The sequence below is a fragment of the Gastrolobium bilobum genome, unplaced genomic scaffold (assembly GCF_033153095.1).
Source record: "Gastrolobium bilobum isolate Gb01-03AN ecotype WA unplaced genomic scaffold, APGP_CSIRO_Gbil_v1 utg1247, whole genome shotgun sequence".
Lineage (NCBI taxonomy): Eukaryota > Viridiplantae > Streptophyta > Magnoliopsida > Fabales > Fabaceae > Gastrolobium > Gastrolobium bilobum.
This window is the reverse complement of record NW_026899347.1, coordinates 10,270-81,586: the sequence shown is the minus strand read 5'-3', so window position 1 is coordinate 81,586 and position 71,317 is coordinate 10,270. Positions and strand designations below refer to the sequence as shown.

The window sequence follows — 71,317 nt, the reverse complement described above, 5'->3', positions numbered from 1 at the left end:
AGGAATAAATTATTAAGCATATGATTACCTCCCACCACCAATATTACTCGAACCTCCTCTACATAGTGGTGCTCCACAACTCAGTTGGGACCCACTGTTTAGTTGAGTAAGAGTAGTATTAGAAGTGTTAGACACTTAGGGTGCTGGTTAATACTTAACTGAGGCATAAGTTGCAGGCCCAGCCGGGCTTATTGGCTTAAGGTAATAGTGATAAGGAGTTGTAAACCTAATGTTAAGAGAGGGTATGAGATACTGTTGATTAGGATCAACCCATTATTTAAATTAATCTTGCGGTCTCAGACGAGGGTTAAAATAAATAATCGCACTCTTAATCTCACTAAGGTAAAATCTAAAAGTAGATTAACCCTAAGTCAAATGGTAAGGGTCATTGAGTTAGATAAAATAGTGGGAGGGGCAATTTATTTAAAGTCTTTAATAAATTGTAACACGACAATATATTAATTAATCTTTCTTTACATTTTTTTTTTCAGTTTTTAGTATGACTAATCCACTGTCACTGCGCTCAATACTTGATACGAATAAACTGACCAGTTCAAACTTTATGGACTGGTATCGGAACCTGAGAATTGTTCTTAGGGCCGAAAAGATTGCCTACGTTCTTGATGGTGCATTACTCGTAGCTCCTAGGGAAGGGGAAGATGGGTTCGCGGAATATGATTTTGTGGCCCACAAACAACACATGGATGACGATACGATGGCAGTATGCATCATGTTGGCATCCATGTCGCCTGAACTGCAAAAGCAGAATGAGCATATGGATGCTCCCTATATTGTCTTACATCTCAAGGAGTTGTATGACGTTAAAGGCAGGCATGAGAGGTATGAGGCCTCTAGAGAACTGTTCTCTTGCAGGATGTCTGAGAACATGTCTGTTAGCAGTCATTTTCTTAAGATAATCGGGCTGATTGAGAAGCTAGGAAATCTAGGCTTCTTGATGGATGTCGAACTGAGTTATGACTTAGTCCTGGCCTCACTTCCACCTTCCTTCAGTCAATTCATAATGAATTATAACATGCATGGGATGCTTGTGAGCTTGCCTGAATTGTTAAGTATGTTAACAACTGCTGAAGTGTATATCAAGAAGGATAGGACACAAGCTCTTCTTATTGGTGGGCCTAGCAAGGCCAAAGGTAAGGATAAGGGTAAGGATCCTGCTAAAGGTGACTCCCTTAAGCCCAAAGGAAAATCCAAGAAGAAGAAGGGCAACAAGAAGGGTAAGAAAGCATCCAAGGACAAAGGCGATGCTGAGTGCTTCCATTGTGGCAAGAAAGGCCATTGGAAGAGGAATTGTCCAGACTACCTGAAGAGTGTGAAGGACAAGAAGCATGGTGATGCTTCTGCCTCAGGTACTTTCATGATTGAGATAAATTATTCTTGTGCTAATTTGACTTCATGGGTATTGGATACCAATTCTGGTTTTCATATCTGCAATATGTTGCAGGTGCTTAGGAGTCCAAGGAGATTGGAGAGAAACGAGGTGGATCTTCGCGTTGGCAATGGAGCAAGGGTTGCTGCTCATTCTGTTGGAGATGCCGACCTTATTTTGCCTACGGGCCTTTTATTGCATTTGAATAATTGTCTTTATGTTCCGAACATTTCTATAAAAATTATTTCTATTTCTTGTTTAGAACAAGATGGTTTTACTTTTAGTATTAAGAATGGTACATTTTCTATCATTTTGAATGATATTGTTTATGGTACTGCTTCATTAATAAGGATTGTATGTTCTGGAAATGGGAACTGAAGTGCTCAATGTAGCTGTGAAACAACCTAGGATAGATAATCAATCTTGTCTTTGGCATTGTAGACTAGGGCACATAAACGAAACAAGATTGTCTAGGATGCATGCAGATGGATACCTAGATTCCATAGATTTGGAATCCTATGGACAATGTGAATCTTGTCTAGCTGGGAAAATGACTTGCACAAGCCCAAGGGGCTTGAGAGTCATAGGGCTAGTGAGTTATTAGAACTCATTCACACTGATGTTTGTGGGCCAATGTCTATAGAGGCTAGATGAGGATACTCCTATTTCATTACCTTTACTGATGACAAATCAAGATTTGTGTACGTGTACCTAACGAGATATAAATCTGAAGCCTTTGAAAAGTTCAAGGAGTTTAGGAATGAAGTAGAGAAACAGCGTGGCAAGATGATTAAGACATTACGATCAGATCGTGGTGGTGAATATCTGAGCCATGAGTTTCAGGATTATCTGAGAGAAAATGGAATTCTCTCGCAGTTTACTGCACCTTACACACCAAACCAAAATGGTGACTCCGAAAGGAGAAACAGGACCTTGTTAGACATGGTCAGGTCTATGATGAGTGAGACTCAACTTCCAAAATCGTTTTGGGGATATGCCCTAGACACAGCGGCATACCTTCTAAATAGGGTACCATCTAAATCTGTTCAGACCACACCATATGAGATATGGAATGGTAAGAGACCCAACCTGAGTTACCTCAGGGTATGGGGATCGCCAGTTTATGTCAAAGCGTTGGCATCAGACAAGCTTAGTGCTAAGAGTACTAAATGTCTATTTGTGGGGTATCCCAAAGGTACTAAGGGATACTACTTTTACTCTATGGATGAACACAAAGCGTTTGTGTCAAAGAATGCTGAGTTCCTTGAGAAGGATTTGATCTCTCAAGGAGCCAGTGGGAGTAAGATTGATCTTGAAGAAGTTCAAGAACCACATGAACAGATTGAGGAACCCAAGTCTGCTACGCAGGCGACGTTCTCCAATGGAGAAGTAAACACACAACTTCGTAGGTCAACGAGGGGCATCCATTCACCTGAGAGGTATGGGTTTGTGATTGAGAATCAGCAAACCGTCGAGGATGATGAACCAAGTAACTACGAAGAGGCAGTCAAGGATGTTGACTCTTCTAGATGGCTTGAAGCCATGGAATCTGAAATGGATTCGATGTATCAAAACAAGGTATGGACCTTGGTTCCTAAACCGCAAGGAATAGTTCCTATTGGTAACAAATGGGTCTTTAAAAGAAAGACTGATGCAGATGGCAACGTTCAAACCTACAAAGCTAGGTTGGTTACGAAAGGGTATCGTCAAAGACAAGAAGTTGACTATGATGAGACTTTCTCACCTGTTGCCATGATCAAATCTATTAGGATCATGCTTGCAATAGCGGCATATCACGACTATGAAATTTGGCAAATAGAAGTCAAGACCGCCTTCTTGAATGGGTTCTTGAAGGAGGATGTGTACATGACACAACCTGAAGGCTTTGAAATCAAAGATCAGGAGCATATGGTATACAAACTTCAAAGGTCGATATATGGGCTAAAGCAAGCATCAAGGAGTTGGAATATTCGTTTTGATGAAGTCGTTAAGAGTAACAGTTTTATCAAGAACGAGGATGAACCTTGTGTTTACAAGAAGGTTAGTGGGAGTAATGTCGTCTTCCTAGTACTTTATGTAGATGACATATTGTTAATAGGAAATGACATCCCCACATTACAAACAACGAAAGAGTGGCTTTCAAAAAGCTTCACCATGAAGGATTTGGGAGAGGCAGACTTTATACTTGGTATAAAAATCTATAGAGATAGATCAAACAGGCTGCTGGGTTTATCTCAATCCACGTATATTGACAAGATGCTAAAGAGGTTTAGCATGGAAGGGTCGAAAAGGGGTTTTCTTCCCGTCAGTCATGGGGTACATCTTTCAAAGGCCATGTGTCCTAAGTCACAGGCTGAGAAGGATCGCATGAGTGGAATTCCATACGCTTCGGCTATTGGATCCATCATGTATGCCATGATATGTACGAGACCAGATGTCTCATATGCTTTAAGCATTACGAGCAGATACCAGTCGGACCCTGGAGAGGGTCACTGGACGGCAGTCAAGACCATCCTTAAGTACTTAAGAAGAACTAAGGATGTGTTTCTGGTCTATGGTGGGGTTGATGAGCTAACAGTGAAAGGGTTCACTGATGCCAGCTTTCAGAGTGACAAAGATGACTGCAAGTCACAGTCAGGGTTCATATTCACCTTAAATGGTGGGGCAGTATCTTGGAAGAGTTCCAAGCAGGAGACAACAGCAGATTCAACGACAGAAGCTGAATATATAGCTGCTTCAGAAGCGGCTAAGGAGGCCGTGTGGATCAAGAAGTTCATATCTGAACTTAGGGTGGTTCCAAGCGTGGATGAGCCCATACAGTTGCTGTGGGACAACACTGGAGCCATTGCGCAGTCAAAGGAACCTAGGTCTCATCAAAGATCTAAGCACGTGCTCCGCAGATATCACCTGATTAGAGAAATCATTGATAGGATGGATGTAAAGATGGATTATGTTCCCACAGATGATAACCTGGTCGATTCTCTGACAAAGGCTGTTTCTCAGAGAAAACATGATAGTCATTATGAGGCTTTGGGTATACGACTTAGGTCTGATTGGCTCTAGGCCAAGTGGGAGCTTGTTAGTATATGGATGTCCTAGAGACAATATTTTGATTAGATTAGGACATATGTAGACCTTTTATATTGTCACAAATAAAAGCACTATTTATCCTGTTTCATATTTTGTCTCAATATTACTATTAATATTTATATGAGTAACTGGATAAGCCCCTTGGAATAAAATAGGTATCTCTTGAGTATCTGTGATGAGATCACGATCATGAGGATTCAAGGATACTGCATGTTTATTCCTAATTTTATGTTCCTAGTCTAGAGACACTGAGAATGGGGATCAGTGATCTCGGGTAAGACTAGCACGACTTATCTACTTGTATTTGGATGCAAGGTAAAGACCTCATGAGCTACAGATATGGAGATGTCTTAGCTAAAGTCGTGGGTGGACCTATAAGGGTATAGCTCGCACTGAACAGACCCACAAAGAGACTCTATGAGGAACTCTCACAGAGAGTATCATTAGAGTAGTCTCTTTATATTTGGGTATGTCTTTCCTAAGACCAGAAGTTATTACCTAGACTGTGTTCTAGAAGGCATGCTTTGATTGTGCACCTCGTCTGCCTGAAACATGGAGACTCATAGGTATACTGTTGGGCTTGTCCTGAAAGAACACAGGGCTAGGGTGATAAGCTGAAGGAATTCGTCAAATCTCTGTGAGAGATTAGGTTATCTGTAAACCGGAGAAATCGGGATGACATTTACAGGGACTCGGGAATCTATGCATAGTAAAAGAGATCATGAGATGATCTGCCTTTAGAGTCTGTAAATTGAAGATTCCCTATTTCGAATAAAGCTTACCCTAAATCGCAGGGGTTGATACGCTTCCTTACCCTAGATTTTATGGGAAGGTAACCGAGACGAAAGGAAATGTATACGGCAACCAAATATGTGTAATAGGATGATCAAGTCATTAATCTAACTAGTTCTGGGGCAACAAAGCATTGCTAGTGCTCTGTGTTGTCATTAGATGGGTTGTGGGCTTATTGGGCCCAAGCCCATTTATGTCAGTGGCTATGTTGGACCTAATGGGTCACACACTAACACCTAATTGTCTAGATGCTCTAGCATTAAAGGTATTGGGCCTAACAATTTTTATTAGCCCAAGAAGTAGTTTGGAACTCCACAGATAGGGTGGAGGGCGCATGGATCAAAGTAATGGGCTTGGATAGTCCAAGACATTACTAATTAATTTAATTAGTTAAATTAATTATCAAATGTTTGAATTTTGAATTTGAATTTTGAAATTCGAATTTTGAATTTTGAATTTGAATTTGGAAATTTGAATTTTGAAATTTGAATCTTGAATTTGAACTTTGAAATTTGAATTTTGAATTTTGAATTTTGAATTTGAATTTAGAATTTGAATTTGAATTTAAAATTTAAGTGTTTGAAAGTTTGAATTTAAATGTTTGAAATTCGAATTTGAATTGGCTATGAAAAGTTGTTTCATAACAAAAGAATAAGATGAGATCTTGCTGGAACATATCAGGAGGAGATCTTTTGGACATGATCCAAGGATAATGGGGTGCTGATTTTGGCTAGATTTGATCATCAAAATCAGCTCCAGAAGATACGGTCTGTTGGGAGAAAATTTGAGTTAGTTGATTTAAGTTTGAAATGCAACTAACTCAAATGTATCTGGTCACCTTTTAGGCTATATGGGGCGCACCATATAGCTGATTATATGATGATTCATGATCAGATTTCTGACTAGGTTTTGAACTTAGTCTCATGAGAATATTCTGGGATGTTGTTGGCAATTTTTGAAATGCAACAACTCCACTTATTCTCTCCCCAAGGGCGCCACTTTGATCAGATTTTTGGGAGAAAAATCTGATTTGTTTTTGAAACTTAAAAGGCTCCTCTTGTGTGCTTAAGTAGCAGTTAGTTCCTCCTTAGGTTTGTGTGAAAAGCCAAGCCTTTCTCTACTCATCTATGCGCCCCTTGTGAGGTTTTCTCTTAGAATACTTCACTCTTCTAAACACTTTTACCTAGCCTCCTGCATCACACACTGAGCGCATAGCAAGCCATATTGTGATGATCAATCGGCGGTCTTACTGGAAGAAGTTCCTGTATCTAGACGCGGGTGGTGTGGATCAACGTTAGAGGGTCTGAACCCTTCAGACCTACCTTGATCATCTTGAGTTTTCACGAACAAGGTATGACATACGTCTTAAAGTATGTATCTTGATATGCATGTGTGTTCCGCTTGCGAAAAAATTTTGTTTTTTCCTCACGCATGTTTCGGCCTTCAAGGCCAATTCTACTTTCAGTCCGGCTTACGTGTTGTAGTGTCGTGATTAGAGACACAATTAATGATCGTATTTATGTTATGAGGTTATTCAGGATAGATATCTGTCTTTTGCATTTACATACAAGCAATGTTTTGGAAATGAGTTAAGTAATTCAACTTGGTAAGGATAATGATGTCATAATTGAAAAGAAAAAGAATATTTCGCATTTTTAATTAAGCGTGGCTTAATACGATGGCATGTTAACAAACCGGGTATACACGGGGTGTTACACTTAGTTTGTCAGAAAGTCAAGATAGAACATTAGAAACCTGCTGGTTTACTTCAGCCACTGGATATACCAGAGTGGAAATGGGAGAGCATCTCTATGGATTTCGTTGTTGGGTTGCCTCGGACTCAGGCTGGTTACGATTCGATTTGGGTTATAGTGGACAGACTTATGAAGTCTACACATTTTCTGCCAGTGCAAGTGGATTTCTCTATGGAGAGACTAGCAAAATTATATGTGAATGAAATTGTAAGGCTCCACGGGATACCAGTTAGTATTGTCAGTGATCGGGACCCGAAGTTTATTTCTCGCTTTTGGGGAGCCTTGCAGCAGGCTTTTGGAACTCAGCTCAGGCTGAGCACTGCGTATCACCCGCAGACTGATGGTCAGACTGAGAGGACCATACAGACACTTGAGGATATACTGAGCTTGCACACTGGAGCAGGGTACTGCTTGGGACCGGTATTTGTCATTGGTGAAATTCTCTTATAATAACAGTTTTCACTCCAGTCTGGGCATGACACCGTATAGGCATTGTATGGACGGAGATGTTGTACTCCTACTTGTTGGACTGAGGTGGGGGACAAAGAGAGATTTGGGCCGAATTTTGTGCAAGAAACTACAGTACAGATTGAAATGATCAGAGAAAAGCTTAATCAGGCACAGAATTGGAAGAAAAGTTACTATGATAACAGACACAGACCGCTGGAATTTGAAGAAGGTGATTATGTATTTGTGCGGTTATCTCTAGCTACGGGTTTTGGCCGTGCATTGGGTGTGAGGAAGCTGAGTCCTCGGTTTATTGGGCCGTATCAGATAATGAAAAGAGTGGGATTAGTGGCCTATCAGCTTGCCTTGCCCCCACAGTTGTCGAATTTGCATGACGTTTTCCATGTATCGCAGTTGTGGCGTTATATTCCGGATGAATCACATATGGTGATACCAGATGATATTGAGATTCGGGAGAATTTGAAGACTCATGTAGGTCCTATTGATATCCTTGACCGCAGTGAAAAGAGACTTAGAAGCAAAAATATTCCAATGTTAAAGATACAATTGGAAAGACGTACACCTGAGGAGGCTACTTGGGAACGGGAGGATGAGATTCTACGACTGTATCCTGAGTTAGCAGATAGGTATGATTTAATTTTGCAAACAAAATTTCAAAAAGGAGGGGTGAATATTACACCTCACATTTCTAAAATATATATTAATATATTAAACATGGATTAAAGGGTAGGATTGATGAAAATCCTGAAATTTAGGTCAAAATACAAAGGAAGGGTAAAACGGTAATTAGACAAACACATAACCCTAGGAAGGTAAAATTGAGTAGGAGGTCTCAAATGAGAAAACTAACCCTGGAAATGGATTCAGAATGAAAAATTGAGTGGTTAGACAAGTTTCTAAAAATTCGGTGAATAGTGTTTTTACCGGATAAAAATACTACGGTACAGTTGCATCGTAAAGCGTGCCGATTGAATTGTGAGCTCTAGGTTTGGATATAAGTTATAAATGGTATATAGGACTAGAGAATATGATTTCTGATAAAAATTGACGGAAATTAGTAAGTTTGGGGAAGCGTGCCCACGGCGCACATAACAGCTTAAAACTGCAATTTCTCCGAACGACCAGAAAACTCTGATTCATCTGATCAAGGGTAATTAAAGGACAATGGTTAATGTTAAAAATTAGAGTTTCTAGATAGTTTATGAAATTATGGACATTTAGGTTAATAGACGAGAGATTTGAATTAGTTTGAAATCGCATGAGGTGGCGGTGGGGCCCACCTCATTTAAGTGACTTAGTCCACATGGACCAAGTCCACTATTCATCATCATCTTTCCTCCTCTCTCTCCTCAAAATCGTGGAGCAACCCCCCTCCCCCCCCACCAAGGCCATTTGTCTTCCGTTTCTTCTTTCCATCATAACTCCTTCAATACAACCTCAAATCAAGTAAAGTTTGTGAGCAAAGTTGTTGGAAATCATCATCCAAACACATTCCGCCAACTATTTTTCCTTGAAACCCTCTCATTTGAAAGAAAAGGGCCAAACCAGCCATGAAAATTGGAGGTTTTTGGAGTTGTTTCTTCAAGCCATTGCTTGGAAATCACTAGGAGGGGTCCTAGGCCAAGCTTGTGAGTATATTTAAACACTTTCTATGGCTTGATTCATGAATCTAAATTTTGAAAACCTAGAGCTAAATTGTGTGATTGATGTAGTTAGAGAGCTCAAATAGAAATTGTGTATTAGACAATTGTGGCTTAGAATGATGTTTTAGAATGATAAATGTGATAAAAATTATTGAGAAATTTGGATTATAACTTAATGAATTTTTGGGTTGTGATTCCATGACTTTGTGATTTTGATTGGTTGAATGATTATGTAATTGAGTTGTGAAATGGTTGTATGAGTTAATAATAGGATTGTATTATGTGTGGAAATGTTGAATTGGATTGAATAACCCTTGGTGTAAGGCTATGAGCATTTCGGCCATGTAGGGTAATAGGTATAACACCTCATATTTTTAAATATATATTTATATATGATAATGTTGATTAAAAGGGTAGGATTAGTGAAAATCCGAGAATTAAGGCCATAATACGTAAAAAGGGCAAAATGGTAATTTACCAAACACGTATCCATAGGCATGACAAATTGAGTAGAAGGTCTCAAATGGTAAAAATAAGGCCGGAAACGGATTCAGAACGAAAAATCGAGTGGATATGCAAGTTTCGGAAATTTTGATGAATAATGATTTTTTTGGTGTAAAATATTACGGTATAATTGTACCGATAAGCGTAAAATTTTGATCAGTATTTTTAGGAAACAAAAATATGACACGAACGAGAAAAATGTGTAGGTTATGAATTTGTGATTTAAATTAGGTGATTCATTAAAGTGTTTTTTTTTTTTTGAAATATTCCAATCGGTTCATTGCTTCGCAACTAATCCAATTCGGAGCGGGTCCAGAATTAAGGCTTTAAACCCCTCCCAAAGGTGGTACTGGAGAGATTCGAACACATGCTCTCACCCCCACATGCTTAGCTCCCATGAATTTGTGGTTTAAATTAGGTGATTCATTAAAGTTAAATCGTATGTGGGACCCACCTATAGTTTGAGTGACTTAAGTGTCTTAAAAACAAAAATTGCATCACATTCTCTCTCATCCCTTTCTCTCCACCGTCGAGCTCTCCATGGATGAAGGGTTGAAGCTTTCTTTGAATTTTCAACTTAGAATCTAGCCTTCAAATCACAAAACCTTAACCACCAAAACCACTCCAAATCACCTAGTGAACAACATTCTAGTGGTGGGTTTTCCTCAAAAGTGAGTGTGTGGGGAAACTCTTCCTCCTTGAACATTTCAAAAATTTGAGTGGGTGAGTAGCTTTGGGGTTCTTTTGGGTTGATTAATTGGTGGAAAACCTATCCTTGCATCATTTGAAGACCATTGGTGGTAAGTTTCTACACCTTTTTTATTGTACCTTGAGATCATAAAATTAGTAGGGTTTTGATGATGTAAGTTGGGTTAGGGTAGATGGGAGCATTAAATGGTATGTCTCCTTTGTAATTAAATGCTTAGAATGATGAGCGAGTATGATTGATGCAATAAAATTTATGGTGATTTGTAAATTCATAACTTAGGCAATTTTGTGATGAGTTTCAAGACTTTGTGGAATTGGTATGCGGTGTAATTGAATAATTGAATTATGGACCATTGGTATAGTTTAATAATAGGATTTTATGACAAGTGTGAGTGTTGAATTGGATTGAAAATCTTGAGGGGTGCTTCCTTGAAGAATTCGAACCATAGGTGTTTGGGAGGAAAAATGATGTGAAAATATGGTTTATGCAATCGATGATGATTAAGTGTACAATGGATGGATTGGTGAATTACTTTGATGAGTCAAGTAGTTAAGATAATTGAATTAAATGGGAAAGGGCCATTAGGTCTAAGTGACTATAAATTGGTTTTAAGATTGTGTGAAATTGATTGGTTGTTTGTGATTGGTTGATGGTCAATGTGTTTGATCATATAGGTTGCCTTTCACGGACGCGATAGTGGAGGGTTGAGCTTGGAGCGTACGTTTTGGAACAATACTCTTGGAGTTGAGGTAAATCTTTGGAACTTGGGTTTAGTCCCTTGTGTGCTCCACCACACCTAGTGGAAGGTTGTGGTTGGATTTTGTGCTTTTGGCATTGTGTGACTATGTATTCTCATGCATTATTGCTTGTTTGTGTGTGAGATGTTGTGGTCTCTGGCCAGTAGATGTGTGTTGGTTTGGACTTCCGCTGGAGATATCCTTTGGGGATTCTGGTCGAGTTGTAGCCGTGGGGCCGACTCTGGGAGCGGTACCAGGATGATCCAAACGTGGGACTTCCGTTGGATAGGGCTCATGAGGAGTTCCAGTTGGGTTTTTCCATGGGGTCGTCTCATCCATGGGAGAGGCACCGGAAAGATTCTGGGAGTTATATGATGGGGTCCTTGAACGGAATGGATGTTCTTGGATTTGTCCCCAGTTGTTTGCGATATTGTATGTCATGCATATTTACATAATGTTTAATTGTGCACATTGAGTGAGCCATGGGGTGGAGTGATCCTCTAGTACCCTTGGTTTACTGAGATATATTTGTATATCTCACCCCGTGTTTGGGGGACATCATTTCAGGATATAGCGAGCAGGGAGCAGCTTCAGGCAAGAGGCCCGCTTAGTGGAGGAGTTATATCATGAGGTGCATTTGGATTGCATGACATTTTGGAGGAGTTTAATTGATGCACATATTATTATGTTAGCATTTTGGACTTAGATCATGAACATATTGCATGTTGAGTTTTCCATGCTTTTGTAGTGTTTATGATTAGATTCTAAGTCTTTTGTATTTGATTTACCTTATGCCTCTTGTTTATAATTGTATTTGAGTGAGCATGGGACTTGTCCCTGGCCACCTATGTGGTAGTATCTGAGGCATTGGAAAACTTGTGTTGTAAATAGACCATTTGATGTGTAAAATGGCTATGATATTGAGAATATTGTAAATGATGCATTGATTAATGAATATGCATGATGGAAGGGCCTAGAGCCTACATTAGGACTTGTGTAAGGTGTATATGAAGTATCAAGGTGTTAGGAGTAAGTAATATCACTCATTATGAGTCTTTAAAGCTGTCAACTGTCATTTTTACTGCAGAGTAATCCATTACTTTTCATTGGTAATCGATTACCTGAAACAGAGGACGAAGATTTGAGCCACTGTGATCAAAGTAATCGATTGCCTGAGCATTGGTAATCGATTACCTAGTTCAATAATCGATTCCCAATCTCTGGTAATCGATTACCTGAAAACAAGGGAGCCCAAATTGAGCTTCTGACTTCTACAGTAACCTTTGGTAATGGATTACCTCAAGCATGGTAATCGATTACCACTGTGTTAAATTTCGAAAATGTGTTTTTTAAAATCTAAAATAAATGGGAGTGCTTGGAGAGATTGTATTTAGTATGTTTTATGCGTCCGCGAGTCTTGCGTTACAATTACGGCGTTGTTTTAATTATTACGGAAATGGTTAATGTTTAACAATTAGGATTTAATCAAAGAAAAAAGTTTACCCGTAATTTAATTAACTCAATTACTGTGATTGTAACTGCGCTTAATACCATATGTAATGATAACATCACCGGTACGTAACGGGCTGTTACAATAGGGAATTGGATGTTGTAAAATTATGTGGTTGATGTGTTGTGTGGTTAAATGGTATTTGGATGGGTTGTATGTTGAGTGAATGCATTGGAAGTTAAGGAAAAATAATTGGATTATGTGTGATGTGCATTTGGACCTAGAGTGGAATAATTGGGAAAAATGATGTTGTGATGGTGTAGGATGGAAAGTGAAACCTAAAATGGTGTTGTGGTAGCCTTAGGATGCTAAAGAAAAATAAAAAGAAAATCTAGGAAAATATTTTGGGATTTAAGCCTATGTTGGCCGAACCTACTATGTGTAGGGGAGGATTTTTAATGTTTTGTGATCTTGGTGGATTTCACCTTGTATTGATGATCCTTGTGTGATCATTGTAGGTTGCCTCCCGCAGAATTGAACTCAGAACCGTGAGCTTGGTGGGTTGCCTTTGGTCCCGGACCAAAGGAATTTTGGTGAGTGGCCTTGAACCTATGCATGAAATTCTTTATAATCATGTATATGCATTGTGAATGGAAATTGAATTGGGGAATGTCCTATGTGTAGGCATTTTGTTTGTACCAAGCTCAGGAATGTATTAATTTGGAGCTGTAAGAAGGAGATTATACAGGTAATCCCTTGGTACTGGGGTTTGATCCCCGTGTGTGCTCCACCATGCCCGTTGAGGGTAGTGGTTAGAGGTGTATGTGAATAATATAGTATAACATGTTCATTCATTGTTGTATGTTTAGTGGTACATAGGATGTACCGAGTCTCTGGTCAGTACACAGTTGCCTTCGGGCGTTACGAACTTCCACTGGATAGATCTCCATGAGGGAGTTCCAGTGGACCTAGGGTCGTGGTGTGTGATCCGTAGAGGAGCACACTAGGAAGTCTCGGGTGTATATGGATGGAGGGTGCCTTGGTTGATGTTCTGGCTTAGTTTGAAACCCGTAGGCTATATGCCGAGGCCAATAGGTTGGACGTTGCGTGGCTTTGACATTCACCATTCCAGCTTCGTCGTATTTTGTTTCCCTATGCTTCCCTACTTCACTAAATCCCTTGCTTTATCCCGTTTTAAATGTTATATTATGTTGTTGATATGCATCAAAGTGAGCCATTGGATGGAGTATTCTCTAGAACCTCTGGGTTACTGAGATATATCCGTATATCTCACTCCGCTTTGGAGACTTTATTTCAGGTAGTGCCAGTGGTGTCGGAGCGGCGGGCGAGAAGCCCGTAGGATGAGCTCGTGGATTATGGTGGATTGTGCATTTTGTGGCCATTGGGCCTAGGCTAGACTTAGGGCATGAACACTGTATGTAGAGTTAGGCTTATGCATTGTATCATCGCTGTTCATGCCATATTTTGTCTAAGTTTAGCTTATGTTTATCATGATTTATTTTGGTGGATCATTATGTATATTTAGAGAATTGTTGTAATATTTGTAAAGAAGCTTGTAATTTGTATTATGGAAACTTGATGTAATATTGAAGTATGCTATATGATGAAAGGGTAATAGGCCTATTCTAGGATGTGATTTATGTTTTATGTCAAGGAGAATGCATGCAAAGGAATTAATGTGATTAAAATGATTATGGTTTTATAATGAAATGATTGAGTGGTAAAGTAAGTCAAATGATATAAATTGTGAAGGGTTGTAAGAGCACCAAGGAATTGCTTGTCCTTGAGTGCCACCCATGATTATTAGGTACAAAATTGAGGTTAGATAACACACCTTCAAGGGTGGGATTTATTGGAAAAACAAAGGAAACTCTGGCGAAATTTCTTGAAATTGGCAGAATTTCGGTGAACTTTGGGAGAGCATATCTCCCTCTACAAAAGTCCAATAGGGACGTGCCATATGCCATTTTAAAGCTTGTGATGTCAACTATCTTGTGTCAACATTTGAGAGTCATAGGAGTTGTACGCAGTCCTGTAGAAGGCAGAGAGCACAGACTGCTCAAAATGCCACTGCACTTGTGGTTGTTCTGGTGCAAGTTTGGGAAATTTATTCCCGCTATGTTTCTTGGTAAAATTAAATATATGATATGTCAAATTGAATCTTGAGGTGTCTATTTGACTGTATAAAAATTTGAGAGAAATTGGTTGAGTGAATTTTCCAGAATCACTGAGAGAGTAAGGACTGTTCGGAGTCCTGTTTGGGGTTGGCTGGCAGATTTGCTTGTCCAACTTCAAACGGTGATATCCGAAGAAAACGAGAACTTTATGACTCATGTGATAGCTCGTTAGAAAGGTAATTAAGTCTAAAATAACATACTAAAATATGAGAGGTTCTCGGCATGCGGTTTATCCGCAGTAATTAAAATACCGAACCATGTTTGGATAGGTTAAAAACGTAAAAGTGAGATTTTAGTTAAGTGGGTTTATGGGAACCCCTTAGTGACTTGAGAGAAGTATTATTTGATATTTAACCAGTTTAAATAATTATTCCGAAAGAGTTTTCAGTTACGGTCACAACTTTGATTTATTACGCTTTATTATTGTTTAAATGCTCGCGTAATAAAACGAAAAAAGTTTACTCGCATTTTTATAAATGAATTGCTGTGATTGTAAATGCGCTTAATATCATAATCAATGTTAACAATACCGGTACATAACGAGCTGTTACATTGTGTGATATTACAATTGTGATCTCTGGCCAGTAGATGTGTTGGTTTGGACTTCTGTTGGAATAGGCTCATTTAGGGAGCTTCAGTTGGGTTTTGTCGTAGGGATGTCTCTGGGAGTGGTAATAGAGAGATCAAAACATGCGACTTCCACTGGATAGGTCTTCGTAGGGAGTTCAAGTCGGGTTTTTCCGTGGAGTCATCTCAACCATGAGAGAGGCACGAGGAAGGTTCTCGAGAGCTATATGATGGGGTCCTTGAACGAATCCTTGTGTGGATGTTCTTAGATGTGAGCCCAGTGATTAATGTGATTTTGTATATTATATTGTTCATATGTTTATCATAGCACGCACATTGAGTGAGCCAGTGGGTGGAATGATCCTCCAAGACCCTTGGTTTACTAAGATATATATGTATATCTCACCCCACGTTTCAGGGCATCATTTCAGGTACTACTGATCACACTCGAGCATTAGAAAAAAGGCCTGCTTAGAGGTGGAGATGCATGTAAGGTGTGCATATGGACTATATAGCATTTTGGATAGATTTCATTTGATGCACATTATAGCCTTATTTTGTATCATGGACTTAGGTTATGAACATGGTATTGCTTGAGGTTTGTATTTGCCATGCTTTGGTTGTTCATCGTTATTTTCTAAGTCATTTGATCATGACGTATATTTTGGTATATGTATCTATTTATACCTCACTTGTTATTATGAGTTTTTGGTGAGCATGAGAGATGTCCATTGCCACACTTGATGTATTTGAAGTATTGATATTGTGGCTTATGTAAAAATTACCAATTGAGATATCATGGATATGTAATCATAGGGATAATGTAGATGATGTACCTATGGAAGAATATATGCATGATGGAAGGGCCTTAGGCCTATTTTAGAAGTTGGAGCATTTGATTTTGTTGGATGATAATTTATTTGGTACATGATTGAAAAATTGACAATTGTTGAAAATATAAATAGAGTGCTGCCCCATTTTCATATCCTATATGATAGAATTGGATCCATTGGCCTTATTGGAAGTTATAGATCTTTCTTTTAGCTTTTTAACGAGACCAAAATTGTATCAATTAGATTAGTATAACTCAAGTTATGGGTGAAACACCCAAGTAGGTTGAAATCCCCTGTTTTGGTGCCTGTCTCCAGACATGCAATGCTTTTGCGCCAAATAGCGCCACCAAACAGTGGGAAATCATATCCCTGGTGCTAATGGTGCCAAGTTGGCATTGTACCTCTGTTTCGTGGCACTATTAGCGCGGGGACGGCGCTATCAACGCGGTGCCCTGTGGAATCAGCACCTCTTCGCTTAGAAAATTCATAACTTGAGCTGCGGTGCTCCAAATTGAGCACGATTTGAACCCACACGAAGCTAACGAAGAAATATATAACATATTAGGAAATGAGTATCATTGGGGAAGTATAAAATTCCTAGAGTAAATAAAAAGGTGAAGACATTTAGTGTTAAACATGGATAGAATGAGTTTTAAGCTTTGTTGGTTTATGGGAACCACTTAGCAACCTTCAAATGTAAGTTGTATGGTATTAAGCTACTGTATTCATAATTTCGCTATAAGTTTTGAGTTATGATCACGGTTAGTATATTGACTGATACAGTTATTTTACAAGTGCAACGATATTAAAAAGAAAAAGTTTTTCCATAATTCTAAATAACTGTCGTGATTGTGAATGCGCTTAATATCATAATTAATGATAACACACTAGTCCGGTAATCGAGTGCTACGTTCAGCACACGAACATTGTCCTCATTCCACACGGCCTGGGAAATGTGCGCGCGTTGTGTCCTCTTTCGGAGGACTTCCCATATGTATGGTCCTAGAAACACGTGTGTAGTGGGACCGTAGGCTCAAGCTCCTGATCAGATGTAGACCGTAGAGACTCATATGATGATGAGTCAACCATAATAATAAATCTATAAAAAATTACAAATTCATTGTTATAATTAATTTAATTTTTAGTAATTTACATGTCTAGTACAAGATTTAAAATTATATTAAATTACAATTTTTTTATTAAAATTATGTATGCATATATTATAATTCTCTATAATTGTCCTAAGTCACTAATCATAACATAAGTTATTAACAATTTTCTAAGTCACAAACAAAATTTTGTCACTAACAAATTCCTAAGTCACTAATAAATTCCTAGGTCACTAACAATCAAGTCACTAACATATTCTTAGGTTACTAGCAAATTCATAAGTCACTAACAAATTCCTATATCACTAACAATTTTCCTAAGTCACTAACAATTTTCATTGGTCATTAATATAACATATATATTTTGTAATTAAAAAATATAGAAACTACATATTAAGATTTACTTGACTGACAGAGCATCACTACGCAAAATACTCAAGGAGGCCTCTAGAGAGAAGTCCGAGAAAATTCTTAGAGAGAAGGCACAGAGATAATGTAAAATGAAAAAGTGAAAATTTGGGAATTATATAGATTGCCTAGGTCACGCCTAAGTTGGGCGTGAGTGCTCTAGCCTATTCCAGGCATGAGTGCCTGGGTAGTCATGCCTAAGTTGGGCGCGAGTAATCTAGCAAAAATTAAGCGTGAGTGAGTGCAATAGATTCGTAAATTGATTCAAAACAACAATGTTTTCATAATTTTTTATTTATTAAAAAAGCAATATTTTAATTTTTTTGCAAGATCATACACATAAATTAAGTTATGAGCAATGTGTATTTCCAAAAATGGATCCTTTCATGTTTAAAAAAAATGACATGGTCATGTGAGAAGATCGCAATCATACAAGGGGAATCAACAATTATGATTTTATAACTTACTATTTTAATATTTTCTCTCTCTCTTCCTTTATCACTATTAATCTATCTTTGTATGATTATGATTCTCTATATGACCATATCATGTTTTTTAACATAAGAGGATTCGAATCCGTGTATTTCTGTATACTGAATTTTAAAAATAATTGACAAAATAAAGATACAAAAAGAGTAAAGTCCCTAACAAAAAACACGGTCCTTATCTTCGTCCTTTACAAAAAAAAGTCAACTTTTGATCCCTCTACAATTCCAGTTCTTTGAAAATGTGGTCCCTTAAAAATTTAATAAAGATCCAATTTAGTCCCTAAAAAGGATTAATATGAATGGAAAAATAAAACTTCTTTTTTTTTTTGAGTAAATACCCTTTTTGGTCCTCATAAAATTTCACGAGGCCCGTTTTAGTCCTTAACAAATAAAAAGGCCCATCGTGGTCCCTCAAAAATTCAAAAGGACCCATTTAGTTGAAATCGTGGTCCCTCACAAATTAAAAAAAGAGCCATATTAGTCCTCAAAAGGACTAAAATGGGTCCAATTTAAATTTTTTAGGGACCACGATGAGCCTTTTTATTTGCTAGGGACTAAAACGGGCCTCGTGAAATTTTCTGAGGACCAAAAAGGTATTTACTTTTTTTTTTTTTTTATGTTTTCTTTTTAAAAAAAAAAGAAAAAGAAAATTAACATGCGTCTTAGGTACGGGGGAGCGGTCGTTGTGCTTTGTTTGGGTGAGTCCAGATTCTGCGTTTCGAATCGAAGTTTGTTTGTTTATTATGTTGAGTTGTTCTTTAATGTTTCAATTCGTTTTCGACGCAGTCATGAAAAGTTTCTGAATAACTAACACAATTCAATGATGGAAGTGGAATCAAGGCGAATTAGGAGGTTTGGAGTTCAAAGGCACACACACGACAACACTCTTCTTCCTCTTTATGCGTCATCTTCCTCCTCTGATAATGTTTCTAACACCATTTCCTGTTGGTAATGTTTCTTCTTCTTATTCTCCTTCATTTTCATCTGTTTATGTTATGTGTGTGTATGTGTAAAATTAAGCAATTGTCTAACTCTATGAATGCAGGTATTGCGACTTCAAAATCTTCTCATTTAACAAACCCCTTTTCCAATTTGGTCGCAGACATGCAAGGTGGTCCCTTTTGCACACACCCTTTTGCTTTTTATGTTGATTGCTTCATGTTTCTGACAGTTTTTGTATGTGTGGCTTATCTTTATAGGTTTTTGAAAGTATGGTTTTCAATTGGGGTTGGTTTTGCCCTTTCTGCTTTGCTTGGAGTTACTTTTGTATGTACTTTGCCCTAAGTATTTTTTGGTGTTTCTGAAAGTTCTTTCTCATATTAAATATTTTGTTCCATGGCTTTCAATTAACTTGTTTAATGTCACACTTGCCCAGATTCTTCTTTGGGAATTAGCCAGAGCATTGCATCTCTGTGGTGACAGCAACAAGCTTGGAAACCTTGCAAGTGCCTTGCTATTTGGGTTCCCCCCTTTGGTTGGCAACTGAATCCCTTCTTTCCTAATTTAAATTAATTGTTTGTTTTTTAAATTTATGTCAATAGCAAAATGACAACACATGGAAAATGTGAATAATCTTTCTTCTGTCATGCTCGTACTAACTGCCTTTTGTGCAGTTGTCTGGTTTAAGCTTATCACTTGCTGATGCTGGGTGTATATGTATTTCTACAATCGTATCTGTTTTTGTGCATGAATTTGGTCATGCAGTTGCGGCCACCAGGTCAGTTGTCTTTGCTTTATTACCTCTCTTATTAAAATTGAGTGGTATCACGAACTAGTGTTAGATAAACCTTTTGGATCACACTCATCTATTGCTTGTTTCGAAAATGTAAGAAATATCTTGATGCTTAATTAATTTTGGTTAATGAATTTGTAAATAAACGTGCCTACTGCTGAATTCCTCATCAAAAGCATTCCTTTTCCACAACTTCATCTAAAGCGGATGCAAATCCATAATGTAGATGAACAAGTGGAAACAACTTCATCTATTTTGTGCATTCCAATTGCAACATTCATTAAATATACGACAAATCAGTGAACTTAATGTATGTCTGAGAAAGAATTTAGGGAATTTGGGAAGTAATTCACTAGGAAGGCTCTCAATAGTTGTGTTACAGTCATACAAAACGTTGACATATTCCCCTATTGATACCAATACTCTAAAACCACCAAATCACACGTACGTGTATTAGTTTGGGTGCAACACAATAAACTACCTACTTAGTCTACAAGGCTATCATAATTACTGAATTATATTCCGTAATAATGAAATTGGATAGACCATCCTTCTTTGTATCCTTCGTATTAAATTTTAAAAGCACTAAGGGCATTCATGAATCAAGTAGCATGAGTGAACTAGTTTGCATTTCATGAAGTTTTTGCTTTTATGATAAGTAAAGAGCTTTATTAGACACTGAAATTAAAGAAATAAAAAACCCACAAAATAATAAAACCAAAATAAACTAGAAAGAAACACATTAAGTTAGCAAAACTTGCCAATCTCTTTAAAATAGCTTTTAACCGACACCAAAAAGAAGCTAAACGAATATACTGTTTTATGCAATGAAAAAAGTAACAGCAAAAGTTATCCTTGTAAATTAGGGTGTTCCTTTCCAACAATAGTGTAAAGAACCAATTCAACCCAAAAGCTTAAGCTATTGGTTTTATATATCTCAACACGCCCTCTCACACGAGAGCTCACTGGATTTGAAGGGTGGACAATGCACAGGCCCAGAAGGGTGGACAATGCACAGATCCACCTACCTGTGCGAAGAAAGAAATTCCACTAGAAAGAAAGTGGGGGGCGATGAGGATCGAACCCGGGACACGAGGCTCTGATACCATGTAAAAAACCAATTCAACCCAAAAGCTTAAGCTATTGGGTGAGGCTACATTAATAGTTTTATATATCTCAACAAATAGTAACCAATCACTGCATGTATACTAAACCTACCTCTGTCCCCCTCCGCACCCAAAAGAAAAAAAATACTGCCTGTATTGCACACCAACTATGAACCATGCCTTCACTCCTCTCCAATCCTCTAAATTGGCATATGAAAAAACTGCTTCAAACTCTGTAGACAATTAATTTTCACAAAAACAACAAATGTGCACCACGAATATCGAACAACTGGATAGTGTAAAAATAAGCAGCTGCTAGAGTGCAAGTTTATAAATTAGAGGAGCGCATAACTAAAGCATTCAGCAGAGATAGCTTGGTGTGACTGTGATACAAATCTTGGGAGAATCTCACCCCAAAAGCTAGCTCATGAGGTAGGAGAGTCCAAAGTCTATATAAACCCCACACAAGAACTTTATGTAGGGGTGTAAATAAGCCAAGTGGCTTGTCAAGGGCCCAAGGCTTGGCTTGCTTTAAGCTTGGCTTGCTTTAAGCTTGGCTTGGCTTGACTTGTTTAATAAATAGAACTGGCTCAAACTTTAAAAAAAGCTTGTTTAACAAACAAGCCCAAGCCTAATTTAATGAGGTTTGGCTTGAAAGCCCGTGAGCTGACCCAATATATTATTATAATAAATAATATATTTTTATGTCACTAAATCATTAACACTATTTTTTATATCAAATTGCTCATGAAGGTGCTGATGGACTTTGGGGTAAGTGCTAAGTTTCCCTGGAGTAGCATGAGGTCTGGTAGTAGTGCTAATAGGTAGTTTTTTTTTCTTTGGTCAGGTGTTGTCAGTGGATATTAATTGTTAACCTCTTTGTTCCAATTTGAGGATGGGAATGATGGTGACATGATATGAGATTCCATTGTTTGTCGGGTTTGTTTGGTTATTTTAATAAAGGTCATAGTAACTGTTATTTTTTTTAATATTACAAACTATTATCACTGAAAATTTTTAAAGGTTAGTCTATATTATATACTTTTTTTTTGGTAATACATAGAGAAAATAAACTAGACTAAAACGAAGCGAGGGAAAGCTACCCCCCTACAATCTTGAAGAAATCTATCTTTGCAACCTACAGGAGGTGTGTTAAAAAACTGAATATCCCAGTTTGCAGTAAATGCATGCGTAGCTAACCAATCAGCTACCCCATTCGCTTCTCTATAAGTATGAGAAACATAAACCTGCCAGCTTCTTCCCAACAATTCCTTGATACGTAAAATCAGTCCATGTAAAGGATGCATCTCAGTATTCTGTTTTGAAAATAAATTAATTGCAACTGTCGAATCACCTTCCAGCCACACCTTTCTATAACCACATTCCCAAGCTATTTGAAGACCCAAATAAGAACCCCAAATCTCAGCAACAACTGATGAACTATACCCCAAATTCTTTGAGAAACCAACTAGCCAATCACCCCTACAATCTCTTAATACCCCTCCACAGCCAGATTGTAAACCACCTTGAGCACAAGAACCATCTGTATTAATCTTTATCCACCCTTCCAAAGGAAACTTCCAACTAATGAAAGTTTGAATCCTAGATGATTGCAACCGAAGACCGCCTTCTTTCAGAAGCAACTGAGCTTGTAAGTAATTATCTCTCAAAAGAAAAGCTGAACGAATAATGCTTGAAGGATAAGTCTCCAATTGCTCAAAAATCCATTCATTTCTTGCTTTCCAAATTAACCAACACACAATACCAAAAAGAATTGACCAATTCCCAGACACCTGCTCCATGTAATCAGTTGAGAGATTAATATGTAACCACTCACCCAGATCTTGGGCAAAGAATGATTGCCACTTGTGTTGAGGAATCAGATGGCACCATATCTCCCGAACCTTCCAACAATCTCTAACCGCATGAAGACAATCTTCGTGACCATAGCTACACTGAGAACACAGACTATTTTCTGATATGTGACGACGCAAGCGTTGATCATTAGTCAAAATGTTATTCCCCAAAAGCAGCCAAAGAAACGTTTTAACTCTAGGAGGCCCATTCCAACCCCACACTTTGTCCCAGGAACAACCTCTCAACCCGTGAACATACGGCTGCTGGAGATGTAAAGACTGGTCACTTATAGCTAAGTAAGCAGAACGCACCGTAAATCTTCCATCAGCAGCTAAATCCCATATCACGCGGTCACTACCACCAAGAGGAGATGGAGGGTGAATATTTGCAATGCGCATGCAGAACTCAGGAGGAAGAAGATGATCAAATCTCGACCAATTCCAGGACCCTTCCTCCGTAACATACTGTAGAGTTGAGCATTCAATTTCCTCATCTGGAACAACCTGCAAAACAAAATTGATTAGAGGTTCAAGATTGGGCACCCATTTATCTTTCCAGAATAATGTGGCATCTCCTACACCAAGTATAATACGAGATCCATTCTCCACATCATGCCAAGAGTTACAAATAGCCCTCCAAAGAGGAGAAGCGTTGCTTGGAGCTGTAATATCCGGAATGAGATGCTGAGAAACGCTATATTTATTCCTCAACAATCTAACCCACAATGCATCTGGTTGCGTCATCAAACCATGCCCAAGCTTCATAATGAAAGCTTTATTAAATTGTCTCATATTTCTAAATCCAAGACCACCATCTGCCTTTGGTAAACACACTTTATCCCAAGCAACCAAAGCCATCTTCCTTTGATCTAGTTTAGCTCCCCAAATAAAAGCTCTAGTTTTCTTTTCAACCTCCTGACAAACATTCATGGGAAGTAATGCTGTCTGCATGGAATAAGTAGGGATAGTGCTTAACACTGATTTTGCTAAAACAATCCTACCTGCAAGAGATAAAGCAGATTGCTTCCAACCATTCAGATGCTGGTTAACCCTCTTCATCACATGAGCATAAGAGCTCTTAGAAATCCTCCCATGGTGAAGTGGAATACCAAGATATTTTCCAAGATCCATAGTTAAGGAAAAACCCGTCTTATTACTTATCTCAGTGGACCTAATGTGACTGACATTCCTCGAGAAAAAATTCTTCGACTTTTCCCTACTCACTCTTTGACCAGAAGCCTTACAAAAACAATCTAGAATAGCTGGAATTATTCTTGCTTGTTCCATCGAGGCCTCAGCAAACAGAAGAAGGTCATCAACGAAGAAGAGATGAGAAATTGGTGGACCATGTCTTCGCAGAACCACAGGCTTCCAAGTCTTCCCTTCCATCGCAAGATTAATCATTTGTCCTAGTCGCTCCATGCAAAGAACAAAAAGGTAAGGCGAAAGAGGATCACCTTGACGAATACCTCGAGAAGGAGTAAACTCACGAGTCATGCTACCATTCCAAAGCACATTCATTGATGTTGTTGTAACAAAACACATAACCAGATTTATAAGAGAATCTGGAAAGCTTGCATCAGATAACTTATCACGAAGAAAATCCCAGGCAATTCTATCATAAGCCTTCTCTAGATCAACCTTTAGAATAATCCACCCTTTAACACCTTTCTTTTGTCTCATAGAGTGCATAATTTCTTGAGCCACAATGATATTTCAGTACCTTGTCTCCCAGGGACAAAACTACACTGGTTAGGCATAGTAAGCTTTCCCATTACCTCTCTAACCCTATTGGCAACAATCTTCGTAACACATTTATACACCACATTTCACAGGCTTATAGGACGAAACTGGGAAATCATCTCAGGCCTGTCAATTTTAGGAATAAGGCATATCAACGTTTGATTAATGGATCTAACTTTCTGTGGATCAGCAAAGATACCATTGACTAGCTCCAAAACCGCATCTTTAACTAACTCCCATTTTGACTGGTAAAAAAGAGCATGAAGGCCATCCACCCCAGGAGCTTTATAGGATCCCATCCCAAACATAACAACCTTCACTTCTTCCGCAGATGGGACAAAATTGAGACGGGATAACGCAAGAACATCCAAAGAAGGAAACATACCTCGAACAGGAAATTGAGGCTTAACTCCATCTTCTTCTATATATAACTTCGCAAAATAATTCATTGCCAAGTTAAAAAGAACTTCATGGTCACCAATCCAACTACCCTCCTCATCTTTTAACATACCAATCCGATTTCTTCTTCTACGAGCAATAGTACAGCTATGGAAAAATCTGGAGTTACTATCTCCCCACGCCAACCATCTAGCTCTAGACCGTTGAAACCACGTAAGTTCTTCCCTAGCCAAAATGGTGTTGAGCTCATCCCAAAGCGTCTTCTGTAACCTCTCCAGAAAATTATTTGGAGATTGTGTTAAACTGTTGTCAATTCCATGCAACCTTGCATACAGCTCATGCTTTCTTTTCTGATTAACCTGGAAACTCTGACGATGCCAATCAGACACACGACGTCTGAAAGTGGAGTTCATATCCACCCAACTCCTACCTGCTTCCCAACAGTCCTTAACAATTCTAGTAAAGTCATCACTAGTTAACCATGCAGCCAGAAAACGAAAGGGATGTGGTCTATTCAAATTTGTCTGCAACGGACCATCCCATAACAGCAAAGGACGGTGATCAGAACCATAGAAATTAAGATAGCTTAATCTACGATTCGGAAAACCAATATTCCAATCTTCATTAGCCACAACCCTATAAAGTCTTTCCTTCAAGGCTCCTCTCTGCCAAGTAAACCTAGGACCCATTGCACCAATGTCATACAAGCCACAATAATCCAGACACTCACTGAAGTCAATCATACTCCTCTAATTCGGTGCACTACCACCCTCTTTTTCATCCCTACTAAGATAAGAATTGAAATCTCCCATCACCATCCAAGGACCACTACTTTGCTCCTTAATGATGTGTAATTCCGACCAAAGAACTCTTCTCTCCAACAGCCTTGGACTTGCATAAACGAACGTTGCAAGTTCTAGCTTACCATTTTCCTTCCAGAGTAAGCTGGTGTGAACATACTGATGATGATTTAAAACGTTGACTTGGACATTATCAACATTCCAAAGTAACCAAATACCACATGAATAACCCACAACTTCGGTAAAAAAGTAATCACTAATCAAGTCTTCTAATTTTACGATTTGCTTTCAAACCACTAGAACGAGTCTCTAAAAGAACAAGAATATCTATTTTGTGTCTTTGAACAAGATCTTTTATTAAGGGAATGAAGCCTTTCTTGCCCACACCCCTACAGTTCCAACAGAAAACAAATATAAAAAACATCTTCAAAATAGGACAAAGAGCACATTAGTTCAAGCTCGTATAAACACGAGTAGCACCTAGGGCTTCCAAGCTCGCCCAATCTCCTTCCCCTTTATGAGTTTGGTCATACCATTTCATAAGTTTTAAAGGATCAATAGGCTTCTCCTTGTTAACATCATCCTCTCCTTCTTTACCTGTTGGAAGTGGATCCGGAGGTTTCCCTTTATTGCTCAGATTATTCTGCTCAACCAAATTCTTATATTTAGCCAAACTGCTTTGAGTAGATTTCTGCAGTCTAGACCCACCAGTATTTTTCTTCTGAGTAGTTTTTTTTAATCTCAAATCCTTAGAAGAAAGCTTATCTCCACCAAGATACTTTTTCTCATTGGGTGAAGCCTTATTTTTGAACCCAACTCGAATCCCCATCTCCTGATACGAATCCATACCAACCTCTTGGGACCCCTCCTTTAATAAGGTAGAATTTTGAACAATTTCATTTATCATCTCATCTGGTGTTTTGCCAACTATCACACTGCCGATCCTTATGGAATTCCTATTATCCAACTCCATCCCAGAGTTTTTATTCTCCACATTTTGTGTATCATCCATAAGCATAATTGGAGCCTCCTCATCAATGTTTACTCTTTGAATATTCTGTATAACTGGATCTTCCGGATTGACACCAGCAACATTAACTGTCATAACTGGACCTGCCGTTTCTTTGATTAAATTACTTCCTGCAATCACTACATTTGAATTACATGGACCCGACTTTGTTCTCCTACCCTTCGGTTGGCTCCCATCTGATCTGTCCGTTACAACATCAGCTTTACTAGTATTTCCACTGACCGTAATTGCATTCTCCTTAACGTTACTGCCATCCTTCAAATCCTGCGCAAACACCGCAAATCTAGAACCAGTTACATTTTTATTCAAAACCTTTCTAGCTGTTTCATTGCCAGGTTTAACTCCTGCATTAACTCCATTTGAAATTTCAGTAACCGCTTTCGGTCGTCTACCACGAGGTGGCCGTTGCACCGGCATCCACCCTCTAAACGGTTCCTCCGTCGCGACTGATCTTCCAACTTCCGGTGCAGTCTTCTTCGGAAGAGATTTACCAGGCTCGTATTGAACTACTTTCTCAGCAACCTTATCACCAGGAGAGATCAGAGGACAACTATCCTTTCTATGCCCATATTTTCCACACATGAAACAGATAAGATGAAGGCCCTCGTACCCAACATGAAAAATCCGATTACCGATTTTGAATTTGGATAAAAACTCATTGTAAGATCCACTTCAACACAAATTCGAGCAAACCTTGCTTGATCAGTAATCTCCACCCCTCCTGTTCCATTACCTCTAATCGAATTCCTATCAATTTTTAATGGCTTCCCAAACAAGCTTCGTATCTTCCATAAGTGTTGGGATGTATAAAATTCAATTAGTAATCCAGGAATACGAATCCAAATGGCTAGTTTCTTCACCAACTCGTCGTATGGATCAAATAAAGGCCTCCATCTCTGAACAGTAACATAATGATCAACTATCACCCATGGTCCTTCATGAAGAACAAAATCATAATCTTTCTTATCCGTAAAACGAACTAAGAAATGATCATTCTCCAGAGCAATGAACTCGGCCATTCCTACCAAATTCCATATCTTCTGCAACCTAAATATAAGAAACTTCGCTCCAACTCTCTTTCCCAAGAGTTTGATGATCAAAGAACTCCTCCATTTTTGACAATCCTCCTTATAATCTTTAATACAAAAATTATAAGTTGGACAGAACGGGTCTTCGTCACCTTTCCCCTCCTCAATCACCTCCATACAATCCATAGGATCCTCATCCCGTAGTTGACTTGCTTCCCAACTCTCTTCTACCAATGCCTTATGCCCCCAAACTCCATTAAAATGGAAAAGAAAGTCTTTGTAAGACACTACTTTCCGCTGCTCTGGTTCTCCATATACCTTCACTCCATCCTTCCCATTTAGAATAATTTCTTTAGGTTTCTCAGAACTGCGCAGTAAAAGATCAGCTTCCTCCTTTGATGGCGGAGGAGGGTTTTTCTCCCCAGAGACCCCAGATGACCCTGCTATTCCACTATATCTCTTTTTTTTTTACATACTTTTCTTAAAATATTCTTCACCCACATTCTCTATTTCATAAGCTGGATCAATGTTTAAGAAGAATTTGCGGAACTCATTATTCGATTTTAAAATATATGTGGACTGAGTGGGTTTTATGATTGTTTTTTCTCTGATGAAGGAGTACAAAATTTGATGCATTTATAGTCTCAACATTTGGACGTATGTGAGCTTGGAAAAAATACATTTTATAATTATAAATGAGGGCAAGCCAAGCTCAAGGCAAGCCTTTAATTTTTTAAAAACAAGTCAAGTCAAGCCTAGAATTTAGCTCGTACCAAGCTAATGAGCCAAGCCAAGCTCAAAATGTTTTTCATAGGCTCGGCTCGTTTAAGCTAAAGCTGGGCTCGACTCAACTTATTTACACCTCTAACCTTATGTTTCCAATGTGGGACTCCAAGTCCTATATCTTGTAGTAGGATCGTAACATTCCACCACGCTCCGCAGCCTCGGTGCCCACGCGGGCTGCCTTTGTGCTAGTCTTTTACTAACTCTGGGCGAACATTGCAATGCTAGCGTTACCACCTGCGCCGCTTGATTGCAACCGGGAAGCATAGTGGAAGACTATGATACCAATTGATTCAAACCTTGAGAAAACATCACCCCAAAAGCTAGCTCATGAGGTAGGAGAGTTCAAAGTCCATATAAATCCCACACCAGAACCTTATGTTTCTAATGTGGGACTCCAAGTCCCATACCTTGGAGTAGGATCGTAACATTCTACCACGCTCCGTAGCCCTGGCGTCCACGCGAGCTGGGTGAGCACTGCAATGATAGCTTCACCACCTGCGCCACTCGATTGCAACGGGAAGGCATAGTGGAAGGCTCTGATACCAATTAATTCGAACTTTGGGAGAACCTCACCCCAAAAGCTAGCTCATGAGTTAGGAGACTCCAAAGTCCATATAAACCCCACACTAGAACCTTATGTTTGTAATGTGAGACTCAAAGTCCCATACCTTGAAGTAGGATCGTAACACACTGCGATCTGTGAGCCTTCAATAGTTGTATTAATTCTTCATTCTAAAGCCCAAATTCTATTACTGAACATAGTCAAGTAAACCTGGAAAGAAGTCCTGTTTTGGAGCATCTCTGTATAAATGTCTGAAAAACTGGAATTTTCAAAAAATGGACAGCCTCTTGAGATAATAGAAGTTGCTAATGCAGTGATGACAGAGAATAAAGGTGGTAAATGGAAATAGAAATGGATAATCCCCAGCCCATAAACAAGACTCATTCCCAAATCTGACATAAACCAAATGGAGAAAAGCAGCATACCCCTCATGTTTTCATACAAGTAGATCTCCTTTCTGCTTTCCATGAAGGATAAGGTCAAAGAACTACTTATTTATCATATATTTTAGATTTTAAGGCTTTATGAATAGATTCTAGGTTCCCGATATTGTTCTGCAGCATATTTCAATAGTGGTTGCGATTGCGTCATCTGTTGTTTAAAAGCAATGCAAGGATGTATTTTTAGTGATCATTTCAGCTGTAAAATTTTATTATTTTTTTATTTACTCTGTGATTATGCAGATACCAAGAATCCCAAATCTAGTTTTTCTTGAATGTCAAAAGCTATATTCATTCTCATGCTTTATGCTTTACACGTTTTCAATGGAAAGCAGTGAGGGAATACAAGTAGAGTACATTGCCATCTTCATTGCAGTTCTATTTCCTGGTGCTCTGGTTGCCTTCAATTATGAATTGCTGCAAGCTTTACCACATTTGACTGCCCTCCGCGTGTATTCTGCTGGCATTTGGCACAATGCAGTTGTAAGTTAAATATTGTTGTAAATAATAGTTATTTATTTATTTTATTTGTTGTATTGGGCTTAGCCCATTAGGTCAAGAATTCTAGGTCATGTATTCTCTATAAATAGAGAACTTTTTGTACAGATTATTTACAATTCAATAATATATTTCATTACTCTTTTTCAAGTTGGTATCAAAGCTCTCGATTCTGAGGGCTCTTCTTCCGCAAATCACCGTCTTTAAAAATCAAACCCTATTTGCCTCTCGCCGCCACTGGAAAATTTTTTCCGGGGACCTTTTGGACCGTGAGGACCTTTGTTTCACTCCGTTTTCTTAGATCTATCATTCTACGGAGGTTTCTTTTTCATCAGACTACTGGAACAGCTCCAAAAAAAAAAAAAAACGCGGAACTGTTCATCGGGTACTGGTCACCAAAAAAAAAAGAAAAACCTTTCCTGCTTGGTTTTGTCTCTGATCTGACGTCGTTTGGGTGTACGTTGTGTGTTTTTGGTGCTATTTTTCACTCTCTCTTATCACTATGGCCAATTTAGAAGTTGTTTCGATTATTACAGAGTCTCCACATGTCTCTCCATATGTGAATATTCAGCAAAGGGAGTTGGATCAGCTTAAACCCGCATTCTTTGATCTTGTCTGGTAAGAACACACGTTCTACATCTCTTCTTGCTTCTTGCACTGATTTTAAAACCTCATGGATTTTGGATTTTGGTGCAACTGATCATATGACTTATCGTACTGAGTTTTTGTTGGTAGTCATACTATATCCGTATTTGATAAATCCCATAAATCAGTTATTGGTTCTGGTAACATTCAAATTCAACCTTCCTTGTTTCTTAAAAATGTTCATTATGTTCCTCAGCTTTCTACTAATCTTATCTCCACTCAAAAACTTACAACTGATTTGAATTGTTCTATCACATTTTTTCCTTCTCATTGTGTTATTCAGGATCTTACCACGAAGAAGACAATTGGAGTTGATAATGAGCAAGATGGGTTGTATTATCTCCTTCCAGAACATGCTATAAATGATAGCAAAAATCAGTTATTAATGACACGTCATCCTTCTACCGAGAGTCTATGATTTGGCTCCATCACAAGCGTCTGGGGCATCCACCATTCAGTCTATTGAAGTCAATGTTTCCTGCTCTGTTTCTTAATCAGTCAGTTGAGACCTTTCATTGCGATGTTTGTGAATTTGAAAACACCATCGAGTGTCATTTCCTTCTAGCACTATAAAAAATAGCGAACTTTTTTCTCTTATCCATTCTGATGTTTGGGGCCTTTCTAAAGTGCATAGTGTTTTAGGTGCAAGGTGGTTTGTTTCTTTTATTGACGATTGTACTCGGGTAACATGGGTATTATTGATGAAAGACAAGTCTGAAGTACCAGAGATATTTATTCGATTTCATCACATGGTTGAGACTTAGTTTGGTAAGTGTAGTAAAAGACTAAGATTTGATAATGGTATTGAGTACGTCAACCAACGTCTGTCGCAATTCATTTCAGACAGAAGTATGATTCATGAGCTCACATGTGTTGATACCCTCAACAAAACGGGGTTGCTGAAAGAAAAAATCGTCACCTCCTTGAAGTTGCTAGAGCACTACTTTTCTAGATATCTGTTCCTAGTTCTTATTGGGGAGAAGCCGTGTTAGCTGCAGCTTTTTTGATCAACCACTTATCTTCACGGGTCCTTAACAATACCTGTCCTATTCATTCCATGACTTCCTTCTTTCCTTTTGTTCCCATTTTGCAAAGCCTTCCACCAAGAGTGTTTGGATGTGTTGCCTTTGTCCATGTTCATAAACAACATCGCAGTAAGTTGGATCCTAGGGCTCTTAAGTGTGTCTTCCTTGGTTATGCCCCTGATAAAAAAGGGTACAAGTGTTATCATCCACCAAGTCGATTTTTTTTTGTTTCTATGGATGTCACCTTTCAAGAATCTGAGTCTTATCTCCTGGGTCTTCATCTTCAGGGGGAGAATAGTTCTTCAGAAGACTCATCCCCTTCCTTCTTTGAGTCTGGATCGTCCTTGTCTACTCTTACACCTCTTCCTAGTGTGTTTGCTCCTGGTGTGTCAGAACCTTCAAATACACCTGAGATACGAAAGATTTTGACACCTGAATTGGTATATCAGAGGAGGAAACAATCCATACTGTCTCTCCAGCAACCTCAATTGTCTGAACCACTGGTAAGTCCTGAATCTCCTGTTTCTAATTCTAATATTATTGCCTCTCATAATTTGCCTATTTCTTCTAATACCTCTGATGACTTACCCATTGCTTCTGCTTCTGATGACTTATCTATTGCCCTAAGAAAAGGGAAAATATCTTGTACTCAATACCCTATCTCCCATTTTGTTTCTTCTACTAATCTTTCTGTGCAGCACAAAAGCTTTGTTTCAACACTAGATTCTTTTTCAATCCTAAAATCAGTACATGAAGCATTAAAAGATGAGAATTGGGCTCAAGCCATGCAAGAGGAGATGAATGCGTTGGAGAAAAATAAAACATGAGAGGTTATTGATAGACCCAATGGAAAGAAAACAGTAGGGTGCAGATGGGTTTATGCCCTAAAGTATAATTCTGATGGCACTCTTGAGAGATATAAGGCTAGGTTAGTCGCCAAGGGTTACACTCAGACCTATGACATTGATTATGAAGAAACCTTTGCTCCAGTTGCAAAGATGAATACGGTGAAAGTCTTGTTATCCCTTGCTGTCCATTACAATTGGGATATAAATCAATTTGATGTGAAGAATGCTTTCCTTAATGGTGAGTTAGAAGAAGTCTACATGGAAATCCCGCCTGGATTTGATTCTGTGGACGGAGAAAATAAAGTTTGTAGATTAAGAAAAGCCTTGTATGGATTGTAGCAGTCACCTCGTGCCTGGTTTGGGAGGTTTACTAAGGTTATGATGACCTTAGGATACAAACAGAGTCAAAGAGATCACACTCTTTTCTTTAAGCACTCCCAAGATGGGAATCTCATTGTGCTCCTTGTATATGTTGATGATATTATTATAACAGGTGATGATTTTGTGGAGAGACATATTCTGCAAACACGGCTAGCCTCTGAATTTGAAGTTAAAGATCTTGGGAAACTGAGATATTTCCTAGGGATAGAGGTAGCTCATTCAAACAAAGGAATTTTCATCAGCCAGAGAAAATATGTTCTTGATCTTCTTAAAGAAGCAGGAAAGCTTGGGTGTAAACCCTCTAATACTCCTATTGAGCAGAATCACAAGATAGGCTATGAAGAGGAGAGTCCTCCAGTTGATAAAGGACAATATCAACGGCTAGTTGGGAAATTGATATATTTGGCTCATACTAGACCAGACCTAGCTTATGCTGTTAGTGTTGTCAGTCAGTTTATGCACGATCCAAAGGAGAAACACATGCAGGCAGTAGAGAGAATTCTTCAGTATCTTAAAGCTACTCTTGGTAAAGGACTATTATTCTGGCGTGATGACAATCTCTCTTTAGAAGTCTACACTGATGCTGATTATGCTGTATCTGTGACTGACCGTCGTTCTACCACTGGATATTGTATGTTTCTTTGTGGTAACTTGGTGACGTGGAGAAGTAAGAAACAAGATGTGGTTGCCAGATCAAATGCAGAGGCTGAATTTCGAGCTATGGCTCAAGGCATTTGTGAGTTACTGTGGCTAAAAATTGTACTTGATGATCTCAAAATAAAATGTGAGGGACCTATGAAGCTGCTATGTGATAATAAGTCCGCTATTTGTATAGCTCATAATCCAGTTCAACATGATCGGACTAAACATATTGAGGTCGACCGCCATTTCATCAAAGAGAAACTTGATAGCGGGTTGATTACCACTCCATACATTCCCATTGGATGTCAATTAGCTAATGTATTGACAAAGGGACTTCTTTCAGACAGATTTCAAGAGCTTACTAGCAAGTTGAGAATGATAAATATCTATTCCTCAGCTTGAGGGGGAGTGTTGTAAATAATAGTTATTTATTTATTTGTTGTATTGGGCTTAGCCCATTAGGTCAAGAATTCTAGGTCATGTATTCTCTATAAATAGAGAACCCTTTGTACAGATTATTTACAATTCAATAATATATTTCATTACCCTTTTTCAAGTAATATACAAAAGGATCCATTGACACTAGTCTAGAAGACATGTAAACTCTTATGCTACTCAGTATCTTTTTTATTTATTATGATTTTCTCAATCATATCTTTTGTAGTAGCCATATGATAGGAAGGTACCCATCATCACTATGGTGTACGCTAGGAGGGGCAGTAGAGAATTAGGCACTAAGCAAGCAAAGTAGTGTGATTCACATTTGATGGGAAAAGCTGTTACAACAACTTTTTCTTTTTTTGGGTTTTTTTTGTGTGGCGGGGGGGGGGGGGGGGGGGGGGAGGGGGAGAGAAAGGAGTGTATGGGGCATGCTGATTGTATTGGGCGGTTTCTGGGATATCAAAGCCTCTTGAAAGCTTTGAAAGTTCGAACTATCATTTTCCTTTCTGTTCTTCTGTAGTTACAATGTCTATTACTGATATCCCACTAATATTAGGGATATTAATACAAAATACACACATTTCTGTTTTGATCCTCACACGATATCTATTCAATTCTTCTCAATTGGCCTTTTCCTTCCATGACCTTTCTAGTACATTTCAATTGCCTTGTTCCGTCGAGGGCAATTCACACCATCACCATCTAGCTTCTTGTTTGTGATTTTTGCATTATATGGAATTAATTCTGCCAGTACTGAAGAAGAGGTAGCATCACATGCCTAAAAAAATTGGTTTACAATGGAAGAAGATGTGTGGCAAAGCAGGCCACGAAATTATATGGATTCCAAAGATTTTTGAGCACTGATGCCATGTCAGTCATCTATGTTTCTGATGATTACATTGCAAGAAGTTCACTTAAAGTAGGAGGTACAAGCTGAGCCAAGAGGAAAATACTAAACTACTTTCACTCCCTATGCCACTGTTAATTGCTATGATTAAGGGTCAGTGATATCTACACCATAACTACAGATTAAGCCTCTCAAACATGGAAATATCCCCTCCTATACTTGGAAATAATCTTACGTATTCAGATTCTAACATATTCTCTAAAGTGCACTGTCATACAACTAACTCTTCGATAAACTTAAGCTGTTAGTTGAAGGCACATGAATGATTTTTATATTTATATTTTTAACATGGCCCCTCATGTAAGAGTCTTATGGGCTTGAAGAGTGAATAATGCACAGACTCACCTATCTTGTGCTAAGAAATTCCACAATTTTTTGTTAAAAGAATCGGGGCGGTAAGGATCCAACTCTAGAGCACTTGGTCATAGAGGCTTTGATGTTATGTCATGCAACTAATTTTCCCAAAAGCTTAAGTTGTCAAGTGAAGACACATAAAAGGTTTTTTTTATATATTTTTGAAGAAAAAGAAGACGTGTTTTGTCTGAATAATACTTTCTTGATTCATTGAGAGACCCAATGGGTCCTTTTTATGCAACCTCCAACTACATCAATAAATATACAACTACCAACTACATCAATAAATACTATCTAGAATATTCTACATATTCTACACTCCCCCTCAAGTTGGGAGATATATATTGATCATTCCCAACTTGCTGATCAAATTCTCATAGGTCGGCTTAAGTAATCCTTTGGTGAGGATATCTGCCGTCTGTTCCTTAGTAGGTATATATGTTAAGCATACACTACCGTCTTCTAACTTCTCTTTGATAAAGTGACGATCAACTTCCACATGTTTTGTTCTGTCATGATGAATAGGATTTTGAGCAATGTTGACAGCAAACTTATTATCACAATATAATCTGATAGGTAGGGAATAAGAGATCTTCAACTCCTTCAGAAGCCTTCGTAACCAAATTCCTTCACAAATACCATGGGCTTTAGAGCCCGAAATTCCGCTTTTGCACTGCTTCTTGCAATAACAGCTTGTTTCTTACTTCTCCAGGTCACAAGGTTTTCCTAGACATAAGTACAATATCCTGAAGTAGATCTTCGGTCCATTGCAGAGCCAGCCCAGTCTGCATCTGTATAGATTTCAATCATCCTTTTGTGCCCCTTTTTAAAGAAAATTCCTCGACCAGGGGTATTTTTGAGGTATTTGAGAATTCTATAAACAACACTAAGGTGTTTTTCCTTAGGAGAATGCATGAATTGGCTAACCATGCTTACAACAAAAGCAATATCAGGACGAGTGTGAAACAAATAGATTAATTTCCCCACTAGTCTCTTGTACTGCTCCCTATCAACATCTTCCCCGTCCTCAACTCCCATCTTGATATTAGCTTCAATTGGAGTCTCTGCTACCCAAGCATACCTGTTTCTTGCAACAGGTCTAGAATGTATTTTTTCTGAGTTAAAGAAATTCCTTCCTTACTCCGAGCAATTTTCATGCCATGGAAATATTTGAGAGATCCAAGATCTTTTAGTTCAAACTGGTCAGCTGAACATTTTTTTAAAGAGGTTATCTCCTCGCTATCATTACCAGTGACAATTATGTCATCAACATAAACGATCAGAATAGCAATTCTTCCTTTGTCGGAGTGTTTAAAAAATAAAGTGTGATCAGTCTGAGCTTGGGTGAACCCTTTTCCCTTAACAGCTTGAGTAAATTTCCCAAACCATTTTCTGGGAGATTGTTTAAGTCCATAGAGAGACTTCTGCAACTTGCACACAGAACCATCCCCTTTTTCTAAACCAGGAGGTGGATCCATGTAAACTTCCTCATGTAGATCACCATTCAAGAAGGCATTCTTAACATCTAACTGTTGCAATGGCCAATCAAGGTTGGCGGCAAGAGATAGCTGAATGCGGATAGTGTTAAGTTTGGCAACAAGAGCAAATGTCTCCTGATAATCTATCCCATGAGTCTGAGTAAATCCCTTAGCAACTAATCTGGCCTTATACCTATTGATGCTTTTGTCTGCATTGAATTTTATTGTGAACACCCACTTGCAACCAACAGTTTTTTTTCCTTTAGGTAATGTCACAAACTCCCATGTTCCATTTTTTGTAAGTGCATCCATTTCTTCTAATACTGCATTCCTCCATTTTGGGTCATCAAGTGCTTCTTGGATATTTTTGGGTATCCTGGTACTATCTAACATAGTGTTGAAAGCACGAAAACCTGGAGACAACTTTTCATATAAGATATAATAGGAAATAGGATGAGCAGTGCAAGATCTAGTACCTTTCCGAAGAGCAATAGGCATATCAATGTTGGTTGTACTAGTACATTCAAGTGGGTTGCTGGAACTAGGACTCGAGTCAGGATCCTGGCAGTCTAGAGTATCTTCATGTGTTTTGCGTCTGCTGTAAAATATTCCCCATTTACCAGGAGGATCACAAGGAGGATCATTAGATTCAGGTATAGTTGCTCCCCCTGTTTCCTTCCCAATAACTCCCCCTGTTTCCAAAGGCCAAGGTAAGACAACAACATCATTTGGTTTCCCAGGCTTATCTTCATCCATACCAATACCAATAGACTCCCCCTGAAGAGAAGTCGGGGAAAAAAATGATTGTGTCTCATAAAAGGTAACATCCATGGAAACAAAAACCTTACGGAGAGAAGGTGAGTAACACTTATAACCTTTTTGATTAGGGGAATATCCTATGAAGACACATCTAACAGATTTAGGGTCAAGTTTGGACCTGTGATGTGGAGGAATATGCACAAAAACCACACAGCCAAATATTCTGGGAGGAAGAGAAGAAACAACACTGAAAGAGGGAAAACATTTAGTAAGACAAGATAAAGGAGAATGAAAATTTAGTACCCGAGAAGACCATTTTGTTAAGGGGTGTTAGGACAAGAACTTTGATGAATAATTCCATGCTGGTTTAGGTAATCTCTAAGAACAGAATTAAAATATTCAGTAGCATTGTTTGTTCGCAGAATTTTGATAGAGGTCTAGAATTGAGTTTGAATCATAGCATGAAAGTTTTTAAAGGTGGATGCCGCATCAGACTTATCTTTCAAGAGGTATACCCAACATACTCTAGAATGATCATCAATAAAAGTAATAAACCAACGAGCACCCGAGACATTTTTTTCATGAGCAGGTCCCCAAATATCACTATGAATCAATGTAAAGGGAGAAGATTCATGATATTTTTTAGGATAATAAGTGGCACGAGAATGCTTTGCAAGCTGACAAATATCACAAAGAAGGGAACTTGGCTTTTTATTGATGAACAAGTTCGAGAATAACTTCTGAAGATAGACAAAATTTGGGTGTCCTAACCTACGATGCCATAACAAAACATCATTACAGTCATCTGATAAACATAGAGTGGTTCGAAAAAATCCTCTTTTCACAAGGATCCTTTTTAAAATAGTAGAGCCCTTCTTCCTCTCTAGCACTGCCAATCATCGTCCCCGAGTCCTGTTCCTGAAAGGTACAAGCATTTGCAGAGAACTTAGCAACACAATGCAACTCAGCAGTAAGTTTGCTAATTGAGATGAGGTTACAGGTAAGAGAGGGAACATGAAGGACTGAATTCAAAATAATATGCTCAGAAAGTTTAATGGATCCCTTCCCCGCAATAGTGGAGAAATTCCCATCAGCTGTTCTTATTCGTGACAGGTGATAGTAAGGGGTATAGGAGAAAAATAAGGTTGCATTACCTCTTATGTGATCAGAGGCCCCTGAATATAGGATCCAACGATTACTAAGTTCAACATGGAATGCCATACCTTTTTAAGCAACATGACTAGTTGCCTCGGCAGGTTGAGATATCAGTTTCTGAAATTGCTCATACTGGGCCTTAGAGAGGAAAACACCATCAAGGTTTGAAGCGACATGAGACACCTCCCCTTTATCTTCGGAAGATACTTGATTAGCACGATTCTTGTTCTGTCCTTTTGGTTTCCAGTTTGGTGGTTTTCCATGAGTCTCCCAACATTTTTCACGGGTGTGACCACCCTTATTGCAATGAGAACACCAACGGTCAGAACGTTTTGAGTCCCCAGAAGGACGAACAATATTCTTTGCTATAAGGGCAGACCCATCAAAGGACTTAGAGTCGTTATCACCCAACATTACTTTTCGGCGAAGCTCCTCCCTTTGTACTTCAGAAAAAGCAGTAGCAAGGGAAGGTAATGGGTTTTGCCCCAAAATTCTTCCACAAACATCATCTAGATCAGAATTAAGGCCAACAAGAAAATCATAGAGACGCCTTTTCTCTATATAATTTTTGAACCTTGCATTAGCTTCTAAACCTTGAAGGTAGACGCTTTATCATAAAGATCCAACTCTTGCCACAGTGTTTTTAGAGCAAAGAAGTATTCAGTAACAGTCATCCCTCGGCGTAATTCTTTCACCTTGGTATTGAGATCAAAAGCCTGAGATGCATTGCCCAGGTCAGAGTAATATTCTTTAACAGTTTCCCAAATTTCTTGAGCTGTATCAAGAAATAAATAAGTTTGACTGATATCTGGTTCCATAGAATTAGTCAGCCATGTCATGACTAAAGCATTTTCAATCACCCAAGCATCATAACCAGGTTCACGTTCTGTTGGTTTTACCTTTTTCCCGTCGAGATACCCCATCTTCCCTTTAGCCTGGATAAACAACTTAACAGATTGACACCATTGCACATAGTTCCTACCGTTTAAACGGTGACTGGTGATCTTTATTGCTGGGTTGTCTCCAGAAGACGAAGAGTTGGGAAGGGGTGAGGTTCCAGACGAAATTTCAGAATTTCCAGCATCCATGGCTTTCTAACAGGTACCCAGAAAAAAGTTCCTCCAAATACGATTTTGACCCTCAAAACAAGAAGAGGGTTGGCCGCAGTGAAACAGTAATTGCTACAGTGATGAACAGTACTGCTACAGTGATGAACAATACTGCTACGGGTCTTCTGTGGGCTGGCTCAGAATTTTGTTCTGAACCTAATGGTGGCCTTGGTTTCGTGGTTGGAGGTGTCTAGGTAAGGATTCTGGCTTGGGCAATGGTTAGAACGAAAAAAAGGAATAGGAAAATGACTTAAAAATAAATCAGAACGGGGAAGAGACTGGAATATAACCAGCTCTTGATACCATGAAGAAAAAGAAGAAGTAGAAGTAGTGTTTTGTCTGAATAATACTTTCTTGATTCATTGAGAGACCCAATGGGTCCTTTTTATATTAAGTACATCCAACTACCTCAATTACTTTAATAAATATGCAACCTCCAACTACATCAATAAATATACAACTACCAACTACATCAATAAATACTATCTAGAATATTCTACATATTCTACAATTTTTAACGTGCACCCTGCACTTTAGAGAATAATGTGCAGTTGACTTTTGAGAGAAATTCATCTTGTATAATGTAATTAAGTGCTGTAAGATTGATTTTGTTTTGCACAGGAGTCAGTAGATCCTAAGTTTCTATCCCTATATATGTATGTATATCTATGCATATTTACGTGTATATGCATGTATGTATATTTTTAGTTTTAAACTTTTAAATGATATAGAAACCTTTTTCTAGTGTTGTGCAGCTTGTGGATTGGCATTATTCCTTTTGCCCTTGCTCTTGTTTCCCTTTTACAGCAGTGGTCATAATCCCATGGTACCTATCGTAGATCATTTTAGTTTTATCATATTTTTTGTGTACATATCATCTTTCTTATTGTATGTGTGGTGGCTAAATGCCTATATGGGAGACAGGTTTTGGATGTACCCCCAACCTCACCTTTGTCTAGTTATTTAGCTCCTGGTGATCTTATTCTCTCAGTGGATAATGTACCCATCAGAAATGCACAAGAGTGGTTGAAGCTTAATACATTGACATATAACATCAAGCTTAATAGCGTAAATATTTCCCAGCACACTGCAGATTTGGGGGTTGTGAATAAAATGAAGGGTTATTGTGTCCCTAGTTTTATGATGGAAGAAAGCAAAGTTACTGAATTGCTGGAAAATCAACACGCTTGCCCCAGTGAACTTACTGCCTTTGTAAAAGTTATATGCTCTGCTAATATGACACTGGATGATGGTCAGAGCAAAACTGATATTTCAAACAAGGGATGGAATATGTACTGCTTAAACGCTAAAGATGTTGTCAAACTTAAGAAGTGTGGTGATGACTGGGGGCTTGCTACAACAAAGGGAAGTGGCTGTGCGTGCTCTCAGGTAGACAATTGTCTGAATGTTTAACCTTTCTAATTTATGTTCACTCTCTTGCTTTCACGTTGTACTCAGGACATTAAGTAAAGTTATTATAGCTACTGAATTTTCTTTTGATATTTTTTGCAGGATGAGTTTTGTTTGGCTCCAGTTCAGGAGCCTGGATTGGTATGGGTTGAGATCACTTATTCAAGTCCTCATGAATGTTCGTTTCATGAACGAAACAGGTTTCCTGTTTCTGAAACTTCTGGCCTTAAGAAAACTAATTGTGGTGGGACTTTTATTTTTGTCGGTGATCTCATCTCCATGGCACATTCAATTCAGCTAACATCATATCAGCCTCGCTGGGGACTAAAAGTTGCTACATATTTTCCAAACTCACTGGAAAGGATTTTAATATGGACATTCCATGTCTCTCTAGCTCTGGCTCTTCTCAATAGTTTGCCGGTAAGTGATGAACATTTTCTTGCTTATGTTAGGAATTGCCTTATATCAAGCATTTGTTCTGTGTTTCCGTATTACAAGCAGAAATTGTCCATAAATATAGAGTTGAATAGAACAAACTGAAATATTATTAATCTAATGTGTAACAATGGGTACATATTTATAGACAAGCTAAAGGACCCAAATGAGTAAACCCAAATTCTAAAATACAATTTGACTCATAAAGAAAACAATTTGACTAATAAAGGAAACAAATCAATACAGATATTTTCTATATTCACAACACTCCCCCTAAAGCTGAGAAATGAATATTTATCATTCTCAGCTTGCTAATAAGTTCTTGAAATTTGTTGGTGGGAAGCCCTTTGATTAGAACACCAACTAGTTGACGATTAGAGGGAATGTAAGTAATCAGTCCGCTGTTTAGGTTTTTCTTAATGGCAGTCAATCTCTATGTATTTTGTTTGGTCATGTTGAATTGGATTTTGTGCTATACAAATGGCAGACTTATTGTCACAAAACAGCTTCATAGGTTCTTCATACTTTACTCTGAGATCATCTAGAATAATCTTCAGCCATAATAGTTCACAGATGCCCGGATTCGTAGCTCGGAACTCTGCCTCTGGACTTGATCGAGCAACCGTATTCTGCTTCTTACTCCTTCGTGACACTAGGTTACCACATAGAAACATGCAATATCCAGAAGTTGAACGTCGATCAGTTACAAATCCTACGTAGTCCTTATCAGTCTAAACTTCTAGGGGTATGCTTCCTCCTTTGTGAAATAATAACCCTATCCCAGGAGTAGCCTTGAGGTACTGAAGAATTCTCTCTATGGATGCAAGTGTCTTTCCCTTGGATCATGCATGAATTGACTAACTATGGTAACAACATAGACCAGATCCGGTCTATATGGGCCAAATAGATTAGTCGTCCCACCAATCGTTGATATTGTGCTTTGTCAATTGGGGGGATTTCCTCCTCATTCCCCAACTTGTGATTTTGTTCAATAGGGGTGCTAGTGGCTTTACACCCAAGCTTTCCAGCCTCTTTCAAAAGATCAAGTGCATATTTGCACTGAAAAATAAAAACACTTTGCTTGGAATAGGCTACCTCAATTTCTAGGAAATATCTCAGCTTCCCAAGGTCTTTGATTTCAAATTCGACAATTAATCTCTCATGCAATAGTTATCTCTCAATTGGATTATCACTTATTACAATGATATCATTTAGATAAACAAGAACATTTAGTTTCCCTTGCCGGGTATGTTTGAAAAATAAGGTATGATCTCCTTGACTCTGCTTATATCCAAACGATGTCATGACGTTAGTAAACCTTCCAATCCAAGCTCAAGGAGATTGTTTTAAGCCTTATAGGGCCTTTTTCCATCTACAGACTTTGTCTCCCCCAGTCATAGAGTCAAAACTTGCGGGAATCTCCATGTAAACTTCCAATTAACCAGTGAGGAATGCATTCTTCACATCATATTGATTCAACTCCCAGTTGAAGTAAGCAACAAGAGACAACAAAATCCTCACTATGTTCATTTTGACTACTGGAGCAAATGTCTCTTGATAATCAATGTCATAGGTTCCCCGTTGCTACTAATCTTGCCTTGTACCTATTTACGAGTACCATCGAAACGATATTTTAGGGTATAGACCTATCTTCAAACTTCACCCCACTGCCTTTTTTTCGCTTAGCCTATCAACAATTTCCCATATCTTATTTTTCTCCAATGCTTTCATTTATTCATGCATGACTTGAACCCAATTCTCATATTTCAAGGCTTCTTTCATTGATGTGGGAATTGTGATAGAGTCAAGAGCTGAAATGAAACTTTCATGTTGTATAAAAAGGTTTTTAGATGAGACATATTGGGAAACAGGGTGTTGGGTAAAGGATCTTCTTCCTTTTCTTAAGGCAATTGGTAAGTCATCAGAAATAGAAATGTTAGTGTCAAGTTCGAAATAGGGATAATTGTGTTTTCAGTATTTATCAGTGGTTCAGGCGTTGGCGGTAGCTGCTAGGGTAGAGTGAGGTCTTTCTTTCTTTGATATAGCAACTTAGGTGTCCCTGCCTTCTTTAGTTTGTGCTTTGGTAGGCTGCCAAGGCTCATGTCTTTGTCATATGTTGAATCTTGCTCATCATGCGATACAATCATAAGCTCTGAGGCAGACTGGGAATGTAAGGGCTCTATGGTAGACGGAGAAGGTAAAGGCAAAGGAGAAAGCTTAGGCTCAAAAGACTTGGTCGAAACTTCCAAGTTACTCTCCCCTGAAGGTGAGGACGAGGATAGAATGACTCATCTACATGAAAGGTAACATCCATGGAAACGAAACTTACGACTTTGAGGGTGATAACATTTGTATCCCTTTTTATCTGGAGTATAACCTAAGAAGATACATTTAATATCCTGAGGATCCAACTTCAGCTTACTTCGGTTTTGTTTAAGAATATGGACAAAGGCCACACACCTAAAACTCGAGATTATAGGCTTTGCTGGATAGGAATAGAAGGGAAAAAGGAATTCATAACATTCAGAAGACTTATAGAACTAAGAACCCGGGATTGGAGTCGTTGATCCAATAAGCCGCAGTTAACACAGCCTCTCCTCAATAAGAGCTGGAAACAAAAGTCTGGAAAAGTAAGGCTCGTGTAACTTCGAGCAAGTGATGGTTCATTCTTTTAGTAACCCATTTTGTTAAGAAGTATCAACACGTGAGCTAATGAATCATGCATTTGTCTTTAACAAATTGTGATAGGTGTTGGTTGAAGTACTCAGTTCCATTATAAGACCGTAATCGTTGAAGACATTTACCAAATTGTGTTTAAATCATGTGATAGAATTGAACAAATTAGATTGGCACCTCTGACTTGTCGCGCATAAAAAATATGCATGTTATTCGAGTACAATCATCGTTAAAAGTGACAAACTGTCTTGCCCCAGAGATATTACTTATTTTTTGGGGAACCTAAACATCATAATGAATAAGATCAAAAGATTCAATACTTTTTATTGCAGTATAAGGAAAGGAAACATGATGTTTTGCCAGTTCACACACTTCACGATGAAAAGACTCAACAAACTGACTCTTAAAGAAAGAAGAAAACGTTTTCCAAAAAAGAAAAAAAGAAAGAAAGAAGAAAACATATTTCTAAGCAAACTAAATGGTGGATGCCTTAGACGCTTGTGGTGAAGCCTGACTGTAGATGATAATGACTCCAGTCATTAGTGACTGCTCTCAAGTTTTATTCGCTGCATCTTCTGGAAAGAGATAGTACAACCCACCCTGCTCCTTACCTACTCCAATTGTCCTCCTCGTGGTGAGAACACTGAGTGGGAAAGAAGGTTAATGCACAATTCATATTAGTGGTAAGTTTATGTGCAGAGGCAAGATTAATGGAGAGCTTGGGAACATGAAAAATATTTTTAAAGGTATGTGGAAGGTTGTATTAAGTCACCAAAACCCGCAACTGATGTATGTGATCCATTAGCGACAAATATAGTACAAATAACAAAAGTAGGTTGATAAGAGAAAAAAATCCAAAAGGCATGTTATATGATTAGTTGCATCAGAATTGTCAACCTTTGACCTTTTGGAATCAGTGCAAGAAGCAAGAAAAGATTGAGCACATGATTTCTTACCAGTCATAGCTAGGGAACAAGTGTCAGGAGTTTTACTAAGAGTATCCATAAGGGTCAAAAGCCACCCCAGCTCCTCCCGGCTAAGAGCAGGAATATCGTCAGTTACCTGTGAAGCTTCCCCGCTTCTAGGGATGTCAAATTAGCCTGTCCGCGCGGGGCTGCCTTGCAAGATTTTCTAAAACTTGTCTCTTTCCATGGAGACAATTGGAAATATCTCTGGTGTGACCAAACTTCTTACAATAGGTGCACCAATGACCTTTTTTACTGGACTTGGAAGGATCCGAAGTGGTGGTCTCAGAGAAAGAGCCATTTGTAGTAGACCTAGACAAGATCAGAGCCAAACCTTCAGTAGGCTCAACATCCATCATAACACCCCTGCGACTTTCTTCACTTCTAACAATATGAAATAACTTATGAAAGAGATGGTAAGTTTTCCTTACCTAGTACCTGGACTCGAATATCATCATATTCTGAGTTAAGCCCATAGAGAAAATCAAAAGATTCGATCTCGTTCAACAAAGGATGCCAGGGTGGCAGAGTCTTCGCTAAATTTCATCTTTAAATTTTGATACTGGTCTAGCTCTATCCACATGCTATTCAGAATGCCATAACATTCTCTTACCAAAAGAGAGCCCTTTCTAGTAGAGAAAATTTGGTTTTTTCACTTATAACAGGTTATGTCCTTTTTCATGGAATGTCTTTTGAAGTTCTTCCCATATCTTAAATGTAGAGGGCAAGAGCATATAATGTCGGCTCACCTTAGGAGTCATGGAATTCCACAACCAAGTCATGATAAGAGAATCTTCATCATCCCACTCCTCAAAATTAGGGTTTATTTTGGCAGGGACAAGTCCTTCAATGTGGGTCAGGTTATGACGTCCTTTGAGAATAGTTCGAACTAATTGAGACGAAGACAGGTAATTTTTTCCCATGAGAGGGTATGTCTGAGGCAACATCATGAGATCATTGGGGCTAAGCAGCATGACCATGGCAGTTTTTTTGGAACGGTATAGCCAGTTTGGGTCAAAGTTATCAAATGCGAATTGCGGCATGTTGCGGCCAACCCCGAAAAACGCTATAGCGTTATAGCGGGTTGTGGTTGCGGAAATAGCAGAATAGATATATAACATAAATAATGACAAAAAGAAACATTTTTTAAAGGCAGAGATAACATAAGTGATAGAGAGAGATGCAGATAGACTAAAAAACCCTTTAGGGAGAAAAGTTGACTATAGATTAGTAGATCAGAGAACAATCTGAGTCAGTTCACTTCCATTTCATGTTACTAGTAACAAAACTCTGAAGGCATACATTCATGTCTCAATAATATCAAATCTTCCATGAGTAAATACTTTTTTTTGGCCTAGGATGTCGTATACTTAGCTGAAAAAGGTCCGGTGGAAGGGGTTGCAACTCTTGCATTGTATCAATCTCCTTAATTTACATGTTGACACTTAAAGAAACTGTGATTTAGTTTGTTTTATGCCTTGCAAATTGAAATTTAAAGAAATGATTTGGTTTGTTTATGCCTTACAAACTTCTATTGTTAATGGAGTGACAAAGATGTGGAACGTTTGTGAAAACCTTTTGTTGTATCAATTCTCATAAGAGAATATGCTTATTGTTGCTATTGTTGAATTTCCTCTAATCATGGTGATATTGTCAGGTGCATTTTCTGGATGGTGAATCCATTTTAGATGCAACTTTATCCCACTTTACTTCGTTAAGCCCAAGGAAGAGGAAGAAGGTTCTTAGATTATGCCTCCTTGGTGGGTTACTTATTACTATTATTGGCTTTATCAAGGAACTCCTTTAATTGTTTTTTGATATCATCATTTTCTTTTTATTTTTTATTTTTTTAAATGAGTATGGGAACAGCTCAACTCCTTGAACGAAAACTGAATGTTCAAAATTTTGGTTGTAAACTAGTAGGAATTAACTTCACACACACGGGGTAAAAATTAACACTTAATAAAATGTGATTTTGATTGATCCAATATTTGAATGATTAAGTAAATATATATGATAAGAATGGTCACCAAGTAAGAAGAACAATATGTATTGTTATTGATAATGGTGAATCAGAGGGGATTCACTCGAAACAGAAGAATCATAGACGCAGAGAAGTTACAGACAACAGATTACAGACTCCAAACCAGAACCTACAAGGTGGGTATGCCTATTCCAATCTCAGTGCCCAATGGTCCCAAGTTCCCAATCATTCCAAAATCCCCTTCCAATTGTTGTCCCCCTCCTTTTATTCACACCCCTCTCCCTTTCATAGACATTAACCTCTTAACCACCTTAATTAATTAAAGGTGACTCGGCTATTCTAACATCATCATTAGCAATGTGGTCGTAACCCTTTATGCTTTCTCCTTCCAATTTAACCACCTTGTAGGGCAAAATATAATTTCGTCCTTATTTTAAATGTGTAACAGAAAACATTTAATGGTTTTAAAGTCTTTTTTGGATTTAACCCTAACTTACTCCCTTACTCCCTTTTCTCTCTGTCTCTTGTGCATCTCCCCCCCTCTCCTTCTCTCATTGTTATCTTTGCTTTGCCTCTCTCGCTTTGTGCTCCAAGCTCTTTTCCTAAATAAATTACTCCTATGTAAAATATTTTAAACCTAGTTTGGCTTATTAGACTAGTACAAGCTAAATTATAGGTTTGTTTTGGCTTGCTTTTAAAAAATGTAAGGCTTGGTCCGGTCTATCAAGCCTATTAAGCCTTCAAAAATGACATATTGCACTCTATAAATCATAGGTTATGATTGCTATACTTTTGCATGTTTAAATTGATGGAAAGTTGATGTAGTACAATAGTTGAAGCCGCATCACAAAATATTGACAATTTAACTATGTTGTTAGTAATCGAAAACAAAATATAATAAGGATACGTGAGACTTAATTAAATTTCATAACAAAGAAACATATTCACTCATTCATGTATTACATACTCACACTCGACCTAAAAGAAAATTGTGATGATGGAAAAAGTAAAAAAAGTTAGATAATAAATTGTTTAGCAACGCCATTGAAACTTCATTAAGAGATTCAAATTTTGTTAATTTTTTTGCTTTATCCATAACTCATCGAAGGGTAGTAGTCTAGGAGGAGGGTTAGAGAAGTTAAAAAATAATAAAATATTATTTTATTATAAATATGCAAGCTAGATCTAAAGACTTGTATGCCAGACTTTTTAAAATAGGCTTGTGACTTAATTTCTAATTTTTTTTTTTAATAAGTCCAAGCTTATACTATTTTTAAAATGGATTAGGCCAAGCCCAACCAAAGACGGGTCAAGTAATTGGCCTTTGATAAGTTATCTAACCTGTTTACACCCCTATTTGTCGGTCTTCTTTTTCAAAATAAAATTTGCAAGGTTGTTAGTAGTAATTTCTTAAGCTACTAATTTGTTGACTCACTACTATCCAACACTCAGCTTGGACCATAAGGTTAACAAAACCAAGATTAACCAATGAACTAAGAAAGTAAGAAGAATTAAATATATTTATTTTACTTTGTCTTAATTATGGATACTGATGTAATTTGGTAATTATCACTATAATATATATAGTAATGTAGGATATAGCTATTAGGGTATTGATATATCCTTTAAGCAGCCAATTGGATTTATATTCTAGGGTAAGGGTGGGTAATTATTTATCGATTTCCAAGCCAAACACAAAGGGTTTGGGTTAGTTCTTTAGTACCTTTATCCAGTGGCGGACTCAAAAAATTACATGACGGGGAGTGAAAATTTATATTACTATTATGAAAAGGTAATGTTAATTTTGGTTGGATGATCATGCTAAGAATACAAAAATACCTATTAAGAAGAACATAATAAAATTACAGAATTTTTGGCCAATTTTTTGGTTGGAATGTCAATTTTTTATTTCCGGTGACAGTGGTCCACTGCACTCTCTATTTCAATGAGGAACTAGCTTAAGACCTTATATTTTGTTTGTAAGATCAACTTTTTTATTATTTACCTTCATGTCTTTTGGTGTTATAATTGCACTTTTTTTGATTTCTTTATAATCTTATTTTCTTCCTTAGCTGTTATTTAGCAGAAGACATAGTAGCATTTAGTCCTTATTTGTTGCATTTAGTCCCAACTAATAATTGATAACTATTATTGACTTTTTTTCTTTGCCAACAAAATCAAAACTTAAATACTCTTATCTTGAGTTCTGACATGATAATCTGTACAAATTTTTAATAATTATAAAAAAAGAGTCAACATAATACCCCAGCTCTATATGTATATCAGAGAGGAATAGAGTCAACCAAAGCTCAAATAAAGTCTACAAGATAATATCATTCATTGAAATATCTTTAAACCACCATCAAGACCATGGTTGGTACTAATTGTCACCTAAAATAAATATATTATTTTATTTTATTTTTAAGAATTAAATAGGTCAGCTTACAAGGCTTTAAGCCAGACTTGACAAAATTGAGCTACGGCCTATTTGTTAAAAATGTTTTTTTATAAGCCTAAGCCTAAGCCTACTTTACTTTTCAATGTAGGCCGGACTAGGCCAGACTCAATGTAGGCCGGGTTGTACGCTAGGTCAGGCCAGCCTGACCCATTGACACTACTACTTAGGAGAATAAACCCTCCTAACTGCTAGTCCATGTTTAGATCAATTTCTGAGGCCCATTCAGATAGTGGGTTTAGAACATATGAGTTTAACACACCGGCTTTTTCTATCTATGAATATAGTGTTATTCTTTTACTTGATTGGACGGATTGCTAGCACATCCTCGTAAGTTTGTTTCTTGCATTCTTATACAATAGGGAAAAGGTTCGATTACTATTTACTAGTATGAATTGAGATTAAGAAAAACAAAAATGCAGAGATCTTATTTCCAACGTTGAATTGATCTATATAACCATGTAATATCATAGCCATTTTTCTTGAGTCCTGCAATATATATGATTATCATAGCCATTAAAAAACCACAGTATAACCAGTTGCTTAGGCCCATTCTTGGTTGGATTTGCCCATGCTTAACAGGAAAATGATTTCAACTTTCACCTTTTGTCTATAACAAAGAATTTTCATGACTTTAACATCGTGAATCATTTTGTTGTGCTAAATTAGTAGCATCTATTTCTTTGTCATTGCTTATTTTAATTAGTCATTTATGTATATCAAGAGAAAGAAGTCGGATATTGTAATAATCAATTATGGTTACTACCAATCAATTTCACCGTTAGATCAATTATGTTAATCCAACGATTATATTTATTTTCATCTTTGTATGGTTATGATTCTCCATATTTAATACTTTATATTTTTTCACCTTTGTATGGTTATAATTTTTCATATTTAATGTTTTCACATTAAATATGGGGTCATCATTAAATATGGAAAATCATAACCACACAAAGATAAAAATAAATATAACCGTTGAATCAACATAATCGATCTAATGGTGAAATTGATTGGTAGTAATATTGGTAGTAAACCTGATTGGTTGTTACAATATCCTACCCCCAATAGAAAATACTTAATTTGTTTCATACAAATATTGCCGTAGTACCCAATTTCTCAATTTTTATTTATTTTTTAAAACTTGGATTTTTTGCTTCTTCAATAATATAATAAATTTTTTGGCTACTTTAAAGTGAGATACACTTTAGAAGATAAATTGTGGAGTTATAACTATTAATTAAATATCAACTATTCAAATTATGATAAAATACATACACATATAAAACAAATTATAAAGTTATTAAAATTCAATCCCTTGATTTTCAATCAATATATATTCTTGTTTATTTCACTCTCTCAAGTACAATTCCCACTTTTTTTTTTTTTTTTTTTTGATAACACACAATTCCCACTTTATAATGAATAGAATGTACTTAAAAAGTTCTTGGCTATCAGAGTGTAAAGAGGCGGAAATAAATTCTTTCATGTAAAAATAATAATAATATAATCACATGAGAAGATCACAACCATATAAATGTGAATTAACGGTTATTATTTTGTAACTACATATTTCAATATTTTCTTTCTCTCTTCTTTTATTACCATTGTTCCACTTTTGTATGATTATAATTCTCCACATTACCGTGTCATTTTTTTTTCTTATATAGTAAAAGTATCTTTGATTTTTTTTTTTTTGGGGTGGGGGGCATTAATTTTTCGTCAACCGTCATGTGCTGTCCTGTGAAGAATGTGTTTGTAACTAAATTAAACAAAAAAATTGCAACTTAAATAAGCAAAAATGCATATAATCGTTTGGATTTATTTATACCAGAAAAATTGATTAATTCAGTTTAATTTTCTTATCTTCAACTTAAGCAAATCAAGCTCAAATATAGTGTCAAAAGATTGTGGGGCAGGTAATTTGCAATCAACCTGCGATGAAATATGGTATTTGATCCATGTGGATCAAGGTCGTTGTTTGATCTATGGACTAGTAGTGTCTATGGAGGAGACAACTGATGGTGGCATATCATTGTGTACAAACAAGCTGCTAGAAGCTAAAATTGAGTATGTGTGTCCACACAATTATAACAATAAGGGGGCGTTTGGTACAGGAGAAATTTTTTTTTTGTCCAGAAATCTCAATTTTCAAAAATATAATTTTTACATTCAGTTTATGATAATATCTGAAATTTAAAATTTACAAAAAATTATTTTCCGAGAAATCCTAAAATAAGCCATGTACCAAACGGCCGGTAAGGGTTAAGGGTTTACATGAAGCATATATGTGAGGCTTAATCTAGTATTCATAGATGGTTTTACCCAAAGGTGAATCAAGTCCACTTCATATGTCCAAAGGGACCTAATACATAGGTTTAGAAAACATAGACTTAGGAATAAAAGCAGAGTTAAAAATATAAATTAGTCGGAGCCATTGAGATGAAATAAAGTAAAAAAACGAAAGGAGAAAGATGTAGAAATTAAATATTAAGGAATTGGGTGACTCGTATATTGAAACGGATCCTATTTTATTTAATATGATGAGGTTATACGAGACAATATCGATTATTTATAGACAAATTAATAATGATGAAAGATGAGAAAGAACATGTTAAAAGAGAGAATAAATAAAAAATAATTATTAATTTATCTATAAACAATAATATATATTTGTAATATAATCATGTTTAATAAAACGATGAGATGAAATATATTTATATACTTGATGAGTACTTTGATTAGAGTTTACTCTGGTCATTGGAGATGATAGTTAAACACATAATCAATCATCTACTTGGTAACAATTACAGCCACGTGTTCCTCCGTTAAAAAGGCGTGATTAACGGTATAGAGAACCATTATCCGAATATCTTTGTTAAACGCAAGGGCGCTCCGGTCTACAATTATTTGTGGGGCTTTTTGACTTGTTATACAGCGTGGTTTCTTTAGGCTAATTTTTGCACCATAGATTCTTTCCTAAAGTTTTATTTATTTATTTTTTCTAAAAAAGAGAGAGAGTTTAAATTAGAGAACATATATCCTCATGCAAAACTACCAGTTTTATTAAGGATTTGAAGTGAGAATACATATCACTCATCAAAAGAGGAAAAATTGATAATCGAATCTAAGACACGATTAGTATGAGCGAAAGATTCAAGTACCTGTGTCATCTCTTATTGGCACTTAAAATATTTTCTAGTGTATTTAAAAAAATTAATTCATTTATATGCTATTTAATATTTCGAAATTCGAACCCAAATAGTCTAAGCCACAGGCACACAAAACAAAACCACTAAATCAATCTTTTTAGATTCTTTTGCAGGATGCTAAATTTCCATCACTCACATGTAAACTTAAAAAAAATTCATAAGAATTATTACAAAAAAAATAAAAAAAATAAATAATTCATAAGAAAAAACAGATTGCATTTATTTAAGGGCATGTGTGATAAAGGAAGATGCATTTATCTGGGGCCCACCACCCCTGCCACAATGAGTAGTTCTGCCTTGGTCAAAAGAATGCTTGAAGCCTTGAATAGAATAGAAGCCTCAAAATATTTCCTGTGACGAGTTCTGATAAAATTGCAGTTACTCTTGGAGCTATCTGAATCTTAAGAGCAACGTGCTTCTGTCTGATAAAAATTGCAAAAACAGAAAAGAAATACCCCTCTTGCAATTGCAAGTGTTCTAAAAATGTTCATGTGCATACTATTAACTAATACTATGCTTTATGTAGTAAGAGACTGAAATGAAAAAATTACATAAAAAAGTAAGAATTAATTAAGAAATGCATATGGGTATAAGTGTATCTAAATGCTTTGTCAATTATAATTTCTCTTAACTCTTACCAAGCACATATAATAGGAAAGTTGTCATGTGATGATTTATAAATAAGAATGTATTTGCATGTGTTCTGTGCTAAGGATAAAGATGTTTAGTCAAGGACTAGTAAATTTATATTGAATCTATGGGCTCTCTCAGGTATCAATGAAGGAGATACTTTCGAAGGTAAGCGTATCACTATGCACGATAAAGTAGCGGCGTAGCCAAGGCGTGATGTGTGTATACAGTAACAACTAACAGAGAGAGTAAATGTCATACATGTAGACTTTACTTCTTATTTATAGAGTTTACTAGTAGGTAGTGGAATTATGAACCTTTGGTGGTTTTTTGGAGGTCCAATGCATTATCCATTGCTTTTGCACTAGGATTAGTATTAATTAAGAAATCTTTTCTTAATTTCCCTTAATTTCCTCTTAGTTGTAGCCCTTCTTGGGCCTTCTAGGTCTTTATGTTATGTCTATAATAGTTGTCCACCATCTTGGTAGTCTTGGTTTTCAGGCTATAATTGATGCCATGTCAGAGGTGGTGGACTTGTCTTATTTCTCCGACAATTGTACTCCGGATTGGAGCCCTTCTTAGCCGACTTAATTGGGTCGGCGATTGCGGCTGTTGTCCCCGAACACGTCCAAGGCCAGACTTGCTGGGTCGAGCTTCTCAACTAGGACCTGACCATGTCCTTGGTTTGTGTTCAGTGCTTTGGATTTTGACTTTGCCAAGTGAGTCTAGACTCTGCTTTCAAATCTGTTATGTTAGATTCCCTTGCTAGGTATCTCCCCTTCAAACTTTTCTGGCCAAGGTCCTAATAGGAATTAGAGGGACTGTTCCTCGTACTCCTTATCAATCCACTTTTCAGAATTTGTGGTCCAGAGTCATGTTAGGCGAGGTCCTTTGGCTTTCCCTCTCTTTCTAATGGTTATGCCTCCACACCTTCCTCCTTTGATTGGAGGGATATGTGTTGGAGTGCGCGTGTTGTAAGAACCCGCCACGTTAAATGGAGATTTTAGAAATTAAATAATAATTAAAAGAGAAATATTAGATGGGAGATTTAATTGTTTGAAATTAAATCACCCTTTTGAGAAAAATTATGAACAGTGCCATTTTGGGGTAAAACTACGAGTAGGCAAATTACCCGAAAACCTAAAGAAAATAAATTGTGATTTTAGGAATATTTAATAATTAGATGATTTAATTAGAAAGAAATTCTAATTATTTAAATTGAATCACTTTTCAGTGAAAAGTTTGGTAAAATGCAAGATGGCAAAAGTACCGGGAACTTAAATATAAAAGTAATTATTATTATTATTCCATTAATGTTATGAAGTTTAAATGAAAAGAAAAATACATAAATTAAATGGAGAGTTGGATGAGTTGGGTGAATGAATAAAGGCCCATTAGGTTAAGTTAACCCATTACTCATTAATCCTAAGACACACCTTTATTCCTACCTCTTTTATCTTTACGAAGGCAACAACTTTCTCTCTCACTGTCATGATTAAAATCTCTTCTTCTCTCTAGGTTTCATCACCTTCTCAAGAAACTAGTTAGAATACCCATCAAGCTTTCATTTTTAATCACTACACCATGAACATCATTTAGAATATTGAGTTTTGAAGAGAAAAACCTCATCTTTAGTGATTTTCGTTTATGATATATGGATTAAAATTGAGGTCTTTCCATTATTGGGAGCTTGAATCATCTTCTCCTACTTGAGTGAAGTTTCTTGGTATGAAAGACATGAACTTTCTTTAGATTTTCATGATAAATGACATTAATTAGGTTAAAGGTTGAGTTTTGAAGTTGTTTATATGTTTAGAACGTGTTGGTATATTGTTTAGATGATAAAACAAACTTGTGAAACCATTGAAAGTTGATTATGCCTTAAAAATTGCGTTTTTCTGCATTCTGGTAATCAATTACCTATCAAAGGGTAATTGATTACCACTTGTTTGGTAATCGATTACCTAGTCTAATTGTAACAACAGTGACATAGTTTTGTAAAATAGCGATATCTTGAGCTACATAGCTCCAAATTGAGAGATGTTTGGACCTATATGAAGCTAACACATAAGGATATAACTCTATAAAATTTTAGATCTATTAGATAAGTCAATTGATGGAAATTTGAATTTTAAACACATGCATAATATATATATAGGGAATTGTTTATCTCATTTAACATGAGATAAACTCATTTTTCTACATTCATATATATAGGAGAGAGGAGAGAGAAAAAGTATAAATGGATCCCATCACTCAATATGCGAGTGTAGGAAAATGAGTTTATCTCATATTAAATGAGAAAACAATTCCCTATATATATATATGTGTGATATGGCACCATCATACTATTCTCTTTTTTATATAATGTATACCTTAAGTGAACTTGGGGCAAAGTGTGACACCCTCCCCTGTATGCATCTAAGGGAGATGTCTGTTAAGCGGATTAGAGTCGTAACAAGTTGAATTAATCACTGAAACTGCATTTTTAAGTCATGAAATACAATCATATAATGAAATCTGGTTGCACCTGAAAAATAGTGAGAAACTTTATAAAATACATTGTTTGCTGAAATAGTAGTTTTCCTGAAAACCTGTCTGTCTTTCAAAAATCACATAAAATCGAGCTTTCAGAATTTTGACATAAATCTTATATAATCAGAAACTAGACATCTGGGGCTTTACGTGCATATAAAGCATATGTCAATTGGAGGTCGGTAGCCCCAGAAACAGAACTCGCAAGGTGCTCGCTAAATCAGTTTCAAAACCAGAATTTAAAATGGACATAAATTATTTTGGCAACTAGTACTAGAATTTCTCAAGTTACAAGCGGAACAGAAAATCCCCAATACAGCAAATTAAAACACCTTTTTCAATAGTAGTCCGTTTCTCAAAATATTACAACAACTTAACATAATCAGCCAACATCCAACAGAAACAGCAAGCAACAGCAAAATTCCCAAAACAGCAGTAGTCTAACAGAATATGTCCAAATCAAATACTTCATCAAATGCTTCTACCTCTCCCTGCAATTTATAAAAATTGAGCCCCAAAAGGGGTGAGAAAAATCCCAGTAGTGTGATAGCAAAACCAGTAATGCAACAATATTAGTCTAGATACAGAATTCCAAAACAGTCGCATCAACAAATAATTAAGGACAGATGCTATCATATAATTAGAGTGCGTACATAATGCCAAAATACTAATCAGAGTGCGTATATAACGCCAGAGTACTAATCAGAATACGTATATAACACCAGAATAATGTACGTTCATAGCACTGCAGTGCACGTACTACTAACTAACACAGTGGATATTCCATTTGGCCCGACAGAGGGGAATTCCAACTGCGACCTATGCGAACTGAGCCACGGTTCCTTCTCCCTGATACCTGAGGGATGCCTATATGATGCATGCTCAGGCATATGCTTACTTATATCAAATATTTCGGTTTCCAAAACTGAATGCATAATGTTGTATGATATGATATGTTTTGCTTCGCACACACATGACAAAATGCAGTTTTATGATGTTCATGATCATGACTAAATATCAGAATCAGAGTACCATATATCTCATGGATTTTTTAATACCAATATCTCGATTAACAAATATATGACAAAATCAGAATCAGAGTACCATATCTCATGGATTTTTAATACCAATATCTCGATTGACAAATACTTCCAAAACAGAATTTCCATTATGTCAAGTCCAAGGGCAGATCACAAACAATATTTAACAGAATACGAATCCACAGGCACATGTGAGCAACAGTTCAAAATTGCATGCACTAGCTAATAGTCACAATAAGCTTCGCCACCAAACACTTACCTTGGAGTGTCCAAATATTAACCAAACCGCACCAGAATAGTCCACATTCTTAGGGGTTTTGCGCACCTAATATACCATTACACCAAATTCGAATTTTATATAATTTTTCCTATAATTCACAAATAATTTCTATGCTTCTAATCCTTGTACCTTAATCGGATTATCATGCTTCAAATGCCAATTATTTTTCTGCCCTTAAAATTGTTCCACTACTCGCTAGCAAATAAAATTTCCCAAGGTTCACAATCGGTTTTCATGGTTTCTAACTTAGATTCAATTTCTGACTTAAGGTTTAGCTTTCCCAATTGTTAACAAAAAAACAAAATTAAAACTTCTTAAACATACATATTCAATTTTGGCTAGTAACTAGGAGTTCATAATTTATTCATTTATCTACCCTTTTCTACAAGGCCTAAGGTGCGTTAGTAAAACCCAAAAGCATGTTGTCCAACTAAGTTTAACACATGCCAAGCCTAATTAATTTGGTTAATCCAAGGAGCAGTCCAACAATATTAAAAGAGAGCTATTTCCAAGCTCACAAGGTTAATCATTACGCTTTACCCATGCAATTTCATGGTTGTTCAAATGAATAGCAACAAGGGAAGGAACGACAGAAAAATATTACATCCTTTAGCATATATACAGCAGCCGAATAGTGAGGTAAAAAAGGGTCAAAAATTTGGTCCTTACTTCGTTGTAGGTAGCTCAACATCCACCACTTAGCCAAGGGAACAATCATCAAGTTTTGCTCTAGACTCCTTACACTCCAATTCCGGAATTTTCAGCTACAAGCAAAGGGAAATTCCTTTAGAGGCCGAAAAGAGTATGATGAAACAAAGATGTAAGGAAGCACCATACTTCCTTGAATTGGGTTGGACCGTGTACAAGGAAAGCAGAAGACTGATGCTGAGCTTTGGTCATGGTTTGCATGCACTGGAAGGCAGAACCAAATCGAACCAGATCATGAGCATGCAAGGAAACTTAATCAGAATCGATCAAGAAGGGAGAACAAGGAAAGAGATAAACATCTTACCTTCTTGCTTGTGGGTGTTCAGCCGAATAGTGGAGAAGAGAACAAAGGAACTTGGGTGAGGCTTCCTCTCTTAAGGGCTCACGGTTTAGGTGAGGTGAGGAAGGGAATGAAAAAGATATGCAAGCTAAGAAGCTTGTAGGTTGGCCGAAGGTGTGGAGAGAGAAGAATGTTAGTTTAAGTGATTAAGTTTGTTGTGCATTCTGAATGAGTGTGCAGAATTCACGTTTGTCTCCTTCACACACGCGCATAGGTAGGGAGAAATGATGCAGTTGAATCCTAGTTTAGACCAAAGGCCAACAAACCAGATTAATTACCCTTGTTGTGCGCATAAGGGACGGAGTGGTGAGAGGAAGATGTGTGTGGTTTTGGACCAATGCAAAGACATGCATTCAGATTTTGACCAATGAAGCAACATGCATTCAAATTTCATTGAGATAAGTTATGGGATTAACTAAAAGTTTGGGCTGACTTAGCTTTCCCCCAAAACATTAGGGCCAAAACCCAAAGGGGTAATGGGGTTCAATTCCCTCTCTTCATGACCATTATCTCATATATTCCATTAATTATTATTTCATATCCCTTCTAAATATTAACTAAGCTTTTTGTATGTTATGATTAATTTAATCCTATCCTTTTAATTAGAACCTCGAGTTCATAAAATATGTTTCACCCCTAATTGCAATTAGAATAATTTGCCTAATAATTATTATTTCATGTACCCACTAGGTAGTAACTAAGGTTTCTACATATAATGTAATTAAAATTCATCCTACCCTAATTGTATATGGAATTCAAATTCAAGACAGGCTTCCATATTCCGAACTGAAAATATATACACCTTCCTAAATTCGCGGGATGTTACACAAAGTGATCCTTCGAGAACCCCAGTTTATTGAGATTGTCATCTCACCCCGTTTGGGGACCATTTTTCAAGTGTTAAGACTTATGGTATGGCTGCATCTTGAGATAAGAGGCCGACTTAGAGATTATAGCATGATATGATACATGCAATGTTGTGATATGTTGTTTATATATTCCTATGAGGCATGATTACCATTAGACATGTTATGTTATGTTTGTGTTCGTGAAGAGCATAGGGGTTGTCTATGCCTCCTTGAACAAGCATGTTTATTTGGTTAGAGAACACATATAGGCTTATGTTATTGAGTATTTGTAGTTGTTCATATGACGTTATGTTATGCTTCATTATGTGATGATAATTTGAGTATATCAAAATTGTATGAATATGGCTAAATAAGGCACCTAGAATTCACGTGTCTAAATTAATGACTAAGTAATGAAAGAAATGTTGTAAATTACCAAAAAATAAGAGAGATTGTATAACGTGAAGCCTATGTAATGGATGACTAGGAAATTAATGAATTTAGTAAAGTGGCATGGAATAAGTAACTTAGTTAATCAATCGCTAAGAAGATATATGATGCCAAAGATGTAAGTAATATGATAACTTAGATAACAAGAAATGTACATTCTAAGTGAGACCTTAAGGTTTATAAGGATCATTCTTATTAACTAAACATAAAGGAATACGTAGAGAAAAGATGTAAGTTTTAAAGAGTTGTCTCTTGGAGGTATAAATCATGAAACCTATCCGTATACGTTTTAAAATAAAGAGTTGTAATGCCGTAATTGGACCTATGTAAATGTGAAGAATGAAGTAGGTATAACGAAGTAATCAATGAGTAAAGGGAGACCTTAAACTTAAGGATATTCTATTGTAAGACATTGATTATGAAATGTGTAAGTAAGCATATATGTAATTTGTAAGTAAGAAAGTTGAATAAATCATGTATAGTGTGCAATTAACTTGACATGCAAGTAATGATTATAATTTAATGAAGAACGGAAAAAGTTTATTCACTTTTTGATATCAAGATAAATAGATAATATAATAATTAGCTTTCGCATTTATGTAATTAAACAAGTTGCGCTTAATACCATAAATAGGGGTGTTAACGGGTCGAGCCGAGCTTTGGTCTTAAAAGGCTAAGCCTGTGTTTAAATGTTTCAGTCTGACCAAGCCTGTTACCTGTTATGAATATAATTATCGGCCTGAGGCCTGTCTTATTTACAAAAAGTAAAAGCCTGTTTAAAAAAATAAGACAACAAAAAATTATCCAAACAGAATATACAATCAACAGCACTAGTAATTCCATAAATATTCATAAATTCATTGTATATCCAAACAGTATAATATAGAACAAAATCATTCAAAAAGTCTGTTTAACCAACAAAATGGGGTAAAATGGATTGAGGAGAAAGAGAGAGGGCTTTTACAAGTAGTATAAAAAATATAAAATAAAAACAAAAATTAATATACTAAGTCAGCCTGAGAGGCTCTAAGGCCGAACTTTTAAATTGGAGCCCGAGACCTTTTTATTAAAATAGCTTTTATACAAGTCCAAACCTGGTTTCAACAACCAATTTTAGACATGTAAGCTTAGGCCTTCATGAGCCGAGCCAAAGGCCACTGGTTCGTTTACCATCCCTAACCATAAAGTAAGATAATATACCGGGTGTAGACGGGGTGTTACACGTGTCATCTTTGCGTCCTGAGTGCATTTATAGGATGCTTCTACACGTCGCTTTCGACTAATTTGTTCCCCTTAAAAAATTGATTTTCCCCTTCCTTTTCAATTTTTCGCGTCCATGATCCATCTATATCCATTTCTGGTCGCGTTTTGCTCTTTTTCCTTTTCTCGTTCATGAGTCTCTAGACTTCTAGATTTCTTCTCTTTTCTTCTTCTTGGTGACTTGAGTTTCCAAGGTTTGCTTTACATTTCCTTCATGAGGCTTTGGTTAGGAGACGCTTCCTCACTAACAAAACTCCCCACACTCTTTTTTTTCGTATTTTATATAGCTATTTTCCCAAACACTACTCTTTCTTCCCTTGCTTTTGGTATGGTGTTTATGGCTTTTCTCTAGTGTTCTTGTTTGTTATTTATTCTTCATATTTGTCGTTGCATACTTTGAATGTTTTGGGTGTCTTGCTTTGTTTGTGTGTTTCTAGGTGGTTATGCTCTTTGGGTAGCTCTCCTCAGCGTTCTTCTTTATGAATTATTTTCCTGAGTACTTGTGTTGAGTTGCTGAGAATGAGTGGGAGAGGTATAATATTAAATACTCGAGGTTGTGGTTACAATGACGGGGCTGAGGAGGAAGAAGCCTCAATTATATCAGTTACCAGCCAGATATTTTGGATATTTGGGGTAGATCGTACGGAAGAACAAAAGCAACAGATGCTGCTTCACGGCTATAGTAGCGGTGGTCACAGAAAGGCTTCGAGTCGACCTAGCCGGGGATGTGCTCCTACACTTTCTGTGGGACGAGGTTAGTTGTATATATTAAGGGGAGACTGTTGAACCATAGGTCATAAAGATTATGATATTGAAGTTTTGATGATAACAAATCACCTACATAGCTTAATGTGGATGCTCTCAATGAAAAGCATTGAAACAAGTCCTAATTGGTACTAGAAGACCAAAGCAAAGTGCAAAATTGATAAGGCTACTCAAATGTGCAAAGTCAAGTTAGAAGTCGAAGTTTTTCAAGTTAGAAGAAGCAACTAGAAGGCTCAAATCATGAAGACTATTGAAGACAAAGAAGACTCAATGCTCTTATTATTTGTAATAAGTTTTTACGTGCATTAGTGACACGTACACTTAGATCATGCATATATGATTACAAACACATGAAGAGTTGTTATACGAGTGTGAGATATGATCATACATATGTTAGATGTCACTAGAAATAATTTAAAAATCATTGGAAATCATTTATATCGAAAAACCAACAACAAAAAATAGATTTTTGATATGAAGTAACCGAATACTTTTTGAAAGTATTCGATTACCTGGGTTCCTTGAAGAAGTAATGGATTACCTTATGAACAATAATTGATTACCTAAAATCTTTGAAGAAGTAATCGATTACCCCACGAAAAGTAATTGATTGCTCTATGTCTTAAGTGACTTAAAGCTTAAGTAATTTGAACTTTTAGATGTCCAACAGCTATAAACGGCTAGTAACTCGATAGGGCATCTATATGAATATATTCCCAGGGTTTCTAAATAAGAATTATCAAAGGAAAACACCAGAACACACAGAGTTCTGATTGAACTCTCATTTGACTTGCTTTTGCATATTCTTGAGAAAAAGCTCAATTACTTTCTCAATTCTTAATCTTATTATGATCTTTTTGAGAATTCTGAGCGTGGGGAGGCTGCTTTACATCTGTTTGAACCAATTTGATTGTTGTAAATATTCGTGAGACAAGTAGAGTGATCTTAAGGATTTTAGGTTGAGTGTGATCATAGACTTATGAAATTCCTCTTGTAAATTGATTTTTCTGGCATTAGTTGAAAGCTAGAACATAGTGGAATGAATCGACCTCAGTCTAAAAATAGCTCTCAAGTGGTTAGAGAGTGAACCAGGATATATCCTGGTGTGATTCTTCTTTTCCCCTATCTCTTTGATTTTAATACTTATAACTTGTTTTTTGCATTATACATGTTATATTGAATATGTTTGAGGTTTGAGAATTATTAGTTTTCAGTTTGATTTCGTTCTTGAATGTTTTCTTGAAAAAGGGTATTGAATTACATTGATTTTCTTCACTTTTCCTTTCTAATTGTGATTCAGTTGTTAATCCTCTAAATTACATGTTACATAATATGTTTTAATTCTGTTTTTGTGTTAGGAAAATGTTGATACTCTTTGAATTTCATTTTGGTTGAAGTTCTAATAAAAAGGTTTTTTATTGTTTCTTGCAAAAGAAGTAACACACAATTCACCCAGTACTCTTGTGTGATTGTTTATCCATCTTTTCATTTCAGATACTTGGGCACTTATACTTCGATACCTTTAAGGCACGTTGATACTTTTGAGGCAATTTGTTCCAAAACCGTGGTCCCTTCTAGCCTTTTTTTGTTTCCTTCTCCGGCCTACTCTCAACCCATTGAATATGAGTCGGTGTTTGAAGTTAGCTTTACGCGACCTAGACTTTCTAGCTCTAGGGACGCTGGCTGAGTGTAATCATCAGCTTTCTTCGGATGTATCTGGTTCGCACTTCCTGGGGGATGCCTCTCATTCCATCAAAATTTTGGATAAGTCTTCTAGCTCATCTAGTAGCAACTCTTTATCTTCGTATTTATCTATTTGTTTGTCTGATCCTGACTTTTCTTATTCTAGTACATTGAAGGAGGCTCTACCAACTAAGTTGGCACTACAATACCCCTGGGTTACTTGAAAGGTTTTGAATATGACCTCCGTGATGGATTCAGAGGATGTAGCTGGGCTGGTAGTCGACAATATGGACAGTTTTAACATCTTTTATCCATACGAGAGAAAGCTCGTGTATTCAGGGTGAGACTCGGATGATTCTTCCTTCTTTTTCTTCTATCGAGACTTGATAAGGAAGATCGGCCTCTGGTTTCCATCGATCGAATTTTAGATGGGTGTGTTGTCTCATCTAAATATTGCTTCAACCCAAATGGCTAGGCCTTCGTCAAAGCCTTCAAGCAATTATGTGCACATCTTTCCCTTCGCTGAATAGTGAGGCTATTCTTTTAGTTTTTCCATGTCTAGGACCAGATTTGAACCTCCGGACCGGAAGGGTTAGGCCAACTTTCGTGATCCCCTTCTAGGTAGTTTTTCAATCTTTACAATGATTCCTTTAAGTAATTTAAAGGTTTCTTATTCAAGAATGTAGCCCAGGAAGGACGTTAGCCCTGGTTTCTTTTTGCCGTGGAGGGGAAGGAAGGGAAGTTCCCCTTTGTATTGGACATGTGATCTTTACAACTCTAAGCCTTCCAGCTACCGCTATGAGGCGTCTAATCTTTCTTCCGATGAGCTGGCTTTGGCTGAGGCCTTATTGAAGTATGTGAAGGATCATATGATCCTTAACGCAACTTTGCTTGTATAAAAATTTGACGCCAAATTAAATAAGGAATTAGGTATGCCTTTCCTTTTTTATTTCGGCCCAGGCTGGAATCCTTTTGCTTTTTATGAAATGTTTTTTATTTCTTTGTTTGCTTCTTTTTTATAGTTCCAATGACTGACCTGAATTATCTTTCCATGTTGAACAAGGGGAAGACAGAGACTTCTTCAGATTCCAAATCCAAAACGAAATGCAAGATGTCTTCTGGCATTGCTGCCTTTGCTTCTACCAGGGATAGTTCTAAGGGAGGTCTACCAACAAAGGAGGTTTCTTTATGCTTGGTAAAGCTTGGTGCTTTCTTCACAAAGGAGGTTTCTTGATGGTCAATGATGGATGTAAGTATTTCAAACTAAGAAGATGATGAAAAGGTAGCTCTCAACTCCTGAAAACAGCAGCTTGCAACCCCAAAGGAAAGGCTTTTCTCCTTCCTAATGCTTGCTCTCAAGTGTTTGTCAAGGTTCAATGGTGTCTTGGTGATTTCCTTGGAGGAGAAGTCATAGAAACATGATGAAGAGAAGATGGCAGTAATGAGAGATGTGTGATGAGGAAGTCTACGTAGGTGAATAAAAGAAATTAGAGTGAGAGAGAATAGGTTTTGCTAATTTCTGATAGACTCACTTACTTAATCGTTACTAATCCACATACCTCACTCGTTTAAATATCAAATCATTTTGGATCACCGTGTCTTACAAATTTCATAACACATGAATCTATAATTTATTTTCAGTTCTGGGTATTTTTTTTCTATTCCCGTTGTTTCTACTGCGGTACTCGCAATATCAGCATTTTTCACCAAAAATGACTAAATTTCAATAATTAATATTTCCTACCAATATCACCATAAATATTTTGTTGTCATTTTAATTCATAAGATTTATGGAGTAATTCTTATTAATTATTTCTTAAGTTTCTGGTAATCTTACCCACCGCAGTTTCCGCGAAACACACAGTATTCTCACTTTTCATAGAACATGATTTAATTTAAATAATTATATTTTTCATCTAATAATCTTCATTTAATTATTATTAAATTTGTAAAATCTGCATTCAACGATTAGGGTTCTTACAATAGATCTCTTTCTCGTTTGGCTAGGCTCTTCCTTTGTGGGTTGTGGCCCCTTGGTGTTCCTCTCAACATGGCAGTTGCCGCCTCAATTTGCTCCAGCTATAGATACTTCTTTGATTTGGCCCTAAATTCCTCCAACATCTTCACTGGGTCTATGTAAATAGAACTCACTAACCGAGATCTTCCATCTAGCCTGGCAACAACCAAGTGTACATTTTCGCTCAATCCTGGGACCTGTAATGTTACGTCCTTGAAGCGATCTAAATAATTTTGTAGCGACTCTCCTTCTTTCTATCTGATTGCTCCTAGGGTGAACTCCGACATCGGGTGGTTCTTACTTGTGGTGAAGTTGAGGAGAAACTTGTCTGTAAACTCATCATAGGATCCTATTGAATTTGGTGGCAACCTCGAGAACCAGGTCATTGCTGACCCTGTCAATGTGGATGCGAAGATGCAGGATTTGATTGGCTCGTCAATCCCCTAGACACACATGTCCTTGTCAAAAGCATCAAGGTTGACTTCGGGATCCTAGCTTCCATCATATTTCGACAAATATGTCGAGTTTCAGCCTTCTGGTAAAACGTATTCGCAATAATATTAGTTATTGGTATTGTGGTATATTCCTTTGTGGTACTTCCTTCGGTATTCCCCCTTTACCTCGACCTTTGTCTTCAACTCGGCCATAGTTTTCAGCAGGATCGCGATCATCATTCCGGGCACGATTGTCATTTCGAGCTCCACCATTTCAACTGTGGTTGTCGCCTCAGCCTTAGTGATCACCTCCATTTTTATTTCTACCTCCTTCATTTTCATTTCTATCGTGATCACGATCTCAGTCTCCTTCGCTCCAACTTGCAATGGAGAAGTCGGTCCTCCAACTCTCTAATTCTCTAGGCTTCCATTCAATTATGGATGGGGTATCTATTCTCCATTTCCTCCATTCACTACAGGATGGCGTGGAGGGCAGTCTGTGTTATGCGGTTGTCTACATCCGGTAACGAGGTCGGTTGGACAGGTCTGGGCTGAGCCACCGGGTTCTAGGCTGGAGTGGATGCCGAGTTTGAAACGGCGTCACTGACATGGATGGTATCGTGGTTGATGGCGGGTCCTTTTCTGGTCTGGGCCCGTTGAACAGTTGGTCTGTTCGATGGTGGTGGGGGGGTGGTTGTTGGTGGCTATTTCTCCTTGTACTCACCATATTGGTTGTGGGGGTAAAAGTTTACCTTTCCCACAGATGGCACTAATATTCTATCCTGGGGATAGAGATGTCTAATCAAAGACTAATGAATTTATATTGGATCTATGGGCTCTCTCAGCTATCCATAGAGGAGATACCTTCGAAGGTAAGCAAATCATTGTGCACGATAAAGTAGTGACGTAGCCAAGGCGTGATGTGTATGCATAATGACAGTTAATAGAGAGAGTAAGTATCATACCTTTAGGTTTTACCTCTTATCTATAGAGTTTACTTGTGGGTAGTGAAATTTTGGTCCTTATGTTGATTTTTGGAGCTCTAATGCTTGATTCATTGCTATCGCACTAAGATTAGTATTAATTAAGGAATCTTTCCTTAATTTGCTCTTAGTTGTTGCTAGGGGTAAATGCACTAGGCTGGGCTAGACTTTGGCTTAAATAGGTCAGACCTGTGTAAAATACTTTAGGCTTGGCCTGGTTTGTTAGCCTTGTATAGGCCCAAATTATAAGTCTTACCTGACTTATATTTACAAAATGAAGGCCTTGACTTAGGCATGTTAGACATTAAATAATTTTAAAAAATAAAATAATATTACTTTATTATTCAAAATCATTAAAATAATAATTCTTATAGGCTTGTCATGTAAAACAAAGCCTATAGCCTATTTTCTAAATGACTTTTTTGAAAGCCTGAGCATGGCCTAATGTAGGCAGGGATGTAGACTCCTTTTAGACAATCTGACCCATTTACATCCTAATAGTTGCCCTTTTTGATCTTCTAAAATGTGGGCCTTTATGTTATGTCCATAACAGCATGAAAGCATTACCATAGTCAAATTTCAAACATTCTAATTGAAAAAGGCAACACAATACTCGATTTATTTTCTCTTCCTTTAGATTCTCTCCTTATCTAAAATGTTCCATGTAAAAGAACATGATAAAAATTCACAAACACCACAATCATAAAACATACAATATGTCAATGTATTATTATTATTATTATTATTATTATTATTATTATTGTTGTTGTTGTTGATACTCAATGTATTATCGGTTGTATTTATGGAAATTTGAACATGGATTTATTTTCTAATATGAGAGTGAGAAATTTATATGACAAGACAGATTTCATTTTGTCCTTAAAGATATGCTTCCATGTGTGTGTTCTGAAGACCACTCGCCAACACGTGAACAACAGAACAATGTGGCTAATTAAAGCTTCCCTCACCGTATATACCATTAGTAATTTTCCTTTTTTTCTTCTCATGTTTTTCCTTTCATTGGGATCACATAAATTGCACGTTAATTAAATTTTGACAACATAAAGACCAACATTACTGAACAAAAAAGTATAGCATTAGTTGTCCTCACTCAGTAAATAATTTATTACAATGAGTTTACATTTGACCATGAAAGTGCGCCAACATTGCAGTGAAAATTTTATTTTTCTTTTATTTTGTGGAGTGACTCAAGTCATTACATGTGCTTCAAGCACGGATGAACTGCGAAAAGAGTGGAGGTTCGATTCCAGAAGAGTACTTTTGGGATCAAAATTAAAAATTTATAAAGTCGCTGAACTCGGAATTAATTTCTTACATATGCGGACAACTTTCTTCACTGGGGTCATGAAAATATTCGTAAGACGTAACTCATCCATTAAGATCATAACATAAAATAAAATATATATATATATATATATATATATATATATATATATATATATTTGCTCTTGTTTCAAATTTTAATGAATGAAGCATTTAATAGGGCTTTGTTTGGTATATCTGCATGTGCTTGGCAAAGGATTTTGAACTGGATCAACCGTCAAACATAGCCCATAGGCATTATTACTTAATAGGTAGGTTCTGATGAAAAAAACAACAAAAGAACCAAGCTATTCTAGTCATGAATAATTAATACATTTTCCTCTATATGCCTACGTGTTGGTGACAAAGATCAGGAGAGAGAAGAGAGATAATGAAAAAGACCAGAAAGCACGAGGTAGGGTACCACAGACCACAAACCCACATGGTCTGTTATAGAGTACAAGAGGGCATAAAATCTTCAACTGTGAAATAAGGGTTAGGTATGGTAGTTAGAAAGTCCAATATCACGCTCTTGTCCCTCAACCTCAAAGGGACCGAATCATAAACAATGCAGGACCTTTGCTTGCTCTTTTCCTTTTTTTAGTTCCGGGTAGAATGGAATAATTAACAAAGCGAGACAACTTTGCCACTTCTTTTCAACACACACTTTTCATTTTCTAGCTCCCTAATTAGTTACTTCTCTCTCCTTATCTTACAATTATTTAAAGCTAAATTACACGACAACCCATAGCATATTTTATATGCTCAATTTGAATTTTTATTTTTTTATAGATTTATTCAATTTTTATTTTACCAATTTATCAATTAATTCGGTTAAAGCGAATAAGCTTATAAAAATGACAAACAAATTTCTATTAAATTTTAACTCAATTATGTATTCAAGACTTAAACTCAAGTTCACTAATTAAGAAGGCAAGAACTTCGTAAGTGGAGATCTTAAAATCGTAAAGAAAGTTAGCATAACCGTATTTGAGTTTATATAATAATACTAATCAAGGTTTTTTTGGCTGAAAGTATTTGAAATAAGTTACTGAAAGGTTGGTGAAAAGGAACTGATAAACATGCATATATACATTTGGCATTTCATAATATTCTTATGCCATGCTTTTTAATGAATTATGTGCATTTTGTAAATTATTATTCTACTTTTTATAAGGTGAAATCTCAAGTTCATTTTTCTAACTTAAATTTCTAGCTCTGATTATCTATGAGAAAAAGAAATGATCAAAATAAAACTTAACGTGATGGTTAAAGTTGAAGAGATATATGACACACGACATTAACATCAACAATATATGGACTTCATCTCATGCAAAAATTATATATATATATATATATATATATATATATATATATATATAGTAAAATCATATTTAAAATTGTTGTACGTGAAACAATGACAAATTTATGATGATTATCACATTTAATGCTTTTATTTTTTTTTGTATTTATGATTCTTCATATTAATACTTTAATTTATATATATAATTTTTTTATTGCTGCACGTAAATCGATAGTAGAAAAATCAAATCATATATATATATATATATATAAACTTTTAAAATTTGAAGAGATGACACACATTGGAATAAAAGCATTATTTTATTATCATTTAGTATTTAATGTTGATAATAAATTATTTAAAGTTTAGCTTTCAAAGATAGAGAGAGAAAGTAAAAGGATAATGTGATTTGAATTGACTCATTGAAAGATTTGTATTCGGTTGCCGGCAAGGTAACGTGCCAGGAAATTCGTCAAAGCACGCTATTCATAGGATCGAAAATTTCAGAAAAACACGTGGCACTACGTGGGAATGAAAACTACAACTAATGTGCTGTGTTGTATCTGACAAGGAAAACCACCTATCAAATCAATATATTTCTTATTCATGAGATTGTGGTCATAGACTCCATTCAACCACAACTTGTCCTATTAATACTATACAATATAATACATATATATTCAGTTATTTCACCTAAACTTGAGTTTGGATTTGGTCCCATTTCGTCTTATTCTTTATGTATACAAGGTTGACCGGTAAAATTTTATAACGAAAAAGAAATTTTGATTTTTTTTTCTTTTTCAAAAGGTACTTCAGGAGCAAGAATTTAAATTAGAATGTATGTATTTAAAATTATTTTAAAAAATATTTTGAGACTCTCAATACTATTAATTTAAGTGACAAGAAATTGATTCTTATGAGGTTTCGAATTTGAGTATTGAAAGTTCATGGTCTAAAAACACACACATATATATATATATATATATATATATATATATATATATTGAACAATATTCAAGGCTGATTAGTTGGATTTATGATAAATCGGTTGAAAATAAAATAAAAATCATTTTATGTTTAGAATTAATTTGATACAGGGAAAAATTAGTTTTACACTTAAATAGCTTAAGAATGTGTGATAATTGCATTTAAAAATATTAAGGGAAAGGAAACACATTTCGAATTCTTGATATATCACAAGCATTTCAAATCGTTTATTTTTAATTCTTACAAGTTGAATCAACTCTTGTCCACATAAAAGTTTCTTGTTGAGGATAATTATCTTACATTCCCCCCCCCCCCCCCCCCCTTCTTATATCAAGATTTTATAGTTATATGAAACTAATATTTATGAATTATTATGAAAAGCAATAATTAAATAAAAAAATCTTTGATGGTCATGAATGAATTATCAAACTTTGAATTTTAAGCATTTACGTACTTTTCCAACTTTTTAAAATTGAATATATTTACTAAGTCAAATTTTATAACAATAAAGTTTAAATAAAGCGACACGTGTCCCTATGCAAAGCTAGAGAAGACTAGTGATGTCAACCACGAATTATACTGTAAATAATGTGGCATAATAACCTTGGAATGATGATATCAAAATCACTTTATTGAAACAGAAAGGTCGACATGGTTTAGATAACTCTCCATTGGCTAACAGTCATTGTCTAATCTTACATATACGTGTCCCATGCATGCCCATGTATTCCCA

At 36.7% G+C, this 71,317-nt stretch overlaps 1 protein-coding gene across 1 annotated transcript; it reads left to right on the top strand.

Annotated features, from left to right (window-relative positions):
- The first annotated feature begins 18,874 nt into the window (after positions 1-18,874).
- LOC133289786 (membrane-bound transcription factor site-2 protease homolog) lies at positions 18,875-47,279 on the top strand. Its single transcript, XM_061487786.1, has 10 exons — positions 18,875-19,085; positions 19,183-19,248; positions 19,337-19,403; positions 19,513-19,611; positions 19,751-19,854; positions 29,955-30,102; positions 40,607-40,687; positions 40,786-41,250; positions 41,374-41,691; positions 47,005-47,279. The coding sequence occupies exons 1-10, from the start codon at positions 18,958-18,960 to the stop codon at positions 47,152-47,154; spliced, it is 1,626 nt and encodes a 541-aa protein (XP_061343770.1). The 5' UTR covers positions 18,875-18,957; the 3' UTR covers positions 47,155-47,279.
- Positions 47,280-71,317: the final 24,038 nt, after the last annotated feature.

Excerpts from the sequence above, each read along its gene's own strand:
- LOC133289786 (XM_061487786.1), top strand. The coding sequence starts at position 18,958 with ATGATGGAAGTGGAATCAAGGCGAATTAGGAGGTTTGGAGTTCAAAGG. Across the intron at positions 19,404-19,512 it reads CTTTGCTTGGAGTTACTTTT|ATTCTTCTTTGGGAATTAGC; the intron begins GTATGTACTTTG and ends ACACTTGCCCAG. Across the intron at positions 41,251-41,373 it reads GTGGCTGTGCGTGCTCTCAG|GATGAGTTTTGTTTGGCTCC; the intron begins GTAGACAATTGT and ends TATTTTTTGCAG.